This window comes from Castor canadensis, chromosome 10, assembly GCF_047511655.1.
Source record: "Castor canadensis chromosome 10, mCasCan1.hap1v2, whole genome shotgun sequence".
In the NCBI taxonomy this organism is placed as follows: domain Eukaryota; kingdom Metazoa; phylum Chordata; class Mammalia; order Rodentia; family Castoridae; genus Castor; species Castor canadensis.
In genome coordinates, this window is record NC_133395.1 from 144,671,263 (window position 1) to 144,743,351 (window position 72,089).

General features: G+C 43.9%; 1 long non-coding RNA gene, 1 other non-coding gene and 1 pseudogene across 2 annotated transcripts; 1 reads left to right on the plus strand and 2 right to left on the minus strand.

Moving 5' to 3' along the window:
* Nucleotides 1-9,458: 9,458 nt before the first annotated feature.
* Nucleotides 9,459-10,448, minus strand: LOC109679076 (vomeronasal type-1 receptor 90-like; annotated as a pseudogene).
* Nucleotides 10,449-24,489: 14,041 nt separating this feature from the next.
* On the plus strand, nucleotides 24,490-48,420 carry LOC141411357 (uncharacterized). The gene is made up of 3 exons (XR_012436118.1): nucleotides 24,490-24,680; nucleotides 27,135-27,269; nucleotides 47,838-48,420. It is a non-coding gene; the product is annotated as an uncharacterized lncRNA (long non-coding RNA).
* A 121-nt stretch (nucleotides 48,421-48,541) lies between these two features.
* On the minus strand, nucleotides 48,542-48,629 carry LOC141413177 (small nucleolar RNA SNORD28). Its single transcript, XR_012437988.1, has one exon. It is a non-coding gene; the product is annotated as a small nucleolar RNA SNORD28 (small nucleolar RNA).
* Nucleotides 48,630-72,089: the final 23,460 nt, after the last annotated feature.

Consider the following 72,089-nt stretch of genomic DNA (forward strand, 5'->3'; position numbering starts at 1 on the left):
GCTATAGCTATTGATGATGTCTAGAAGCTTCTGAGTAGAGTTTTTTGGGTCTTTAAGGTATAGGATCATGTCGTCTGCAAATAGGGATATTTTGACAGTTTCTTTACCTATTTGTATTCCTTTTATTCCTTCTTCTTGCCTAATTGCTCTGGCTAGGAATTCCAGTACTATGTTGAATAGGAATGGAGATAGTGGGCATCCTTGTCTGGTTCCTGATTTTAGAGGGAATGGTTTCAGTTTTTCTCCGTTAAGTATAATGCTGGCTGTAGGTTTGTCATATATAGCTTTTATAATGTTGAGGAACTTTCCTTCTATTCCTAGTTTTCTTAGAGCTTTTTATCATTTTCCTTCCCTTTCTATTTCATGGAACAGTTTAAGGAGGGTTGGTATCAGTTCTTCTTTAAAGGTCTGATAGAATTCAGCAGAGAATCCATCAGGTCCTGGACTTTTCTTTTTGGGGAGACTCTTGATTGCTGCTTCAATTTCATTTTGTGTTATAGATCTATTCAGGTGATTAATTTCCTCTTGGTTCAGTTTTGGATGATCATATGTATCTAGAAATCTGTCCATTTCTTTTAGATTTTCAAATTTATTTGAATATAGGTTCTCGAAGTAGTCTCTGATGATTTCCTGGACTTCCATGTGTTTGTTGTTATCTCCCCTTTTGCATTCCTAATTCTACTAATTTGGGTTTTTTCTCTCCTCATTTTAGTCAGGTTTGACAGGGGTCTATCTATCTTGTTTATGTTTTCAAAGAACCAACTTTTTGTTTCATTAATTCTTTGTATGGTTTTTTTGGTTTCTATTTCGTTGATTTCAGCTCTCCTTTTATCTGTTTTGGGATTTGGTTGTTCTTGTTTTCTTAGGAGTTTGAGATGTATCATTAGGTCATTGATTTGGGATCTTTCAGTCTTTTTAATATATGCAGTCATGGCTATAAACTTTCCTCTCAGGACTGCCTTTGCTGTGTCCCATAGGTTCCAGTAGCTTGTGTTTTCATTTTCATTGACTTCCAGTAACTTTTTAATTTCCTCTTTTATTTCATCAATGATCCATTGTTCATTAAGTAATGAGTTATTTAGTTTCCAGCTGTTTGCATGTTTTTTGTCTTTACTTTTGTTGTTGAGTTCTAGTTTTATTGCATTGTGATCAGATAGTATGCACGGTATAATTTCTATTTTCTTATATTTGCTGAGGCTTGCTTTGTGCCCTAGGATATGATCTATTTTGGAGAAGGTTCCATGGGCTGCTGAGAAGAATGTATATTGTGTAGAAGTTGGATGAAATGTTCTGTAGACATCTACTAGGTCCATTTGATCTATTGCATATTTTAAATCTTGGATTTCTTTATTGAGTTTTTGTTTCGATGACCTATCTATTGATGATAATGGGGTGTTAAAGTCTCCCACAACCACTGTGTTGGCATTTATATATGCTTTTAGGTCTTTCAGGGTATGTTTGATGAAATTGGGTTCGTTGATTTTGGGTGCTTACAGGTTGATAATTATTATTTCCTTTTGTTCTATTTCCCCTTTTATTAGTATGGAATGTCCTTCTTTATCTCATTTGATCAATGTAGGCTTGAAGTCTACTTTGTCAGAGATAAGTATTGCTACTCCTGCCTGTTTTCGGGAGCCATTGGCTTGGTAAATCTTCTTCCAGCCTTTCATCCTTAGCCTATGCTTATTTCTGTCGGTGAGATGGGTCTCCTGTAAGCAACAAATTGTTGAATCTTCCTTTTTAATCCATTTCGTCGAAGGGTGCCTTTTGATGGGTGAATTAAGTCTGTTAACATTAAGCGTTAGTACTGATAGGTGTGTGGTGATTCCTGTCATTTAGTTGTCTTAGTTGTTTGAAGGTTTGATTGTGTGTACCTAAGTTGAGGTTACTCTCTACTGTCTTGCTTTTTCTTTTCCTGTGGTTTGGTGCTGCCTGTCTTTTCATGGTTAAGTTGGGTTTCACTTTCTGCGTGCAGAATCCCTTGAAGAATCCTTTGTAGTGGTGGCTTTGTGGTCACTTATTGTTTTAGTTTCTGCTTATCATGGAAGACTTTTATTGCTCATCTATTTTGAATGATAGTTTTGCTGGGTAGAGTATCCTGGGGTTGAAGTTATTTTCATTCAGTGCCTGGAAGATCTCACCCCACGCTTTTCTTGCTTTTAATGTTTCTGTTGAGAAGTCTGCTGTGATTTTGATGGGTTTACCTTTGTATGTTACTTGTTTTTTCTCTCTTACAGCCTTCAATATTCTTTCCTTAGTTTCTGAACTTGTTGTTTTAATGATGATATGTCGTGGAGTAGTTCTATTTTGATCTGGTCTGTTTGGTGTCCTGGAGTCCCCTTGCATCTGTATGGGAATATCTTTCTCTAGATTTGGGAAATTTTCCGTTATTATTTTGTTGAATATATTATGCATTCCCTTCGCTTGCATCTCTTCTCCTTGTTCGATGCCCATGATTCTGAAGTTTGGTCTTTTGATGGAGTTGGTGATTTCTTGCATTTTCTTTTCACAGGTTTTGAGTTGTTTAATTAATAGTTCTTCAGTTTTTCCTTTAATTACCATTTCATCTTCAAGTTCTGAGATTCTGTCTTCTGTTTGTTCTATTCTGCTGGATTGGCCTTCCGTTTTGTTTTGCAATTCTGTTTCATTCTTTTTTCTGAGGTTTTCCATATCCTGTCTGGTTTCCTCTTTAATGTTGTCTGTTTTTGTCCTGAGTTCATTTATCTCTTTATTAATTGTGTTCTCTCTTTCACTTGGTGTTTATACAGTGCTTCTATGGTTTCCTTTATTTCTTCTTTTGCTTTTTCAAATTCTCTATTTTTGTTGTCTTGGAATTTCTTGAGTGTCTCGTGTACATTTTGGTTGACTCTATCCAGTATCATCTCTATAAAATTCTCATTGAGTACCTGTAGTACTTCTTTTAAATTATTCTTGTGGGCTTCATTGGGTCCTTTGGCATAGTTTATCTTCTTTTTGTTGGAGTCTGGATCTGAGTACCTGTTTTCTTCATTCCCTCTGGTTCCTGTACTAATTTTTTGCTGTGGGGAAACTGGTTTCCCTGTTTTTTTCTTTCTTCCCGTTATTGTCTTTGTTGTTGTTACTGTCCCTGCACTGTGTGCAATTACATATTTTCTAGCTTGTAATAATAACAATGGTAATATTTAGAATGGAAGGGTGAGAGGAGATGGAAAGCAAGAAGTTAAAGAAATGGGAAAAACAAATACACAGACTGGAAGGAGAAAACAGAACAAGGTATCAGACAAGAAGTTTTCAAAGGTATAAACAGGGAGCTTTAGTGTACTAATCATCAGTAAACTGAACAGATATTAGAGAGACAGAGAGAGGATTGAAAATCAAAAATAAAAAAATGATAAGAATAAAAATAAAAAATAAGTAAATGAAAGAAAAGTCTATATATAAAAATGTATTAAAATAAAATGAAAAAAATAAAAAAATTTAAAAAACCAAAAACCAAAAAACCTCCAAGTTGAAATGCAATGAAGTTTCAGTCTTAATAATTTGGGTGTCCATCTCAGTCTCCAATCCTGGAGATGGTGCCTCAGATGTTGTTCTGTAGTTGTCTCATCAAAGGGGACGCATAAAGTAGAACAAAACTACACAGACATGCACAATAAAAAACCCCACCAAGTGTCCCAAGTTCAAATGCAATGAAGTTTTAGTAAGTTTTTCAGCTTGCAGTTGTAATTCGGTTGTTCTCTCATCAAAGGTAGGGAGACAAAGAAAAAAAAAGAGTCTGGAGACAGTTCTGAGAGTGGTATCTGCAGCTGTGGCTTGCCTGCCTGCTGCTGTCAGCCTGCTGTTGCTGGAGGCTTTATTTATGCAGATCTGTGGGGTGAGCTGAACACTCACCTGGCCCCGCAGACTTTGTTTACTCAGAATTCTCCTGTGTGGGAGCCTCTGCTACAAGCTTTCCCCTTTCCAAGCACACTGGGAAAGGTGACACTGCACCCGCATTCTCGGGCCTGCGTGTTTATTTACAGTTCATGTTGGAGGTGGGTCTTCCCCCCTCTCCTGTGCAGTTCTCTTCCCACCGCCACTTTCACAAGCTTTCCTGCTCCTGATTACTGGGCGGTGCTGCTGCTCCTGCCAGCCGCTATGTTTGTTTACAGTTCACATGGGAAGTGGGTCTTCCCTGCTCTCCTGTGGAGTTTTCCTCCCTCTGCCACTCTCACCAGCTTTCCCGCTCCTGGTTGCTGGGCACGCCCCCGTTCCCATCAGAGCCTCTCCTTCCCGCCCGGCTTGTTTATTTACAGTCCCGGGAAGGATTCCCTTCCCCCAATCTTCGGCGCTCAGTGCACCCGACCCTCTTTCCCGCTGTCTTTATTGCTCTTATTGCTTATTACTCAGTTTCTCTTTTTTCCCTGGGTGGGGGTTGGTCTGTCCAGGGGGCTATGCTGCTCTGGCCCAGGCTTGTCTGTGGGAGTACCACGGTACTGCGAAGCTCACATGGTCCGCATCTTCCCAAGCCTTCTGGGTGCTGGTGACTGGTGGCCCGGGGGCCCTCCTGGTTTCTCCATTTAACGTGAAGTGGAGATTCTCTGCACTGGTGGAGGTGTGGAAGGGTCAAAGTTATGCCTCTTCTCAGTGATTATGTCTGCGCAGTGTGTCTCCAGTGTCTCTCCAAGATTTTACTATAGGAGGCTCACTTTCTGCTTCCTCCCTCTAGCCGCCATCTTGGAATCCCCTCGAGACCACTTTTGATTTCCCCTTTGATCATCGCTTTGAGGTTCTCATCAAAGTCATTGGACATACTTATCACCATTCTACTGGAGTCAGCAAGTGGGTAGTCATTTCCTTCATTTTCCACTAAATCCTCTATTAAACTATTGTTAGACTTTTGAGGGGTTTTATTCCCTTGTCTTCTTCTCCTCCCTGTGTATCTGTTTTGTGCATTGCTCCTGTGTTATTCATTGGCTAGTTGGGGGGGTTTTAATTACCTGTTATCTGTCCCTTGACTGTGCTGCAACTGGCTTAGTTGTTAGCTAGGTTAATGCGCTATTTCTGTTCCTTGACCTGAGGTATAATTTAGCAATAACAAATTCACAGATTCAATGCCAGACCACTTATTTATATAATATATAGAGAACACTTTGGTGGCATTATCTATAAACAATGGGAATTGAAGGAGGGGATAGTGGTTGTTTGGATAGAGATAGATACTTAGGTAATTAAAAAGATAGTGCTGGGGGGCAACAGAGAGGATGGGGTAAGGGAGGGAAGGGTGTGATGTGTGGGTTATAGGGCAGTAAGGCCCCAGTGTGTGTTAAAGTGCAGTTTGGTTGTTGTGGGGCACAGTGCTTTTGTAAGGGATTGCAGAGGGATAGGACAGATGGAGGTAATGTGTAGAGTTGGAATAGTAGACTATTCAGTGAGTGGTGGGTGTGGAGGCAGTGGGGGGAGTGGGGTAAAAGGTAGGGGAAGGTGAAGAAAGGATGAGAGAGTGGAAGAAAAGAGCAGAAAATATAGTTGGGGGAGAGAAAGGAAAGTGGGATAAGAGAGGGCTAAGTAGATTGATATTTGGACAGAGAGGAGGAGGGAGATAGGTCATAATGGGTTATAGCACAAAAAAGGAGAGAAAATGAAGAGAGTAAGAATACAGATAAGAGATTAATAGTAATAAAATTAAAAATACTAAATAAAAAAGGGGAGGGAATAAAGAAATCAGTTCACTGAAAGCTCTGGACTTATTCCTTTGACTTCAAATCCAGGTGCTGGTGCTATTGATAGGGCTTTCTCAGTGTCCTTGTCCCTTCTCAGGGTTGGTAGCTAGGCTATATGGCATGGGTGTTGGCACTCTTTGTCAGACAGCTTTGGGGGAAGTCGGCTCAGGGTGTTTGAACCCAGTGCTTTCTTGGTGTGCTGGGCTGTCTGGTGTAGGTGGGATCTCTGAAGTGGTCTGGCCAAGAGCCTGGTTTGTGAGCAGTTGCTGATCCCTTCTGCCTACAGGGCAAGTTGCAATTGGCCTCTATGTTCACTCACTTTTCAGCTTACTACCAGATTTCCCAAGGTGATCTAATATGTTTCTGACTTAACCAGGCTTGTGGCTGTGTTGTTCCACACTGCTTTGGCTCTGGCAGGTCAGCCCCTCCCTCAATAAGGTAGGACAACTTAGCATTGTGTTCCACCCTTGAGTTAAGCTCAGTGTTCTGACCTGCCCTTGCTTGGGAGGTTGGTTCTGCATTTTGCCTCACTCCCACCAGTCAGAGGTGAATTATGTTCTCCATCTATGGTGTTCAGTTTTGCTCAGGGAGGGTGCATTCTGCCCACCAGTGGTGCTGGACTATGTGGTTCCCTCAAGACTGGGTGTTCTCTGGTGCTCATCTGTTGGGGTTTTTGGGTCACTCAGGCAGAGTTGTGTCCACATGATAGGACCTAGTACATTGCAGAGTCAAGTTTAGCTTGTTCTGCAGTCCTTTGCTTCTTTCAAGAAAAAGAAAGAAAGAAAAGAGAAACAAAAAAAAAGAAAGAAAGAAAAACAGCTGGTGACTTCCTTGAGGCAGATTGGTGGCTGTGCCAACCCAGCCTGTGCTGGCACTTCCTCAGATGTTATGTGCAACTAAAAGCTGTTTTTAGGAGTCTTGTTTGTTGAATTTTATGTGCACCCTATATGTTGGTGTTGACTCAGTTGGCTAAAAAAAAAAAAAAATCAGAATTACCCAAGTCTAGCCACACTGAAATCAGAAGTATTTTTCTGAAATCATGGAGCTCAGGGTTTCTGCTTTGCTCAGCTATCTGCAATCTTGGATCTCTGCTATTTGACTTTGTGAGTCTGACTTATTTTGCTTAACATGATGATCTCCAGCTCTATCCATTTTCCTGTAAGTGACATAATTCCATTCTTCATTCTGGCTGGGTAACACTCCATTGTGTATATAGACTATGTTTTATTTATCCACTCATCAGTTGATAGGCCCCCCAGGCTGCTTGCATAGCTTGGCCATTGTGAATAATACTGCAATTAAGCATGATCCTGATTTTTGATTTTTCAGGATTTGTGTATCTTTATTGAGTTCTTTTTCCATATCCTGCCTTATCTTCTTCATTTCATTCAGTCCTTTATTTGAGGTTTTTAAAATTCAAGCATTTATCTGTATCCGCTTTAATTTTATTGAATATTCTTTTGAATTCTTTGAAACTTCATCTATTCCATCTCATTAGAATCTCTTATTTTAGAATTGACTTTTGGGGGAAGTTATGTTGCCTTTTTTCATATTTATTGTGTTTCTGTGTTGGGATTTATGTATCTGAGGTGAAATCATTGGTTGGAGGTTTTAATCACCTGTAGTCTTTCAGTTGAATTATTCTCAATGTTTAGGTTGGACTATGAAGTGGCATGGTTGACGTACAGTTGTCACCACTGGAATGTTAGTATAACTTAGTATCCAAACATTTGACCATGGTTTGAGGACTCTGGCACCAAACTCTAGCATCACTCAGCAAAAAGCTAGCTGGACTCTCTTATTATTGTTGTGCATCTTGATGCTATTATTTGGGATCAGGTGGGCCAGTTATCTACTTCTGGGCTGCTTCTACTTTAGAAGTTTCCTTTCTTTGTGTTTCTGGAGCTACTGTTGGTCATAAGGAGCTTTGCAGCCTGTGGGCTGGACAAGCTCCCACTTCACAAGCCACCCCAGTTTGTGCACCCCAGAGGCAGCAAGCATCTCAGGCTGGGGATGTTTCCTGGATGTATCAGAGTGTGGAGGGAACAAATAGAGCCCTGAGTTCTTCACTGGCAGGGGAGAGGTGAGGAATCCAGGCACCTGCCTGTTGGTCTCAGTGCTTTCATACTCCTCCCAGAAGTTAAATATTCCATGGGAGAGGGGAGGCTGAGGAAATTGCATATTCTGTAGGCCCTGAACAATAGGCATTTCTGTCTCTTCTCTACAACCATTAATAATAATAACATGTTACTATAATAATTACTATTTTGTGGCCACCAAATGCAGGACCTTACACTTGTTTGACAGGTGCTGTACCACATGAGTGACATCCACAAACCTTTTTCTTTACTTATTTTTTGAATAGGTCTCACATTTAAGCCTGGGCTGACCTGGACTATGATCCTCCGATTTATGTGCTTCCCACATAGCTGGGATGACAGGCACACCACCATGTCTAGGTTTTATTGATTGAGATGGGGTCTTGTAAACTTTTTGCCTGAACTGCAATCCTCCTGACCTCTGCCTCCCAAGTAGCTAGAATTACAGGTGTGAGCCACTGTACCTGGCCATTAACTATTTTATGTTGGGAATTTTATACTCTTTATAGTCATTTTGAAATGATATCATAGGTCCTTTTACCCAGTAGTCACCCTGTCATGCTGAAGAACTAGAAGTGATTCCTCCTTGCTGTGTTTGGTGCTCCTTATTGAACTTGTTTCCAGGACCCCTCCCAGCCCCCCGGACCTCCCTAGTCTCTAGTGACTACTGTTCCATTCTGTCTTCTACAAGGTTGACTTATTGTTTTCCACAAATGAGTGCAAACATGTGGTATTTGTCTTTCTGTGTCTGACTTCTTTCACTTAACATAATAAAGGTCATAGGAAACTTTTTATTATGGCAAAGTATACATAACATAAAATTTAACATTTTAACAATTTTTAAGAGTACAGGTCAGAAGCATTAATCCCATTCATATTGTTGTGAGACAAAAGTCACCAGCCACCTCTAGTGATTTTACTTCTTCCTGCACTCTACCTGCAGCCACCAAACAAGTATTCCCCATGGCCCTCCTTCCTCAGCTCCTGGCAGCTGCCATCCTATTTTCTGTCTCTATAAATTATACTACTTTAAGTTCTACCTTCTACATGCATATTCACACAATGTTTGTTCTTTTATGACTAACAGTTTTCTTGAAATAATATCTTCAAGACTTATCTGTGGTAAACCATGAGACAAAATATCCCTCCTGTTTAAGGCTGAATAATATTCCATGTACAGGCCACATTTGGTTTATGGATTCATCTGCTTATGAACACTGAATTGTTTCCACTCTTGGTCATTGTAAATAATGTTACTAAAAGCATTGATGTACACATAAAAATTTGAATCTATGCATTCAGTTCTTTTTTGGCATACCACTAAAAATACAGTTGATAGATGATACAGAAATTTATGCTAATAAATGTTTACATATTTATCTAGGCAAAATAAAGACCAGTGAGAGTACTGACTTATTAAGAAGTACTGTACACTCTCATGCATTGGTAGGCGTTTGGACTAGCTCAGGCAATGAAGGTGAGAGTCGCATCTGACTTTAAGCAGAAATGTAAGCACTTGTGTTATCTCAGAAAGACTCATGGCACAAATATCTATTGTGTTTCTTATATACGTGTTTCAAAGTAAATAAGTTTAACAAATCTTATTTCCATTAGTTGTTTAACACAGGGGGCACATGCCTGCAAAGCTTTGCATTAGCCCATTAAGAAGACCTGTCTGTCACTCAGTAATTAAACAGGTTCTCCCCGAAGTTGATTTCAAAAAGGTAAGAATTCATTTTTCAGTACTGATTAACAACAAAGGATGGATGGTGGCATAGCTTTGGCCACCATCATCTGGTTACAGTGGCGAATTGGGTCATTGTTCCATATAATTCTTGAGGAGGAGACGACGTGGTCCACACGATACATGACCACAGAGAAACCCAAGAGCAGCAGAGTGGTCCAGGTGACCCTTAGTTCTGGGGAGGCTTTTGCAGAAAGGCTGGTGATGTGCAGAAGCCAGGACTGCCTCCTATGCCTGCACAAGAGAGTCGCCATATAGCCACTGGAGAGGGCCATGAGCCCCCTAAGGAGGACTTCCCAAAACATGCCTAATAAGTAACTCATGGTAAGACAGTGCAGGATTCAGTGACAAATATTAGACCATATGTAGTGAAATTGGAGTTGTCAACAGCAGAGAATGAGAAGTGAGCACTGAAGGCCATTACAGAAGACCCATAGGAAAAGAAGGGAACACAGGCTGTGATACAGGGATTTATGTTTGAGCTTTGCCAAACAGGAGCTTCTGGGTTGAGAGTGATGGCCTGGAGGACACTCAGCAGGCAGGTGGCACAAATGGACAGGCCCCTCAAAAACTTGTGCAAGTAGAAAAATGACTTACATCCCAAAGACCCTGGTACACAAAAGCATCTGTAGATATGAACCCCATGATTATCAACATCCCTAGGTGAGCCAAGAGGCTGATGGTGATCAGGTCAGTGGGCTTGGGCCTGTGCTCAGGAAGGAATGGGATGTGGTAGAGAAGAGAATGGTGTTGACCCCAGTGCCAACCTCAGAGGAAAAGGGGTTTCTTATGTTGATAATGCCATGTGGTGGTTTGGTTTTTTTATCTTCTGGGGCAAGGAATCACACAGGAAATATCTGAGGGGAAGAGCAAGAAACTTTCTCTATTGTCAATATTAATACCTTCATTAATCTCATACGACATTATTGCCATCAGGAGAATATGTGAAGTCATCCTCATGCAGCATTTTCATTTTCACTACTCGAGTCTCCCTGGGACCTTCCAGAAGCTGACCTCATCACTTCCCAGTCACGGCTGGATTGTGTGCCCACTGCTGGGCTCCCTCAGTGCCTAAGCTTTCCTGTGTATTAAAAGTTATCAGATATTGTAGAAAACCTTTCCCTGTTATTAAGTTTTCAGGGGTAATGTATAATTTGTTTTTCATCTTTTGTCATCTTGATTGTCAGGTGCATCATAAAAGCTGTACAGTTTTTGTTAATTCTGAATGGGAACATTATATAAAAAGTGGAGAATCAAAAACTTACAAGTACTGTCCTCAATGGATTAGATGTACACATAGATATATTTTTTAGTGCTATTATTGTTCTGGCTTATTCATCACCAGACTAAAGATTTTAAATGTTATTTGAGCAAATGTTGAAAATGGTGGATTCTAAAGACAGATTTCATGGATTTACACTTGTGCTCTGCCATTTAGTACAAGTGTGACCTTGAGCAGATTATGATGCTGAACTCTGGTCATCTTTTCTATGAAATATGGACAACCAAATTACCTCTTTCCTAGAGATATTACATGTGAAAGAAGCTAACACATACATACCAAATATGAAAGGGTTTCTTGCACAGAAGGTCTCTACAGGAATGTTGGCTCTTAGTTTTTCCATTACACAGTTCCTCATGCATGTGGCTTGACAGGCTTAATGCAGTCAGTGTGTAAGAGAGGATAAAGAATTCCCTGATTGTCTGAATATTAGCCCTCTCTGTGGAAAGAACTCTGGAAGTGCTTTAAGACTTTCTTTGGATCCCCCAATGTAGCTTCACATCTTACATATTTGTTATTTTCATACCAGAATAAACTAGCCTAAGTAAATCAAGGCCAGTTCACAAATATTATCAGGTACATTAGCAGGTATGCACCACAGGCCCAGCCTTTTTCTGTTGACATGGGGTCTTGCAAAAACTCCCTCCCCAGGAGATTTATCTTCCCAATCTCAGTAGCTAGGATTATAGGTGTGAGCCACTGGTGCCCAGCTTTCTTTAACTTTTTTATTCTTTTATTCATATGTGCATACAATGTTTGGGTCATTTCTCCCCCTTCCCCCATCCTCTCCTTTACCCTCCTGCCCCCTCCCTCTCCCAGGCTACCCCCTTGCTACCAGGCAGAAACTTTTTTGCCCTTATCTCTAATTTTGTTGAAGAGAGAGTATAAGCAATAATAGGAAGGACCAAAGGTTTTTGCCAGTTGAGATAAGGATAGCTATACAGGGAGTTGACTTGCATTGCTTTCCTGTACATATGTGTCACATTCTAAATTAATTCTTCTCAAACTAACCTTTTCTCTAGTTCCTGGTCCCCTTCTCCTATTGGCCTCTGTTGCTTTAAAGTTTCTGCATTAGTTTCTTTGCATTGAGGGCAACAAATGCTATCTTGTTTGTTTTGAGTTTCTTGCCTATCCTGATACCTCCCTTGTGTGCTCTTGCCTCATCATGTGATCAAGTCCAATCCCCTTGTTGTGTTTGCCCTTGATCTAATGTCTGCATATGAGGGAGGACATAACGATTTTTGGTTCTGGGCCTGGCTAACCTCACTCAGGATGATGTTCTCCAGTTCCATCCATTTACCAGTGAATGATAAGATTTCATTCTTCTTCATGGCTGCATAAAATTCCATTGTGTACAGATACCACATTTTCTTAATCCATTCATCAGTGGTGGGACATCTTGGCTGTTTCCATAACTTGGCTATTGTGAATAGTGCCACAATAAACATGGGTGTGCAGGTGCCTCTGGAGTAACCTGTGTCACAGTCTTTTCGGTATATCCCCGAGTGGTATTGCTGGATCAAATGGTAGATCAATGTCTAGCTTTTTAAGTAGCCTCCAAATTTTTTTCCAGAGTGGTTGTACTAGTTTACATTCCCACCAACAGTGTAAGAGGGTTCCTTTTTCCCTGCATCCTCGCCAACACCTGTTGTTGGTGGTGTTGCTAATGATGGCTATTCTAACAGGGGTGAGGTGGAATCTTAGTGTGGTTTTAATTTGCATTTCCTTTATTGCTAGAGATGGTGAGCATTTTTTCATGTGTTTTTTGGCCATTTGAATTTCTTCTTTTGAGAAAGTTCTGTTTAATTCACTTGCCTATTTCTTTATTGGTTCATTAGTTTTGGGAGAATATAGTTTTTTAAGTTCCCTGTATATTCTGGTTATCAGTCCTTTGTCTGATGTGTAGCTGACAAATATTTTCTTCCACTCTGTGGGTGTTCTCTTCAGTTTAAAGACCATTTCTTTTGATGAACAGAAGCTTTTTAGTTTTATGAGGTCCCATTTATCTATGCTATCTCTTCGTTGCTGTGCTGCTGGGGTTTCGTTGAGAAAGTTTTTACCTATACCTACTAACTCCAGAGTATTTCCTACTCTTTCCTGTATCAACTTTAGAGTTTGGGGTCTGATATTAAGATCCTTGACCCATTTTGAGTTAATCTTGGTATAGGGTGATATACATGGATCTAGTTTCAGTTTTTTGCAGACTGCTAACCAGTTTTCCCAGCAGTTTTTGTTGAAGAGGCTGCTATTTCTCCATCGTATATTTTTAGCTCCTTTGTCAAAGACAAGTTGGTTATAGTTGTGTGGCTTCATATCTGGGTCCTTTATTCTGTTCCACTGGTCTTCATGTCTGTTTTTGTGCCAGTACCATGCTGCTTTTATTGTTATTGCTTTGTAATATAGTTTGAAGTCAAGTATTGTGATACCTCCTGCATTGTTCTTTTGACTGAGTATTGCCTTGGCTATTCGTGGCCTCTTGTGTTTCCATATAAATTTCACAGTAGATTTTTCAATCTCTTTAATGAATGTCATTGGAATTTTGATGGGAATTGCATTAAACATGTAGATTACTTTTGGGAGTATCGACATTTTTACTATGTTGATTCTGCCAATCCATGAGCATGGGAGATCTCTCCACTTTCTATAGTTTTCCTCAATCTCTTTTTTCAGAAGTGTATAGTTTTCCTTGTAGAGGTCTTTCACATCTTTTGTTAGGTTTACACCTAGGTATTTGATTTTTTTGAGGCTATCGTAAATGGAATTGTTTTCATACATTCTTTTTCAGTTTGCTCATTGTTAGTGTATAGAAGTGCTAATGATTTTTCTATGTTGATTTTATATCCTGCTACCTTGCTGTAGCTATTGATGATGTCTAGAAGCTTCTGAGTAGAGTTTTTTGGGTCTTTAAGGTATAGGATCATGTCATCTGCAAATAGGGATATTTTGACAGTTTCTTTACCTATTTGTATTCCTTTTATTCCTTCTTCTTTGCTCTGGCTAGGAATTCCAGTACTATGTTGAATAGGAATGGAGATAGTGGGCATCCTTGTCTGGTTCCTGATTTTAGAGGGAATGGTTTCAGTTTTTCTCCATTAAGTATAATGCTGGCTGTAGGTTTATCATATATAGCTTTTATAATGTTGAGGAACTTTCCTTCTATTCCTAGTTTTCTTAGAGCTTTTATCATGAAATGGTGTTGGATCTTATCAAAGGCTTTTTCTGCATCTATTGAGATGATCAAGTTGTCTTTGCTTCTGTTAATGTGGTGTATTACACCTATGTATCATTTTATTAGAAAGCTAACAGAAACCATCTGGCATGTCCATTCCCAAGCAAGTCTTATTGTGCTCCCTGCTGCCTAGTATGACATGGCCAGGAGAAGAACACCAGCCTTCTGCCAGCAGCAGGCGGGTCTAAGACACACTCCTCAGATAAGGACTTAGTGAGGATTCTGAAACCAAGCTGCCCTCAGAAAGACTTGCCATCCTGTAATAAGGATGTAAATCACAGGGAAGATAACCTGAGTTTCTGAACTATGTCACACTTGAGGAATCTACACATAGAAAGAGGAAGGAAAGGTTAAGTGGGGAGATCAGAAAAGCACAGTCTATCCATGGAAAAGAAATGGCAAAGAAGAATCTGAGCACTCATTAGTTAGAGCTGACAGTGAAGGCAGGGGTCCCTCAGGAGAAAGGTGGTATGTTCAAGACACCCCTTATCAGTGGATCATGGAAACAGTCATGTCACACGTTATGTCATGTTGCAGTTACTCAAACCATGGCAACCCCATGTTATGTGTTTTCGCCAAATATCCCCAAACTGGTGACAAGTGCTGGGGCAATGGGCATGAGCCAGTGGTCAGGACAGAAGGGGAGAGCATGACAGGAAGAGGAAACCCCTCCACAGACCCCGCTGCATGTCCAGGCTCTTGTGACCCTTCAGATGTGCAGGTTCCAGGGTGAAGGAGGAAGGGAAGGCACATCTGTTCTCACATCTTTAACACGAGCAAATCATGCCTAGCTCTCAGGGACGAGATGAAGTATAAATAGCACGAATTTTCCAACACTTAGCAATGCATATGCAGACTTAACATACATGAAAAGAACACTTCGTCTGTCATTATCATATCACTCATTTCACCATCACTGTATCCCTCCCATCCCTTCTACACTTCAGAGTGATAAAAATGACGACACAAGAGTCAAGTCTGTTTTCTTCCAAACAACTTTGGCTTTCCCATCTTACTATATTCTTTGCATCTTAGTAACAAAAAAGGAGACAGGTTAACATTTATCGGTTCATGATAAGCATATGAAAATAAACTGGGAAATCAGAAAGCTAAGCACAGAGATGGGTGAGATTTGACCATCCTAAATTTCCCTCCAAACAAAATGAATTACATGCATATCCATTATTACAGAATCTGGAAAGGTATTTTTAAATGAATAAGACATAGAGAAAAGATTAATTGACTGAAATATTCTTTCTTCATTCCATTCTAATTTATATTTCAAGGTATTTTAGGGCTGGTAAAAGAGAGAACCATTATTTTCACTTCTTTAAAAAAATATTTCATGTACTTGCAACCTCATCATCTTGGCCCTTCATCTGACATTTACTAACTGGTGGAGCACAGGCTATGGACTCACACCATTAATTGTAATTCGTGAAATTAAATTCTAGTAGATAGTCTACAGTAATGTGAGGTTACTCTGTGGAGATGAGGTCTTAACATACAGCTGCACCTCCTCTAAATACTTTAAAACTTTAGTTAACTCAATCCACAGAAGTCACTTATGTCAGTAATAGTTTGGTTTGAGTTATGAAGAGGACAAAACATACTTGATAAAAATGTGAAATGAAAATATCGCTTCCCTGATAAATCTGTATACAAATAAGGTGTATTTAAAATCTCTGTGTAACACACTATATGTAACTTCAGTTCTGACATAGTCAGTGGAAGTCATTTAATTCAGAAAAATAAATGCAAATCTAAAATTAATTGATACTTCCCATAAAAATAATTTTAGGAGTCTTGAGAAATAAATACCTAATATTAAAATTTCCTCACTGCCCTGCACTGACCTTGGTCCTCTGGGTGGGCAGGACTGGGAGGGCTGAGGTCTCCTCTTCCGCTACTGAAAACATTGCCAGTCATCTTCATCCTTCCACAGGCTGCCTAGGTCCCCGCCTGCCCACTGACCTGCAGCTGTGGATACTGGGCAATTACCCAGGTGGATGTGGCAGGGAGGACTCAGTGCACCTGGGAAGAACTTTCCGGGTTAGGTAAGGGGTGCCTTTAGCTCATCTCTCTGCAGGCTGTAATTTCAGGGTCTGAAAGAAGGTGACAAGATCCCGCTGGGGAGCATGGGGCCTGGCATGCCCAGTGGGACACCTTACCCATTTACTGATTTTAGTTTATTTTGTAGCAATCTGGGAAGAGCTGGGCTCAAACATTTAAGTTCCCTCGCCACATCTGGTGGGGGATCAGAAAGGTCCTGGCCATGGAGGCAAATCCAGTTCCTCTCATTCTGACCCTAAAATGAAATTAGTCCATGCCATTTCATGCACTCTAATGCCTCCAGTCTGGAGTGAGAGACTCCTGGTGCCTCCATGTGTTCTGGTGGCTCTGAGGGACCCGTCTCTACATGTGTGACAGGCACCCTCTTCCCTAGTTCATTATCACTTGGAGTGCCTGGTTTCCAGGTAGTGTTACTTCATATGTTATGATTTCTAAACTCTCAGATTCATGTTCCAAACTGTGAGTGAGATTTAAAAGTGAATTTGAAAAGAAATAAAATGAAAAAGTACAGGCATGGCTGAAGCGTGGGGGCTGAGGTGTCACTGCAGACTGAGCAAACCAAGGCCGAGGCAGCGCCAGAGCTAACTCCACTCTATGGGGAGTCTGAATGCCCAGTTGCATCCTCACCATTGGTGGTAGGAAGAGGCCTGGCTTTCTGTGAATGAAACTATATGCAATTATGCTTTGGTGTCCTGTGCAGCTTATGCAAAGTTACGCAATGTATTATGAGACCTGAGAGACAGTGGAACCCCGTGACCCAAAGTCAAAAGAACATATGATCATTTCAGGCTGACCCACTGCTGTTCCAAGTCTTGGAGTTTAAGACAGTACTTTTAAATGACTATTATAAATGTATCAAAGGGTAACACCTTTGATACATAAAATTGATGAAAGATTACTTATTTCCAGAGAGAATCAGAAACTTGAAGTAAATGGAAATACACAACCCTAAAGCTGTAAGACCTATAGTCTAAAATTTCACGAGTGACCTGGGGAGGACTGAAAACTACACAGGAAAGTGCTATAAACTTCAGAACAAGTTAACAGAGTTCGCTAGTAAAGCACTTGCCTAGTAGGTGCGAGCCCTGGCTTTCGTCCCCAAAATAGCACAAAACAACAGAACCAAACAAACAAAAAAGGTAATAGGTGTCCAGACTCATGCAGAGAAGGAAACATAAGAAGTCCAACACTCATTCTAATGTGTAATTAGGCAGGGTTTAGTTGGGCAGGAGGAAGTCCACAGCTGGTTGTGCTGGGAAAACGTGCATCCCCTCTTCTGGCCCCACCCCTGGCCCAGCCCCATCCCTGCCCTCTTGGGGCTGAGCTTCTGTCTTACTCCCTGGCATGTGTTATTTTACCAGCTGGTTGTTACCTGGCTCCTTGCTTCTCATGTCTTATGTACAAATTCCCTGGGAGGCCTATGGAGATGCCCATGGCAGTGAGGTTGACCTGAGTACCCCCAACTTTCTGCAGACTGCTTTTTTTTTCCCCTGGATCCAAGAACAGCTCCTTGGAAAATGTACAGAGACACAAATACACATTCCAGTTCCAATGTGGACTTGGTGTGTGACTTTGGGAAAGTGAGAACACTCCTCCAGGCCTTGGTTTCCTTGATTTTAAATAAAGACAAAAATAATTCCATCTGTAGTAGTCATGAGGGTTAAATAAGGTAACACAAACACACTGATGCCTGGGCCCTACCTCCAACCAACGTAATAGGAAGTCCTGGGGAGCAGGTCTCAGGAATTGGGTATTGTAAGCTTCCAGAGAGGTTCCAAGATGCAGCCACTAGTGTGGAACCCTTGTTAATGGTCATAGCTCTGGAGTGGAGTGGGCCAGCATGCATTTGAAACCTGGCTGTGTTACACATTCATGGAGTCTTACACGGATTTCAGACTCTTAGAGCCTCTGTTTACTCATCTGTAAGATAGGGTGATGGGGCTGACTTTCTTGGGCTACTGTGGGAATTAAAGGAAATAGTAGATAGTAGGTACTTTGCCCACAGTGAGTGCTTTCTAAGCAAGCCATGGAGGACAGGTCTTTGTGTATTCACTTCACCAGTGGACACATGGCAGAAGCTGTGTGCCTGATCCATGGTTGGCCCTTCAAACAAATGTCTGTAAATGAACAAATGTGGCTATGATTGCTGTAGATAAAGATGTGATGAAGAGTATCCGTAACTGTGAGGACAAAGCTTCTGTAATTCTTTTAACTGGCTTAAAAACTACATTTCCCAACATCCTCTGCATGCTGAGAAGTAGGTGGAAGCCACTGGACCTTTATCTCTTGGGTTCCTTCCTTCCCCTTCCCTGGCAGCTGACCTGAGCAGGATGGCAGAATGGAAACAGGATTGTCCTGGGGCGTACTGGCACGATTGAGCACCACAGTAGCCCACCCAGACTGCCCATCTCCGGGTTGCTTCTTCAAGTGAAAGGAAACCTCTCAGCATTTGGGGAGGTAGGGATTTTCTTTTTTAAGGAAAGAAAATATAAGCATTGGATTTCCTCATTGTCTTCCTGTCTTTTCTGAGTTCTTAGACTCTGGAAAAATCTAGGCCAAGAGCACCAGCAGCCTCTATCACTAATGCCTTCCTCAGATATCTGGGGCCAGGTTAGAGGCACCATGGGAAGCCCGTCCAGCCCTGACCCAAGCCCTTGAGTCAGTTAGCAGCTGTGAGTCCTGTCCAGCCTCCTGTGGCCTCCACGTACACGTACATGTACACGTACACACACACATACACATATACACACATACACATATACACATCCACACACATCCACACACACACATCCACACACATCCACATCCACACACATACACACATACACACACATACACACATACACATACACACATACACATACACACATACACACACATACACACATACACATACATGCATACACATACACACATACACACACATACACATACACACACATATACACACACATACACACACACATACACACATACACACACACATACATACACATACACACATACACACACATACACGTACACACACACATATACACACATATACACACACACACATACACACACACACATACACACACACACAGAGCGAGTCTCTTCTCTAGAGCCAACACCCAAGTCCAGGCTCTTAGTCCTCCTGTGGCTCTCCTGAGCACTGTCTCTAGAACAGGCAGATGCTGGTCAGAACCTCAGCTCCTGCGCTGATCTGTCATGGGCAAAGTGACTTTGAACAGGGCTTGTTGTTCCTGTGTATGAGGTGGGGCTCTGCCAACCAAGCAGTAAACAGGGAACCCAGAAAGGGAAAGCTGAGGTAAGAGGACTGAGGATGAAATGCCCACAGGAAGGTAAATCACAGAGCTTGGCTCTAAGCCAGAGCCCTGGAGCAGTATGTCGGGTGTGGGTGTGGGCGAAAGTGTGAGTGACTTCATGTTCTTCCTAACAGAGAAACTACGTGCTAAGTGAACGTGCAATTTAAGGAAAAAGACCACCCAGCCTCTTCATTTCTCCACAATCTTGGGAAGATCTTGTAATGAATATGCATTTTGGTAACATTTTGGTAAACATGTAGCTAATAACTTTTTATTTCACTTAATTTTCTTATTAAATTCAAATGAAAATAAGATCTAGCTATTTTATTTTAACAGTTAGCATGTACAGTATTGTCACCTTTTAAAAATTGTTTAGTTGTAAAAAATGGTTCGGCTATGATATTTCTATATACATATACAATGTATTTTTATCACATTGACCTCCTCAATTACTCTTTCTTCGCTCCCTTTCCTCCCCCTTTCGTTTTTACAAACTTTAATGTGTTTCAGTCTTCTGTTTTCATGTACGTATGTTGAGCGCTTTGGTCGTATTCACCCCTGTATCACCCTTGCATTTTACCCTCAACCTCTCTTTTGTGTGCCTGGAAACAGTCTTTTTTAATATCAAAATCTTATTTTTGTTTTGTTTGACTTTTTAGGTCTAGATTCCACACATGAGAGAAGACATGGTATTTGTCTTTCTGAGTCAGGCTTACCTCACTTAACATGATGATCTCCAGCGCCACATGCAAGTGATGTAATTTCATTCTTCTTTATGGTTGAATGATAATCTATGTTTTATGTATGCCACACTTTCTTCACCCATCAGTTCATGGGCACATAGGCTGATTCCATAATTTGGCTTTTGTGAACAGAGGGCAGGTGTCTCTATTGTACGCTGGCTTACATTCCTTCAGATGAACACCCAGGAGTGGAGTGGCAGGGTAATCTGCTAGTTCTAATTTTAGTTTTTTGAGGATCCTCCATACTGATTTCCATAGTGCCTGCACTAATTTATCTTTCCACCAACAGTGTGTAAGGTTTTTTTTCTCCCCACATCCGCGCCAGCACCTGCTGTTTGTTCTCTTGATAATCGCCACTCTGATTGGGGTGAGGCAGAATCTCAGTGTTGTTTTGATTTGCATTTTCTTTATGACTTTGGATGTTGAGCACCTCCTCATGCATTTATTGGGCATGTGTACTCCTTTTAAGAACCGTCTCTTTAATTCATTTGACCATTTATTAATTGGGTTATTTATTCTTTCTGTGTTCATTTTTTGAGCTCTTTATATATTCTGGATATTAATTCCTTGTCTGATGAATAGTTGGCAAGGATTTCTGTCCCATTCTGTAGGCTGTCTCTTGATTTTAAGAATTGTTTCCTTTGCTGTGCAGAAGCTTTTCCATTTGGTACAGCCCCATTTGTCTAGTCTTGGCGTTATTTCCTGAGCTATTGACATCCTATTCAGAAAGTTGTTGCCTAGGGCTGTTTTCCTGGAGTAGTTTCAAATCTTACATTAAGGCCTTTGATTATTTATCAATTGGTTTTTTGGATAGACTAAGAGGAATTTATTTTCAGTTTTCTACATGTGAATATCCAATGTTCCTAACCCAGTTTGTTGAAGGAGCTGTCTTTTCTCCAGTGTATGTTTTTGGCTCCTTTATGGACGATCAGGTTGCTGTAGCTGTGTAGTTTTATTTCTGTGTCTTCTATTTTATTCCATGGGTCTTCATATCTGTTTTTAGGCCAGTATCATGCTGTTTTTGCTTATTGGCTCTGCAGTAGATTTGAAGTAAGGTATTATGAAACTTCCAGTGTTGCTCTTTTTTTGCTCAGGATTGCTTTGACTACTTGGCGTGTTTTATGTTTCCATATGAACTTCCTGATTGATTATTCTACTTCTGTTAAGAAAGGCATTTCTGTGAATCTCTAGTTTGATTTTGGTAGTATAGCCATTTTCACAGTATTAATTCTGCTGATTCATGAAGATAAGTGGTCTTTTCATCTTTTAATGTCTTCCTTGGTTTCTTTCTTCAATGTTTTATAGTTTCATTGTAAAGCTCTTTACCTTTTTAGTTAAGTTTATTTCTAGGCACTTATTTTTTGAGGCTGTTGTGAATGAGTTTTTTCCTGATTTTCTTAGTCTGTTTATTGTTGGCCTATAGAAAAACTACTGACGTTTCTATGTTAACTTGAATCCTGCCACTTTGTTGAAAGTGGTTATCAAATCTAAGAGATTTTTTGGTGGAGTTTAGGATCTTTTAAATATAGGATAATATCATCTGTAAGTAGGGATAATTTGACTTTTTCATTTCCTACTTATATCACTTTTATTTTTTCTTCTTGCCTTATTGCTTTGGCTAAGAATTCGAGTATTATATTGAATAAGAGAGGTATTAGATAGAATAAAGTCTCATTCTTGACTTTAGGGGAAGTGCTTTCAGTTTTTCCTCATTTATTATAGTGTATGCTATAGGCTTTATTACATTGAGCTGTGTTGCTTCTATTCCTAGTTTTTTTCAGGGCTCTTATCAGGAAGGGATGTTCAGTCTTATCAAAGACTTTTGTTTTATCTGTTGAGATGATCATGTGACTTTTGTCCTTTTTTTCCACTTGTAAGCTGTGTTACGTTTATTGATTTGCACATGTTGAACCATCCTTTATCTTGCAATGAAACCAAGTTGACCATGATATATGATCTTCTAAATATGTTGTTCAATTTGTTTTTCAAGTATTTTATTGGGAATTTGTTCATGTACATTCATCAAGGTAATTGATGTATAATTTGCTTTTTTTATTGTATTTTAATTCAGTTTGGTATCAGTATAATACAGGCTTCATAGAGTGACTTTGGAAGCATTTTCCCCTTTCTATTTTATAGGATAGTTTGAGAAGCATTGGTGTTAGTTCTTCTTTAAAGGTGTGGTAGAATTCAGCAGTGAATCAACTGGGCTTTTCTTTGTTGGGAGACTTACTGCTTCAATCTCATTGCTCATTATTGATCTGTAAAGTTGTTTATATCTCTAGGTTCAATTTTAGTAGGTCATATTTGTCTAGAAATTTATTCATTTTTCTAGATTTTCTACTTTTTTTGGAATATAAGTGAAATATTTCCTAATTGATCTTCTAAATTTTATTGGTATTTGTTTTGATATCCCCCTTTTCCTCTGTAATATTATTGTGTCTTCGCCCTCTTTCTTTTGGTTAGTTGGGCCAAGAGTTTGTCAATCTTGTCCTTTCAAACCAACTCTTTGTTTCGCTGATTCTTTGTATTGTTTTCTTTGTCTCAGTTTCAACGTGTGCTCCCCCACATGCTAATCCAGCATTGTCAGCAGCTGCACTTTGCAGTGGAGATATGTGCCTCAGGTGAGAGGGCTGCACCAAGGTCATCCGTTGCGATGCGAAGCCGGACGCGAGGATACTCCAGAACCCAGGTTCTTTCCTCAGCCTGGGATGTCTCAGCCCCGCGGAACTCAGCAAGACCTCTCCTGTGTCATTTAGGATGAGTTCCCAGAGCGGGTGGGTGCGCAGTGCACTAGTGGGCCTCCCAGGTGGCCGAACAGGAAAGGGAGTTTGTCAGGGTGGAGTCCAGCTGCAAGGACACCTTATGTTGGACGAATTGCGCTGAGCCAGACCCGAAATGGACCAGGGCTGGAGGGTCGAACTGTAATTCCATTGTGGAGCTTGTTGGAGGAACCAAGAAGGGCCCAGTAGAGCGGAAAGGTCGAGTGGAGTCTGTGGGAGGAAGCTGAGTGGGGTCCAGTGTCGCAGAAGAGATGCACCACGTGGGGCGAGTGGAGCAGAATTAAAATTTGGAGTTGGGTAGGCAGAGCTAAGGATCAACTAGCTGAATGGATGGGCGAGGCCAGGCAGGCTAAGCCGAGGGGATGGGCGGGGCCAGTCGGGCGGAGTCGAAGAGGGGGCGGGGACAGCTGGGAGGAGCCGAAGGGATGGGCGGGGACAGTCGGGCGGGGCCAGTCGGGCGGAGCCGAAGGGGTGGGCGGGGCAAGTCGGGTGGAACCAAGGCTGTGGGCGGGGCAAGTCGGGCGGAGCCGAAGGGGTGGGCGGGGCAAGTCCGGTGGAGCCGAGGGGTGGGCGGGGCTCGTTCCGTGGAGCTGAGCCTGGCGGGGTTGATCCCAACCAGTGGGAGGTGAGCGCTGCGTGGCCAAACGGAAGAAGCCGATTGAGGAAGCGGAGGCTGTCAGGTGAGGCGGAGCCCGGAGGCTGGCGGGACCGGGAGGCTGACTGGACCCGGGACGCTAACTGGACCCGGGAGGCTGGCGGGACCCAGTCAGGCGCTGGAAGTCCTGACCTGCTCTCTCTCCTCTTCTCCCCCTACCCCTCCTCTCCTCTTTTCCTCTCCCCCTCCCTCCACCTCCTTCCTTTCCTTCTTCCCTTGTTGCGGGAATCTCAAGCTGAGTTACGGGACACTGAGGCAGATTAGCAGGAAGCAACGTTTATTGTGCCGGCACTGACCCAGCGGGCTCCTGTCCAAAGGCTGAGCCCCGAGAACAAAGGGGTCTCACCTTAGATATCCTTGCAAGCAGGTTACAGAGCAAAAAGCAAAGCTCAACTCCATTGCCTATTTCATTTCTCTAGTGCTATGTGACCTTCATGTTTCAGTTCTTTAAGTTTTTTCTCTCTGCTGTGCCATCCTCTCCCACTGTCTCGTTAGAACACCAGCCTGTTTCTCTTCTGCGCCTCCTCCCTGCTACACCCTCCCTCCCTTCCTTTTTTCCTCTTTCCCCTCCCCCCTCCTCCCCTTTCTCCTCCTATCGTTACCCCTGGAGGCTGGTGGGACCCCAGTCAGGCGCTGGAAATTCTGTCCCGCTGTCCCTCCCCCTCCTATTCCCTCTCTCCTCCTCTCCCCTCGTCCCCTCCACTCCTCTCCCCTCTTCCTTTCCCCTCCCCCTCCTCTCCTCTCCCTTCCCCCTCCTCCCCTCTCCCCTCCCCCTCTTTTCTCCCTCCCTTCCTTCCTCCTCTTCTCACCTGAGCCCACACTGCTGTTCTAGCCATGATGCAGTGCTCTGTTCCGTTCTGCCTCTCCTGCTAGCTTTGACAGAGATGAAGAAACTGAGACCCAGAGAGTTGGCCACCCTGAACCCTGGACAAGTCCTTGTTCAGCCCCTGAGCTTGTGATTGCAGTACAGTTCATCATACAGTGGCCCTCTGGAAAGAGACGGACAGACTGTGGACCAGCTCAAGGCCAGAGAGCAGGACTCATTCACCTTCTGCTGCCTGTTGTGCATGACCAATAGGTCTGGTAAGTGTCTGTGGACTGACTTACTGACTGTATTTCAGGGTATTCCAGCAGCAAGAGGAGGGGAGTGCATGGTTGTCTTTTATATTTAATGTTACCTGTTGGAGAAACTCAGTAAAAGTCAAACTTTTGTCAAAGTCAAACTGCTGCAAATAGGCTTTGTCCACCCTCCCAGTCTATGACCTTCACTGCCATTCTCAGTGGATCCGTCTCTGAGTGTGGTTTGCAGGCATGTGGATAGAGGACGTGCTGGCTGCAGTGCAGGAAAAGCTTGCAGGTCCCATTTGCTTCACAGGAAAGTTATTTCTTACATGCTGCACAGTGTGATATGTCTGGACAGCCGCCTCAGAAGGTGTCTGGGGTGCCAGCCCAAAGGCTGTGACTGCGCTCTCCTCCTCTTCTGCTCTGTTTCATGAGAGGAAGATTGAGGGGGGCTCACTCTTGAGGGGACTCGGCTGCAGGGAGTGATGCCAATTCCTTCTGTATTCCAACAGCCATAACTCAGTCACATGGTCATGGCAAGGGAAACTGGGAAATGTGGTCTTGTGTGAGGAGGATTTGTGAGTGTCTCACCAACATGTGTGTAAAGGCATGTGTATCAACAGAGTACATGTAGCATAAAGGATGGAGGACTAGTGAGAAGAGAATAAAAATCCTTGTCTTTGCTATTTGTATATTTTGGCTGTAGAGTGAGCCAGGATTGCTGATGCATAGATGTGAGGGTGAGGGACAAAAGGGACCAAAGATGATTCCTGAATGTTTGTACCATAGAGGCTCATGATACACAATAGTGGACAGAACAGAGAGGAGGCATGGGGATTGTTGGTTTTAGGGTAAAGGATTCCAGTTTTGTCTTGTTAAGTTTGACATTAGATACCCACGTGGACAGGTCTCTGGATGACAGTAAAGGATGAGGCAGTAGGTATGCATTTCGGAGCCAAGTCACATGGACAGTGTTTAGTGCCCTGAACCTGTGGGTGATCAATTAGGGGTAGGGTACTCTGAGCCTTGGGGCACACCAGAGATGGAGCAGAGGGAAGGCTGTAAGGAGGCAGAGCAAGGGCATCTCGATAGGGAGCCTGGAAACCAGGTAAATGTGACGATGCAGAATTTGGGAAGAGATTTCAAAAGAAAATAGGGCCCATTGTGCTGAAGACCACTCAGAATGTGAACAAGAGGGTGACCAAAAAGGGACCATGGAGGTTAGTGATGGCCCCATGGAGGTTACTGATGCTCTCTGTGGAACCAGGATTGTTAGGTGGTGGGATTGTTAGGAACAGAGCCAGTCAGATGAGTTCTGGGAGATAGGAGGTGAGAGAGTGAAAGCCACAACTATCCATTGCTTTTCTGCTTAAGGAGAATGACACACAGAAGGGATATGTAGCCCGAGTACTAACAATAGTGGTCTCTGAGATGTGGCAATGAGCTCACTCTGGAATGTTGTAGATTTTGCCCACAGCAATCTCTGATCTGTTACTATATTGATCAGCTGTACATAGATGTGTTTAGAAACGTAGATCTTACTGCTGAGGGGCAGTGTGTGTTTTGGGCATGCCCTGATCACTTGGGGAGGAATTTTATAACCTGTTGTTAGATGTCACCTCTTACTGGTCAGTCATGGTGGGAGGTTAGGGTCTTGCAAATCTTTCCCGAGTGTGTGCTCAGAGCTCCTGTGCTGTTCATTCCTTAGGCTTTCCTTCGAAACTTCCTTGGTTAGCTTTTTCTTTGCTGTAAGAGTGTTAGCACCATCATAGGTGTCTTGCAGTATTAAACAATTGCTGCTGCTTGTTTTTATAAGTAGGCATGGAGAAAAGGCACACTGGGCGAAATCTGAGGGAGGCAAAAGGAAGAGAAAAGCTTTGAGTGGGGTTTTCTTTAGAAATTCCAGAAAGATTAAACAATGACTTCCTCTAGAGCTTTTTTTTAACTTGATAAAACTTTATTCTTTTTTCATTTTTATGGGCATATATTAGTTGTACACAGGGATTTCATTGTGGCATTTCCGCACATGCATACAATGTACCCAAATCAAATTCCAACCCCCATCCCTCCTGCTCATCAGCCCATCCTCCTTAAAACAGTTTCACCAGGTTTCATTGTTCTGTTTGCATACATGTGTGTACCATTCTCAACCACGTAGGAAGGCCCTCCCTTTGCCCTCCCCTTTTGCTCCTCCCTCCCACTGGCACCCACCCCAACAGAACCTATTTTACCCTCTTCTCTGGGGCTTTGAATGAGTTCCAGTCCTGTCTTCCTCCTCCAATGGCTGCTATGCTGCAATTTCACCATGTTTTCTAGTGCTTGGCTTTTAAAGGTAGCATGCAGGAAGGGATTGGGGTGGGAGTAAAAACACCCCAACTACTAACTGGTCTTACAGTAGTTAGCTGTTTTCTTTAGTGAGTGCTGTGGAGTTTGTTGCCGGTGTTTGGTTAATTTCTTCCTCTCCCTTCTATTCAGCTTTCACCTTTCCCCGTCCTTGTTCCGTTCCCCTTACCGGCTTGCTCCATAATTAATGATGTGAAATCATTCATCTGCTCTCTTCTGGAAGTTACTCATATGTGCAAGCATTGCCTGTGACAGGTGCATCTCCAGGTAAGGAAAGGGGCACTTGTACTTCAGCTTCCTTTAGTTTTGGAAGATCAAGTGAAAAACCAGAATATGAAACACACAGTGGTCACTTCTGAACAAGGTTATTCCTTAGTTGATTTTAAGAATATTTACAAGGAATAGCTTTTTGAATGATTTATTGAGAACGGGGTGGGGGGGCGAGGGAGACTTGAAGCGATTTACATTTATGTTCAATAAAGCACTGATTGTGGAGTGAGGAAACGTGTATAGTAAAATCATAAAACCAGAAAACAGTTCCAACAAATCTTAGAGATTAGTCCTGCAAGATCTATAACTCTTAGTTATTTGAGTTTTGTTTTTTTGCTTCCTTGTTTTCTTCTGAGACAGGGTCTGGTTAGGTAGTCCAGGCTGGCCTCAACCTTAGCCTCCCAAGTACTGGAATTTCAGGCATGGACCACCACACCCAACTTGGGTGCATTTTAAATACAGTTTTGACACAGATGAGAGACTCCTAGAAGAACCTTATGGATATTATGAATGTGGGGTGTTATAAGCTCAACTCAGGCAAGAGGAAACCTGTTTGAATGTAATCACTGGAACAACCTTCAGTTGTAACAAACTCCATAAGATGCCAGTGGATTCATGGAGGAGAGGTTCTTTTAAGTATAATAAATGTGGGAAGGCCCTTGCTAGAAATGCCTCTTCACTGTGCACTGGAGACCCATGCCAGGCAGAATCACTGTAGTTTTAAAAGTGAGCATCCATATTGCTGAGAATTCAAATTCTTTAGCCACACCCTAATTTTAGAGATGATGATCTCTATAGTAAAAATAAATGTGGTAAAGCTTTATTGTGCATCGGAGGACTCATAGAGCAGACAAAGACTGTATTGGGGTCCCAGGGTGGCTGTAACAAATTAACACAAACTGGATGGCTTTAAGCCATTGGGATTTATGCTCTCAGAGGTGAGGAGGCCAGAGTCAGAGCAAAGGTTGAAATTCTTTTGTGGGGGTATCAGCTTCCTGCCTCTCTGCTGGGCTCTGTGGCTTCCCATAGTCCTTGATATCTCTCTCTCTCTCTCTCTCTCTCCCTCTTTTCTTTTGTTTCTTTCTTTGTTGGTGGTACTAGGGCTTGAACTCAATTCTATGAACTTTCTAGGTAAGCACTCTACTGCTTGAGCCATACCTCCAGCCCTCTTCTTGGCATTTCATGATGTGTGGCTGATTCATTTCAGTCTGTCTCTCTCCTCAGATGGCTTTCTTCTGTGTCTCTGTGTCCTCCACTCTTCTTATAAAGAAATCATTTGTTGTATTTGGGGCCCACCCTGGTTCAGTGTGACCTTGTCTTAAATGATTACATCTGAAAAGAACCTATTTGAAAATTAGCCTAAATTCTGAGGGTCTGGATGGACATAGACATTGGGAGGGACAATATTCAATCAATTACAAGCCCTGTGAATGGAACAAGTGTGAGAAAGCCCAGAGCCATAGCCCACTTTCCAGTCAGTAGTACAAAGAAGTCCTTTGAGTGTAAACGATGAAGGAAGTTCTTCCACAACAAATGTTTCCTTTGAAACATTATTAAAATAATTTGTTACTCAAGATGCAAAAACTGTCACTGCATATCTCTTTTTTCATTGAATGCATATAAATCTCAATGTAGTGAGTATATATAACCCTTTAGATGCCTCATTAACTACAGAGAATGCATACTGAACAGAAAGCCTTTGATTTTAATGTCACAAACCCTTGACCTGTACCTCTGACCTCATTTAGTCATCAAATATTTCACACTTTTAATACACCTTATCCTGGTACTAAAATCATCAGAATGTATGAATGTGCATGAGTTGCTAACCAAGCGAGAACCCATACTGTGGTCAAGCATGAGAACTCACACAGACAAAATTAGTTCAGGAAAACAATCTGGAAAACAAGTCTATTGTGAATCCCCAAGTTCATCTTGAGAACAAATGTGTTGTCTAATTGGGAATGTGTGGAACTCATTTAAGTATATTCTAATAAATTGATATTAGATACTCAACTAAAGAGAAAAACTTGGATCTTTATAACTCTCCAGTTACAGTTTATACTTTTCTTATGTATTAAACAGTTCAGGCAGGAGGGTAAAAACTCACATACATTTGAAAGGAATAGTAATATTAAGGGTAAAATTCGTGTTCCCTGTTCTTTTAAAATGTTATTTTATTTTTTAAATCTACAAGTTAAGAGGGACACAATTTTATGGGGATCATGTATCACATTTTGTCAAATAAAAATTCCTATGAATTGTATGATACAGCATTATCTTAAGTACCATTAAGACCTAAAAAAAAAAAAAAAAAAAAAAAAAAACCTCCAAAACTATGTCATTTCATTTATTATCAGATACACCATGATTCAGATGTGGAAATGCGGGGGGTCACTGATCCTTCCAGCCTTTTTGTGATGGCTAAGTAATACCTCATCTGATGAGAGGAAAAAACATGACTGAAATTGAGCCCGAACATGCAAAATCAAGTTGTTTCCTTTCTGCCAAAAGTCTTGGAGTAAATTGCAGTTATTTCTGAAATGCTTTACTTTTCTTTTTAAAAATTTATCTTTGGAGCCTATCCATATAAAACAATTTTTTAAATAATTTCATTACCTGTGTGCTGTGGGTTTGGCACCTGTTGATTGTATTTATCCCTTAGATTTGGTCACATTTCACTGGTTCTTCACAGTTTGAATGATTTTGAATTACATTTGTGATTGTTGTGTTTTACATCCTGGTGAACAACTCTTGTTGGGACATTTTTTTGTCTTGGAAAGAATCAGCTGGTTGTGGTTCACTCTATGTCTGTTTCATCTTCTGTGGTTGGTTCACATCTGGGCTGCTTTGGTTTCAGTCTTTCCCATGTGTGCACAGGGTTAGCCTGAGACTCTTGCAGGAAGACCCTCAGAGATGGGGGCCTCCCCTTATTTGTGGTCCCTCCTCTGGGATTTCCTCCTATTCTGTATGGCCCTCAAAGTCATTTCTCCTGCTACTTCTGACCAGAACATGATTTCCTTACCACTGCCAGGCTGGTTCAGGAGAGGAAACGAAAGCACAAGAAAAAGGAAATGGGAAATTGAGCCCCGTGTAGGTTGTGTCTTAGGCTGTCACTCTTTCCAGTATCTGCCTGCTTTCGTTTGCTTCTTAGTGTCCTCAGGTGGTTGTCTTGTAAATTTTGTTCAAAGATATGAGCTCTAATCTGCAAGCAGATTGGGTTCTACCACAGCAGAACTAGAACTCTTCTGATACATTTTAATTTTTAAAATTGTTGTTTTATTTCTAGAATTTTTTTCCTGTAGATTTGTTTTTACAGTTCAGGGAATGTAACCCAGGGCTATGGGAATTCTGAGAAAGTGCTGTACCACTGGGCTACATCACCAGTCCATGTTTTTTTCTTTGCTTACATTTTGAGTCCCATATTTATTCAATATTTATCATGTACATATCACATATGTGTTCTAATATCTATTATTAGAAATCTAGTTCTTTTTTCTCTAAGTTTCACAGAAATTAAAGAATCTTAATGTTCTCAAAATTTAGGTTTTGCATTATGTAGAGTTGATCTTAATTTGGAGAATTTTGTGGGTGATTGTACTCAGGACCCCATGCTTGCCAGGCTAGCACTTTACCACTTAAGTTATGCCCATGGTCCTTTTTGCTTTTAGATTTTTTTTCTAGATAGTGTCTCATGCTTTTTCTTGGTTGGATCTTTGACCTTAATCTTACTACTCCGCCTTCCAAGTAGCTGGGATTACAGGCTTGCACCACCACACCTGGATCTGTGCGGTTTTTGAGAGCGAATTGTTATTTGCTTCTTCCCTGCTCTTGAAAACTAATGACTGGGGATTAGACATTATGAAGCACACATTTTTATTTTACTTGAAGTCCAAACTAACATGAAAGAAAAAGCTGGACCAATCTTACTGTCTTCTTTGCCCTTCACCACACTGTGTAATCCACACTTTCCCTTAAGGAAACTCCTGCTTGGCTTGCCTCTCAATTCTAAGTGTTCACCTCCAGTGAACCCAAGGCCTGTGCCCTACCCTGAAAGACCAGTAACCTGTCAGTTACCTGCTTGTCACTAAGTACCCCAAGCAGAACAGGCTTGCCAGGTGGCCAGATATTCAGGTTTTAGGTCATTCTTCATGTTTGCACTGTGGGATTAAGTTCATTTTGGTAAATGCTACTATCTATTGAAAGGAATGTTGGTCTTGATTTAGGCAGAATTTGAGCAGTGGTTTTCAGAATGACTACCCTGTCCCATCCCCTAGAGCAACAATACCCACATTATATATGCGAGGAACAAAGTCCTCAGACTCACATCACACAGGTGATTATCTGTATTGCAGAAAAAGTGCATTTGGTGAGAAGCAATGACTTTATGATGCTAGAATTCTCTGCTGTGTCTGGTAGTGTGTTAGAACAGCAGGGACATTTCTAAGGTTTGTTTACATCATTAAAACTAAAATGACAGAAAGATTTGCTATGATAATCCTGTTAGTAAGGGGATACTTCACTGGTTAGAATTTTGACCTTATAGTCCTTAAAGGTGATGTGACGATTAAATACTTGAATTAACGTTCTATTCTGCCTCCCTGGGTTTCCTTCATCTTGACGTATTCCTAATCTAATAGGTTTTCATAAGGAATTGTTTGCAAGTATATAGATCACTCTTATTTTCATCTCCCTGTTTTCATTAGTATTGTTAAATAATCCCAAATAATAAAGCCTATAAATCTTATATGTATGGAACCTGTAGAGATTTTTCTAGATTTGTACATGGCTAGTGTTTAAACATTTCCTCATACAAAGGAATTTTATTGGTGGGACTGGGGTTTGATCCCAGGGCTTTGTACTTACAAAGCAGGTGCTCTACTACTTGAGCCACACCTCCAATCCATTTTATGGTGGTCATTTTGGCGAGGTGGTCTTGTGAACTGTTTGCCCAGGCTGGTATCAAGCTGCGATCTTCCTGATGTCAGCCTCTCAAGTAGCATTACAGGTGTGAGCTCAGGATTACAGCACTGGTTCAAAGATCAAAGTATTGTACACACATATATAGATAGATAGATAGATAGATAGATAGATAGATAGATAGATATCCTATGTTTTGTGATTAATCATTTTAAATACAATTCACTAGCTTATCCTAAGGCTATCTATCCATCAATGAGTAATTTAGCATTTATTGTCCTTCCTCCCATTGGATTTTAAGAACTTGATTATTCATTTTTCATTACTGATTAGCACCAAAGGGCTGATGGTGGCATAGCCATTGCTTACTTACATTGAGCCATCCAGATGAATAGAGTCATCATACCACAGCATTCCCTAGAAGGAAGTGACAACAAAGTCTAAGAAGTGTGTGGTCACAAAGACACTCCTAGGGAGGCTTTAGAAAGGCTGGGCTGTGCAGATGTGGGGATCACCTCCTATGCCTCCATAAGAGCATCACCCTGGAACCACTGGAGAGGGCCATGAGCTCTAGAAGGAAGACAGCCTGGAAGGTCACCAGTGTGGAAAATAAGTGCCCAAGGAAAAAATTCAGTGGCCAAAGACAGCAGGATTCAGTGACAAACATTACATAGACTACAGTCACGTTGTGGGTGGCAATGGTGGTGTGAGGATTTAGATTTGAACTTTGACAAACAGGGGTGTCTGAGGCTGAGGGTGATGGCCTGGAGGACATCAGCAGGCAGGTGCCACAATGGAGAGCTCCCTCGTCAACCTGTACAAGGAGATCATTGATTTACATTTGTTTCCTCATAGCTCTGAGACCCCAAATGTCTAGCCATGATCCCCGTGCCAGCAGTGTCACTAGGTAGATTGGGGCCATGTCACTGATATTCAGGCCAGGGCCTGGGCTTGTGCTTCAGAGGGAATCTGAGGATGTAGAAGAGAAGGATGGTGCTGGCCACAATTCCAGCAGCAACTTCAGAGAAAAGGCATTTCTCATGGCAAGAAAAATGTAAGGTGTTGCTTTTGTTCATGCTATGATGTAGTGAAACATACCGAATATGCATAATGTGAAATGTGAGAAAATTCTTCCTCACAAGTGTTATCACCTGCATCAGTCTTAGCCACCAGTACTGCCTTCATCAAAATGTGTGTTCATCCCAGTGTCCTTTTCCCTCAAAACTCAAGTCCACCCCCCACACCAAAGCCAAACCCTTCTCTCTATAGCACCAACATCTCTGAATCATGACTGGGTGTGTATCCCATTGCTGGGGTGCTGTAGGTCTGAGTGTTCTGTGCATCAGTAATTCCTGTATTTAGGAAAAGTATGTCCTCATTTTTAATTCTCATTTTGTAGTATTTCAGGGGTAGGGTTGATGTATTTTCTGCTTTATCTGCTCCATCCTGAGTGCTCAGCACATAGAAAGAGTTCTACTATTGTAGAAGGTGGAAATAAGACTGTCCCATGAGCATCAATATGGTAGCCAGGCACTGTTGTAATATCACAGTGCTCTCATTTTGGTTCATAATTGCCAGATCATAAATTCAAATATTCTTTTTTTTTGGTGGTATTGGGGTTTGAACTCAAGGCTTTGTACTATAAATCAAATATTCTTAACATATTTACCAATAAAATGTTGATAAGTGTGGGCTCAAGTCAGACTGCTTGAATGCATTTTGGTTTGTATTTTTGGCTTTATTATTTTTTAATTAGCATGCAGTGATAATTGGGGTTTCATTGTGATAATCCCATACATGTGTATGGTGCACTGTGAACAATTCACCCCCTCCATTACATTGCCATTCCTCTTCACCCTTATTGTCTTTTCCTGTCTTCCTATTCTCCACCCCCCCCACCTAGATAGTTCCCCTCTTACATTCATGTTTTGTTTTGGGGTGCTGAGGATTGAAGTCAGGGTTTCATGCATTCTAGGCAAGTGATCTACCACTGGACTGCTCCGCAGCAGATTGCTTTAATTTAAATATGTAGTGTGTCACTTATTGCAAGGGCGACCCTGAGCAGTCACTTAACACATTGAAAAATACAAATAATAATGTTATAAATATTCTGGAGATGCTATGAGTTTAAAAAGAGTAAACCCAATGTGGAAGAGCTAGGTGCTGGTGTCCTGTGTTTATAATCCTAGCTGCTCTTGAGGGAGAGATCAGCAAGATCACGGTTCAAAGACAGCCCAACATGGAAGAGTTAGTGGAACATATGATCCCTATAGAAATGTCAGCTGTCATTTTTATAATTATCTAGTTCTTTGTACATGTGACTTATGGGAGTTAATAGTTACTAATTTCCTAGTATCCCTACAAAAAACGAAGAGGAGGAATGAGTACAAATTAACAGACAACTGCTCATAATCTTTGTAGAGAGAACTCTGGTGGAATTTTAGATCTTTGCTTTGGTTCTTCTAAGATAACCATCCATCTGATATATTTAAATTTTTCATGCCAGAAAAATGTAGTGTAAGTGTGTGGAGTCAGTTATCAGTTCTTAATTGGAATGTGTTCCAAGTCTTCTTCTTTCTCCATTCTTAGGTATGTAGAGTCGGGTTGGTACACCACATTTTAAAAGGATTCAGGGTGTTTTGATTAATATCCAGGATCATTCCTATTTAGGGTTTTAAGGAGAGGACAAGTATCCCTCCACCCTGAGAAGTGGTTGTCTGTAGGACTTGAAGCTTTAGTGTCTCCTTCAAGTAAGTGATGATATTTCTCCAGACTGGAGAGGCCCAAGCATAAAATTTTACTAGAGATTTTGAAATGACCTACTTCATGGACTATTTCCCACAGAATGCATCTATTCACTTTAAGCTTTATGAACGCAGGTACATAATATTGTAAAGCGAATCCAGTCGCCTGTTCTTGAAGTTTTAGCTGGTCATCAGAGTGGAAACCTAAATTGTTTTCACAGCTACTCAGAGCATTGTGGTCCCATGAGTTACTCAGATAAAGAATTCTGAGGAATCATGAACTAAAGTATTCCTAGCCGAGTAGCAATACTTATCTCTGACAAAGTAGATTTCAAACCTACATTGATCAAACGAGATAAAGAAGGACATTCCATACTAATAAAAGGGGAAATAGACCAAAAGGAAATAATAATCATCAATCTATATGCACCCAATGTCAACGCACCCAATTTCATCAAATATACTCTGAAAGACCTAAAAGCATATATAAACTCCAACACAGTGGTTGTGGGAGACTTTAACACCCCATTATCATCAATAGATAGCTCATCCAAACAAAAAATCAATAAAGAAATCCAAGGTCTAAAATATGCAATAGATCAAATGGACCTAGTAGATGTCTACAGAACATTTCATCCAACTTCTACACAATACACATTCTTCTCAGCAGCCCATGGAACCTTCTCCAAAACAGATCATATCCTAGGGCACAAAGCAAGTCTCAGCAAATATAAGAAAATAGAAATAATACCGTGCATACTATCTGACCACAATGCAGTAAAAGTAGAACTCAACAACAAAAGTAAAGACAAAAAACATGCAAACAGCTGGAAACTAAATAACTCATTACTTAATGAAGAATGGATCATCAATGAAATAAAAGAGGTAATTAAAAAGTTCCTGGAAGTCAATGAAAATGAAAACACAACCTACCGGAACCTATGGGACACAGCTAAGGCAGTCCTGAGAGGAAAGTTTATAGCCATGAGTGCATATATTAAAAAGACTGAAAGATCCCAAATCAATGACCTAATGATACATCTCAAACTCCTAGAAAAACAAGAACAAGCAAATCCCAAAACGAATACAAGGAGAGAAATAATAAAAATAAGAGCTGAAATCAACGAAATAGAAACCAAAAAAACCATACAAAGAATTAATGAAACAAAAAGTTGGTTCTTTGATAAAATAAACAAGATCGATAGACCCCTGGCAAACCTGACTAAAATGAGGAGAGAAAAAACCCAAATTAGTAGAATCAGGAATGCAAAAGGGGAGATAACAACAAACACCATGGAAGTTCAGGAAATCATCAGAGACTACTTTGAGAACCTATATTCAAATAAATTTGAAAATCTAAAAGAAATGGACAGATTTCTAGATACATATGATCATCCAAAACTGAACCAAGAGGAAATTAATCACCTGAATAGATCTATAACACAAAATGAAATTGAAGCAGCAATCAAGAGTCTCCCCAAAAAGAAAAGCCCAGGACCTGATGGATTCTCTGCCTGAATTCTATCAGACCTTAAAGAAGAACTGATACCAACCCTCCTTAAACTGTTCCATGAAATAGAAAGGGAAGGAAAACTGCCAAACACATTTTATGAAGACAGTATTACGCTTATCCCAAAACCAGGCAAAGACACCTCCAAAAAGGAGAACTATAGGCCAATCTCCTTAATGAACATTAATGCAAAAATCCTCAACAAAATAATGGCAAACCGAATTCAGCAGCACATCAAAAAGATTATTCACCACGACCAAGTAGGCTTCATCCAGGGATGCAGGGGTGGTTCAACATATGAAAATCAATAAACGTAATAAACCACATTAACAGAAGCAAAGACAAAAACCACTTGATCATCTCAATAGATGCAGAAAAAGCCTTTGATAAGATCCAACACCATTTCATGATAAAAGCTCTAAGAAAACTAGGAATAGAAGGAAAGTTCCTCAACATTATAAAAGCTATATATGACAAACCTACAGCCAGCATTATACTTAATGGAGAAAAACTGAAACCATTCCCTCTAAAATCAGGAACCAGACAAGGATGCCCACTATCTCCACTCCTCTTCAACATAGTACTGGAATTCCTAGCCAGAGCAAAGAAGAAGGAATAAAAGGAATACAAATAGGTAAAGAAACTGTCAAAATATCCCTATTTGCAGACGACATGATCCTATACCTTAAAGACCCAAAAAACTCTACTCAGAAGCTTCTAGACATCATCAATAGCTATAGCAAGGTAGCAGGATATAAAATCAACATAGAAAAATCATTAGCACTTCTATACACTAACAATGAGTAAACGGAAAAAGAATGTATGAAAACAATTCCATTTACAATAGCCTCAAAAAAAATCAAATACCTAGGTGTAAACCTAACAAAGGATGTGAAAGACCTCTACCAGGAAAACTATACACTTCTGAAGAAAGAGATTGAGGAAGACTATAGAAAGTGGAGCGATCTCCCATGCTCATGGATTGGTAGAATCAACATAGTAAAAATGTCAATACTCCCAAAAGTAATCTACATGTTTAATGCAATTCCCATCAAAATTCCAATGACATTCATTAAAGAGATTGAAAAATCTACTGTTAAATTTATATGGAAACACAAGAGGCCACGAATAGCCAAGGCAATACTCAGTCAAAAGAACAATGCAGGAGGTATCACAATACCTGATTTCAAACTATATTACAAAGCAATAACAATAAAAACAGCATGGTACTGGCACAAAAACAGACATGAAGACCAGTGGAACAGAATAGAGGACCCAGATATGAAGCCACACAACTATAACCAACTTATCTTTGACAAAGGAGCTAAAAATATACGATGGAGAAATAGCAGCCTCTTCAACAAAAACTGCTGGGAAAACTGGTTAGCAGTCTGCAAAAAACTGAAACTAGATCCATGTATATCACCCTATACCAAGATTAACTCAAAATGGATCAAGGATCTTAATATCAGACCCCAAACACTTAAGTTGATACAGGAAAGAGTAGGAAATACTCTGGAGTTAGTAGGTATAGGTAAGACCTTTCTCAACGAAACCCCAGCAGCACAGCAACGAAGAGATAGCATAGATAAATGGGATCTCATAAAACTAAAAAGCTTCTGTTCATCAAAAGAAATGGTCTCTAAACTGAAGAGAACACCCACAGAATGGGAGAAAATATTTGCCAACTATACATCAGACAAAGGACTGATAACCAGAATATATAGGGAACTTAAAAAACTAAATTCTCCCAAAACTAATGAGCCAATAAAGAAATGGGCAGGTGAATTAAACAGAACTTTCTCAAAAGAAGAAATTCAAATGGCCAGAAAACACATGAAAAAATGCTCACCATCTCTAGCAATAAAGGAAATGCAAATTAAAACCACGCTAAGATTCCACCTCACCCCTGTTAGAATAGCCATCAGCAGCAACACCACCTACAACAGGTGTTGGCGAGGATGCGGGGAAAAAGGAACCCTCTTACACTGTTGGTGGGAACGTAAACTAGTACAACCACTCTGGAAAAAAATTTGGAGGCTACTTAAAAAGCTACACATTGATCTACCATTTGATCCAGCAATACCACTCTTGGGGATATACCCAAAAGACTGTTACTCCAGAGGCACCTGCACATCCATGTTTATTGCGGCACTATTCACAATAGCCAAGTTATGGAAACAGCCAAGATGCCCCACCACTGATGAATGGATTAAGAAAATGTGGTATCTATACACAATGGAATTTTGTGCAGCCATGAAGAAGAACGAAATGTTATCATTCGCTGGTAAATGGATGGACTTGAAGAACATCATTCTGAGTGAGGTTAGCCTGGCCCAAAAGACCAAAAATCGTATGTTCTCCCTCATATGCGGACATTAGATCTAGGGCAAACACAACAAGGGGATTGGACTATGAGCACATGATAAAAGCGAGAGCACACAAGGAAGGGGTGAGGATAGGTAAGACACCTAAAAAATTAGCTAGCATTTGTTGCCCTCAACGCAGAGAAACTAAAGCAGATACCTTAAAAGCAACTGAGGCCAATAGGAAAAGGGGAACAGGAACTAGAGAAAAGGTCAGATCAAAAAGAATTAACCTAGAAGGTAACACCCACGCACAGGAAAACAATGTGAGTCAATGCCCTGTATAGCTATCCTTATCTCAACCAGCAAAAACCCTTGTACCTTCCTATTATTGCTTATACTCTCTCTACAACAAAAATAGAAATAAGGGCAAAATAGTTTCTGCTGGGTATTGAGGGGGTGGAGAGGGAAGGGGCGGAGTGGGTGGTAAGGGAGGGGGTGGGGGCAGGGGGGAGAAATGAACCAAGCCTTGTATGCACATATGAATAATAAAAGAAAAAGGAAAAAAAAATAAAGTATTCCTAGCCTAGTTGGGCAATTGGTGAAGACCTTTGATAATTTCTAGTTTCTAAAATAGAAAATCCAAGTAAAAAAAGGAGTTAGTCTTTTCCAAAGCACTGATCAAGTAAAATGACAGATTTCTCCTTTCAATAAGCAATATTGTATTGTGCAATTCAAAATAGGCAGAAGAGAAGATTTTGAATGTTCCCTTCACAAAGCAATGAGGACAGATAACCTACATTTTCCTGAGCTGATACACACAGTGTTTGAATGTATGGAAGCATCACATATTACCCATAAAGAGGAGCAGTTGCTGTCTGTCAATTAGAAGTCTAGAAAAGAGGAGAGGTGAGGTGCCCGGTGAACAACAGAAGATCACTCATCTAATGGTCCAGCTATCTCCAAGATTTATGGGTCAAGTGTTACCAGGAAGGACACACAGCTAAATGGTCTCTAATGTGTTATTTGTGAAAAATGGGATATACCTTTTATGTAAGTTATGAAATACATACTGACAACTGTTTAAAACAAGATTGTATAGGTATATAACATTTAAAAGATAGTTTATAATAATTACATAGAGTGAAAATTCTAAAATTGCCTTCTCTCATGTCATTCCCATGAAGTACAGGCTTTAATTCCATTGAAAAAAATTGAGCTTTACAAAATTTGTCAAGTAGCATGCTTAACATTTTGTAAGTAAGGGTATAGGACTAGATTTCTTAAAAATTTAATTTTTAATTTTTTAAGACTAGATTATTTTCAGTATTATTTAGAGCATTAAAGTCCTACATACATAAATGTTGAAGGAAAGACAGCAGTGTACCTATGGTATAAATTTGCAAGAATATTCTGGAAATTATGGCTTAAGTGGACCACTGCTTTAAAACCACTGGAAAATCTTACTTTGCCAAAGGAGAAATTTCACACTTGAAGAAGAATACTTGAATTGCTTTTCCCCAGAGTTTTGGTTAAGGGAAGTGACAAAGTTGGATATCTGCATAAATCCACTTTGAGCACAAGTGACAACAGAAGGTGTGGCTGCCATCGCTAACTGTCCCAGACTTTGTGGACCACACACAACTGTATTGATGAAGCACTGTCTCCAATTGTGTCTGTTCTATGGTGTGTGTAAACAGTATAAAGAACGGTACATGGTTCTTTCTACACTAGTGCATTATTTTTACTGGAAAACATTCTGATGAACATGCACAGTTCAAAACCAATTCATAACAAGCTGGAAGAAATCCTTTTCGTGTGTTCTCTCCTACCATGTTCCACCAGGCCCACACGGCCTGGCACAGCGTGCTTTGGGAGATTAGAGGGTAGAACGGCAACTCTTTCCACCACTGATGATCTAGAAGACCCTCCTCAAGTACGCTTGCAGGAGTGACAATGCTGAAATGGCTCTTGGCCAAGCCTAAAATTTTACTTTACACATGAATGAATGTCAAAGCGATGAAGAATGCAAACTAGGAATAACTGGGTAAATAAATGACTGCTATTTCAAAAGAAAAAAAAAACAAGTGTGAGAATTATCACTTTTTGAAAATTGAAAAAAATGGAACAATCTGTTTAGGTATGCCTGAACCTCCTAAGCTTATAGTACCATTATCCATTGTCCATAAAGGGGAAGAAAGGGCATTTGTGAAAATGTGTAACACCCGTCAGCTGCACATTCAGAAACTGTCTTAAGGGAAACCTGGCCAACCCCTACCTCAACTTGCCTGGCCAAGCACCACCATCTGTCACTGGGATGGCCCAGCAGCCTCCAAAATGGTCAGCTAGTGGCCAATTTGACACAGAGAATAGAGGAATGGGCATTTCTTAGGTCTCCCTAGCTCTGCCACAGGAAACCCAACATCCTTCCCATGTTACAGGACCTGGCCCAGTGTCCTCAGACCCCTCTCTCCCTTTCCTCTCCCCTTCTCCACACTGCAGCCACACTGCCCTCCTTTGTCCTTCCCCAGAAGCTGAGCTGCCATGTGCCTCAGCACTGTCCCTTCACCAGGATGTTCTCCCACAGACCTTGCCTGGCTGCCTGTGACATGGCTCTGAGGGCTGAGTTCCTAGGTGACATCTCAGGGAGGCCTTCCCTGACCACTCTGTCCTCTCAGGTGTCCTTGATGTCCCCTACCCCCAAGCCATTCTTAGGAATACTCCAGCATTTCTTCTCTAACTCCCAACACAGTCTGGTTCACAGGACTTCATCATGCTACTGTGGACTTGTGGGTTGAATTAGGACAGGTGATAACACCTAATGTTCCCGTTGGTGGTGACACCATTGATGAATATGACACCATTCCTGTCTGCAGGTCACTCATAGGGATTCCATTTCTACAGCTCCCCTGCAAGGAGCTTACAGCATTGTCTTTTAATCATTTGTTGCTGTAGTGGTGGCCTCAAAAGTCCCTTTTCAGTTAACTCCTAGTACCACATCACAGCTACCCTTGTTCCATTCCAGATGCAAAAGAGGAACACAGAAGATCATTTTTAGAGTGTCAATTTTGTTATAGGATTTTTGAGAAACAGAAACTTATTGGGAACCATGGGAGAGAAGACAGAGAAGAGCAGGACAGGGGAAGTGTCCCAGGCAGGTCTCTGATGGTTCCCTCAGGTGGAGTGGAGCGGCTTCAGGTCTCCAGGCAGCTTTGGGCATCTTTCAGTTCACCGCACTTGACACAGGATGCTTTGGAAGGCTAGTGTGGTACTGGGTGCCCTCCTGACTGGAATCTTGGGTGGAGGAGCCAGGGCAGTTGGCATAGCTCCCTACTGAAGCTGTTTAGAGTCCACTCCTGGTCAGTCCGCCACACAGTGATGTCAGCGTCTACATAAAAACAGGAGACATGTGAAGGACTCAGTGGCTAAACTCCACAGGACTTTTCTCTGAACCATGGCCACCCTGCTGTGCAGTAGAACTCCAAGCTGATTTGACTGACTCCTCCTTCCTCTGCCCTCTCCTTCTGAGCTCTGGTAACCATCGTTCTATCCTACTTCTAGTTGGACGTGTTCAGATTCCACCATGTAAGTGGAGTCCAGGGGACCTGTCTTTCTGAGGTGCCAGATGTGTTAAGTAGCATGATTTAATCTCCCATCATGTGTGTCATCCCACACTGTGTGTGAGTACAGAGATGCAGCTCAACACAGCATCCCACTCCATAAATGTGCACAATTCCTTGTCAATTGAAAGGACATTAATAAAAGCGCAGCTAACATAAAATGCAGAGGCTGAGCTGGACTCATCACCTACTTGGTTTTCTGTCTGTTTGGTGTCCACCTGGCTCCCTGGCCACTCACCTACTTGGTTTTCTGTCTGTCTGGTGTCCATCTGGCTCCCTGGCCACTCACCTACTTGGTTTTCTATTTGGTGTCCGCCCGGCTCCCTGGCCACTCACCTACTTGCTTTTCTATTTGGTGTCCACCCGGCTCCCTGGCCACTCACCTACTTGGTTTTCTATTTGGTGTCCACCCCGCTCCCTGGCCACTCACCTACTTGGTTTTCTATTTGGTGTCCACCCAGCTCCCTGGCCACTCACCTACTTGGTTTTCTGACTGTCTGGTGTCCACCCGACTTCCTGGCCACTCACCTACTTGGTTTTCTGACTGTCTGGTGTCCCCCCGGCTCCCTGGCCACTCCGCTACTGGGGCGAGTCCTTCGGGCTGGAAGGCAGCAGCACATTCTCAGGATGCAGCAGGCATCCTCCTGGTCACTGCCTTCCAGCCCTGGCGCTGGTCACTGGTAGAGGGTGGAGTCCCACCAGGGGGCTGCCCTGGGTGTGGGGCTCCCTCTGTGTCACAGACAGAGGGTGTGTCCTCGCCCTGGAGTTTCCCCATGGGCGGACTGTTTTCTTCCAGGGCCGTGCCGAGGGACGACTTGCTGCTGTCTGTGTGCCCCCCACTGCTGTGGCAGCAGCAGGAGGAGGAGGAGGAGGAGGAGGAGGAGGAGGAGGAGGAGAGGGAAGCCACAGGACCAGGCTGGGGGGCGGTGTGCGGGGAGTTCGTTGTCTTCTGAAGTGTGGAGAGGGGCGAGGCAGACTTGGTCCTTCGGCCGCTCCCCTGCCCCGACTGCGCGTCGTCCTCCGGCGGGTGCCCATGGGGCGAGGTGGTGATGGGGCGGAGGGCAGGCACACTGGCACTCGTCTTTCGGGGCAGAGGGAAGGGGGGAGAAGGTTCGGGGGATGGGCAGGACCTCGCCCTGTGACGCACGGGCTTCAGTTGGACGATGGCCTCGCGCCCCTGGCGTTTCTGGCACTGGAGCATGTGGTAGGTGCAGGCAGCCTCATCGCATCGCCTGCGAAGCAGAGAGTCCCGGACCTTGCGGGATTCGAATCCCATGTCTGTCATGACCACCACGATGGTGGGGTCCAGGCGGACGGGGAGCGGCTTTTCGCTGGAAGGTGTCGGTGGACAGTCCTCCGCGTGGCTGAGCCACGGGTGGAGCAGGACCTCCTTTAGCGTGGGCCTCTGCGCGGGGTCGGGGGTCAGCAAGCAGTTGATGAGGCTCCGTCCCAAAGCTGAAATGTGGTAGGGGAGGATGTACCTTCCATTCAGGACCCGGGGCTTCAGCTCCTGGTAGCTGTTGCCTTTGAATGGCAGCTTCCCGGTGACCATGAAGTAGAGGATGACTCCCAGGCTCCAGACGTCCACCTTGGGGCCTTCGTACGTGTGGCCCAGGTAGACCTCTGGAGCCCGAAATGCTAAAGCACTACACGTGAAGTGCAGCTTCTGGCCGGGCATGAACCAGGTGCCCATGCCGAAGTCCGCGACCTTCACGTTGCCCAACTCGTCCAGGAGGATATTGTCGGGCTTCAAGTCCCTGTGGGCGATGCCCTTGGTGTGGCAGTAGTGCAGGGCGCAGGCCATCTGCCAGAACAGCCTCCGGGCCTCCCCCTCCCGCAGGCGGCCATACTGTAGCACGTGGTGCCACAGCTGCCCTCCTCCTGCGTGCTCCATCACCAGGAAGACGTGCTGCTCCGCCTCGACCTGGAACAGCCGCATCACGTGCGGGTGCTGCAGGGCCCGCATCAGATCCACCTCCAACGCCTTATGCACTGTCTTCTTCAGGCATTTCACCGCCACCTCGGTCCCGGTGAGGCGGTGGTAGGCCAGTCTCACCTGGCCGTATCTACCCTGGCCAAGCCTCCCCAGGACCATGTACTGAGCCCTGAGGGTTTCCTCATCGGAGGAGCTGGCCTCAAGGCCAGGCTGGGCCATCCCCTTACTACACTCACTACGCATCCTAGACAGCAACACTAACGATGCTATCTAAAAAAGAAAAAGTACCTAAAAAAATAAACTAAAATAAATGAAAAAATAGAAAAGGAAACAAAAAAAGAAAAGCGAAAAAAATAAGCAAAAATAAAAAACGAAAACCCAAACCAACGAACCAAAGCACCAGAACCAACCACCACAAACGAGCTAACTATGGGAGTCTGGCAGGTCACTAACCAAGAGCTTCCTGCGCTATGTGGACAAAAATCCAGCCCAGCCCCCTCCCTTATATGCCTGCTGCTTGTGATTCCATCACAGTGGCTGGCTGCTTGTGAGGTCAGAGCAAGAAATGGACCAGTCCCGGCTGGGCCCCGCCCACAGTGGGGGTCTCAGTTTTTGGCCTCCAGGACCTTCCCCACTTTCATTAAAGGACCACAAAAGTTGCTTGCTTAGGTGGGTTATGGAGGTTGAGATTTAGGGTTTAAGAAATTAAAATCTGTAGGATGCTTCAGTGCCCTTTTAGTTTCTGGTTTGACAATCTGTAATACCTTTTGTTTTTAAAGACTCCTTGAAGTCTTTGCACAATATAATTACTTTTTGTTTGAAGTCTGAACTCAATATATAAGTGTTTCTTAAATTCTGAGTGGTCTCAAGGTGATGATATGATTTACCTGACATTGTAAGATAGCAGCGTTCTGTTTTTTAAATTGAGTAAAGTACCTTTCATCATAATTTCCCCAGAAGAATTTGATTTCAAAGACCTGAAGGCCAGCAGGAAATGGGGGAATTTATTCAGTGTTGTATGAAAAACAAATTAACCTGTCAACCAAGAATTTTATATCCAGCACAACTGTCCTTCACCACTGAGGGAGAAATCAAGACACTCCCTGGTATAAACATGCAGGGAAGACGTGGGCTTGCAGCTGTGTGTGAACAGCATTTTGTATGTGGTTAAGTTCCTCTGGCGCAAACATCAGCGTGGTGTTGCTGCAGGACTTTACATGTCATCCCCACGGTGTCCCAACAGAAATGTATGGAATGTAACAAATGGAGATGAGACACAAACACATCTTCAGAAAGTCCACCAAATGTGAAAGGGATAGGAAACAAGGGACAAAAGCTAAAAGTCATGGAAACAAACGGCAGAGCGACAGACGTCATTCAGCTCTTCCTTATGAGTGATCACTGCAAATACCCACTTTATACCCACTGCCACACTCAAAAGACAAGAGACTGCAGAATGGATGGAAGGCTTGACCCAAGTGTGTGCTGTCTGCAACACTCACTTTAACTCCTCATTGGAGATGGGAATGGCCAACCTTAGAGGGAAGTGATGATGCTGTCCTGTGAGTAGTGGCAGTGACCAAGTTGGAGTGCAAGCCACCCCTTTAGATCCTTGTGCACCTAGCTGAGGGTCATTTGCAAGACTAACTGATCCTTCCAGGCATGCCCAGTGAGTGCTGCTGGTATGCTTCCTGATATGCTTGAGATATTTTACATTATTGAAAGTGGTTTGTAAAGTGCATTTGGTCAGCTCCTTTTAAAGGTATCCTTTCACATAGAAAGTGACTCAATATAGGGAGTGGGAGAGGAGAGTCAGAGGAAATCCTGCCCTAGTCCTTCACTCTCATACACACAGTGTGGTCACCATTTGGTTCCCTTTCAGTTACTTCTGAGATGAGACTCAGGTGCCTGGGGTGCACTGAGAAGGTGCTCTCTGGTGCTGTCCTGTTGTGGTTCTGGTCATGGAAAAACTGAAGAGGAAACCTGGAGGTGCCTGCTAGATATGGGGTTTATTGGAATTGCAGGCAAGGTCTCAGAGAGGTGAGCACACTAACAAGTTGAATGACCAGTGGGTCAGGCTGGGCACATTGAATCCTTCTCTGTGCTTTACTGGGATGTCCAGTGGTGGCCAGCTGGACCTAGAGCACTGGTCCTCTCCCTAGGACCACTGTATCACACTGCTGACCACCAGGAGAGGAGCTCTAAGTGAGACTACAGAAACAGTGGTTTCATTAGCTTGCCTGCTTTGTCCTTCAATGACTGGCATTCCGAGGTTCCACTGACTCAGGGTAAGTGCAGGAATCAGGGTCTCTCCCAGATGACAGCAGTTGACCCCATTTCCCATTCTGTGTGAGTGATTTTGGGTCCTCCAGACAGCCCTCATCCCAGCAGTCCAGCCTCCGGCCACTTTACTCACCCCTGGACATGGCCAGAGCTTTTAAAATGGAAAGAGGAGTTTCAGGCCTTGGTGCTAAATGTCCTCCTTTCAATGATCTTGGAGCTGGGAAGTGGGATGGGGAAGGGGGGAGGGGAGCAAGGAGGTAGTCTCGGTAAAGTCGGGCCTGGGGCGATCCCTGGGACCCTTTAAGGTAGAATTTCAATGAGGGTTGTCCTGCCTTAGGCAAGGGGATACTGAGATCCTGAGCTTTCCTACCTGGGCCAGCCCTGCTGGGAGAGGGCATTGTGTAACCTCCCAGGCCCTGGAAGAAGCGGCCCTGTTGTAAATTATGTGCTGCTGCTTGTATCTCCTGAGGTGGAGGTGGACTTGCCTCGTAAGGAGAAGCCCAACCTTCACCTTCAGTGCCCACTGTACCGAGCTGTGTCCTCATTTGCCCTCCTCCTCTCCTGCCCCTGAGGTCTCCCCAGGGCACCCTGATGCAATCTGCTGTGTTTTCCAGGCTCGGTCCTGAACACGTACACTCCTCTCACATGGCTGGGGGCAATGCTCAGGCAGGCAAGGGGAGTTACATCATTACAGGTGACAAAGAATTGTGACACTTGCTCTGAGCTGGTAGACTCAAGGGGATGTGGCAGAGAAGGAGTGGATGGGCCCTGCTTTTGTGACATGTATGGTTGATGGCAGGAGGTAAATGAGTCTCTGAGATGAAAGAAGTGGAAGCATTTGATGAAGGAATGTGTGAGTGAAGAAAGGTGAACAGCTCGCTGCAGTAAGAGCTGCAGAAGGTGAGAATGATTTCAGATAGGGTGGTCAGGTCTTGCTTCCTTGAGTGGACTCCAGCTGAAACCTCCACTTGGGTAAAGAAACAGTATCAGTGGCCTGCAAATTCCCCAGTACGTCCTGTGGTGTGGGGTTTTGTGGTGCTGAGGATCAAACCTGGGCCTCACACGTGCTAGACAAGTCCTCTGCCACTGAGCCACACCCCAGCCTGCTTCCTAAGTGTTGTTTTACCCAGTATGTCACAGTCCCTGTGAGGAAGGCAGGGTGGTGGCTGATGTCTTGCAGATGAGGACACTGAGGCCCAAGGCCATGTGATTGCTGACCTCTGTGGTTCTTTCCTGCCTTTCACAGGTTCAGGCAACCCAAGGGATCTCAGAATGTCAAGGAGGAAGCCAGCCAGCTAACTGAAAAGAACATGCCTGCTGGCAACAAAAAATCCAGCCTAGACCACCTGAAACCCTGGAGAAGTGGTTGAGATGAGCTCCCCTGTGCAGGGGCAGGGTCCTGGCCAAGAGAGAGGAGGCCCCAGGCAATGGGAGTCGGAATGGGGGGATGTGGTCTGTCCTGTGTGGTCCAGACTGACTTCTGAGTCTTCTGCCTCTGGGTTTCAGCACTTTGCCATTTGTCATAAAGAGCCTCCTTCATGGCCACCCTGGAGCACGGTCTGTGTCCCACTGCACAGAGTTTAGTGGGATTCAAACCCCAACCCTGTTTCAGGAGGGTAGAAGTGGGAGGCTGTGCTCAGAACCACTTTATTATATCTGCAGTCTGCAGGGAGGAGGTGCCATCTGTGATCCAGAGAGCAGGCCTCACCTGTCCCAAGTGTGACAACACCTTGATCTTGGACTTTGAGCCTCTAGAACTGTGAGCAATCAATGCTTGTTGGCTGCGTACCACCCATGCACAGAGTTTTTGTTACGGCATCCCAAGGAGACCTAGTTGTGACTGAATACTGCACATGTGCCCAGTGCCACCTTAAAATCATGATAGATGCGGTGCACTGGGTTAAAGAACGTGTAATATGAAAAAATAAACTCTTACTTAAAAAATACAGCTGCCATCAGAACTCTAATATACCATTAACTCTCACACCTCACAGAGCATCAGAAGCCTGTGACATGCTTTTGTTTTTATTTTTTTGACATACGGTCTGGCTGTTTTGCCCAGACTGGCCTCGTACTTCTGGGTTCAACCATCCACCTGTCTCAGCCTCCTGAGTAGCTGGGACCACAGGAGTGGTTTTTGAAATACAGCTTTTCAATAGGGATTAAAAACGGATGAAAAGGCAGACCAGAGAGGATTTTTAAGGCAATGATGCTATTCTTTAGGACATTATAATGGAGGGTACATGATTTTTTTTTTCATTTTTCTTTTATTATTCATATGTGCATACAAGGCTTGGTTTATTTCTCCCCCCTGACCCCACCCCCTCCCTTAACACCCACTCCACCCCCTCCCGCTCCCCCCCTCAATACCCAGCAGAAACTATTTTGCCCTTATCTCTAATTTTGTTGTAGAGAGAGTATAAGCAATAATAGGAAGGTACAAGGGTTTTTGCTAGTTCAGATGAGGATAGCTATACAGGGAGTTGACTTGCATTGATTTCCTGTGCGTGGGTGTTACCTTCTAGGTTAATTCTTTTTGATCTAACCTTTTCTCTAGTTCCTGTTCCCCTTTTCCTATTGGCCTCAGTTGCTTTTAAGGTATCTGCTTTAGTTTCTCTGCGTTAAGGGCAACAAATGCTAGCTAGTTTTTTAGGTGTCTTACCTATCCTCACCCCTCCCCTGTGTGCTCTCGCTTTTATCATGTGCTCATAGTCCAATCCCGTTGTTGTGTTTGCCCTCGATCTAATGTCCACATATGAGGGAGAACATACGATTTTTGGTCTTTTGGGCCAGGCTAACCTCACTCAGAATGATGTTCTCCAAGTCCATCCATTTACCAGCGAATGATAACATTTCATTCTTCATGGCTACATAAAATTCCATTGTGTATAGATACCACATTTTCTTAATCCATTCATCAGTGCTGGGGCATCTTGGCTGTTTCCATAACTTGGCTATTGTGAATAGTGCCACAATAAACATGGATGTGCAGGTGCCTCTGGAGTAACAGTCTTTTGGGTATATCCCCAAGAGTAGTATTGCTGGATCAAATGGTAGATCGATGTCCAGCTTTTTAAGTAGCCTCCAAATTTTTTTCCAGAGTGGTTGTACTAGTCTACATTCCCACCAACAGTGTAAGAGGGTTCCTTTTTCCCCGCATCCTCGCCAACACCTGTTGTTGGTGGTGTTGCTGATGATGGCTATTCTAACAGGGGTGAGGTGGAATCTTAGTGTGGTTTTAATTTGCATTTCCTTTATTGCTAGAGATGGTGAGCATTTTTTCATGTGTTTTCTGGCCATTTGAATTTCTTCTTTTGAGAAAGTTCTGTTTAGTTCACGTGCCCATTTCTTTACTGGTTCCTTAGTTTTGGGAGAATTTAGTTTTTTAAGTTCCCTGTATATTCTGGTTATCAGTCCTTTGTCTGATGTATAGTTGGCAAATATTTTCTTCCACTCTGTGGGTGTTCTCTTCAGTTTAGAGACCATTTCTTTTGATGAACAGAAGCTTTTTAGTTTTATGAGGTCCCATTTATCTATGCTATCTCTTAGTTGCTGTGCTGCTGGGGTTTCATTGAGAAAGTTCTTACCTATACCTACTAACTCCAGAGTATTTCCTACTCTTTCTTGTATCAACTTAAGAGTTTGGGGTCTGATATTCAGATCCTTGATCCATTTTGAGTTAATCTTGGTATAGGGTGATATACATGGATCTAGTTTCAGTTTTTTGCAGACTGCTAACCAGTTTTCCCAGCAGTTTTTGTTGAAGAGGCTGCTATTTCTCCATCGTATATTTTTAGCTCCTTTGTCAAAGATAAGTTGCTTATAGTTGTGTGGCTTCATATCTGGATCCTCTATTCTGTTCCACTGGTCTTCATGTCTGTTTTTGTGCCAGTACCATGCTGTTTTTATTATTATTGCTTTGTAATATAGTTTGAAGTCAGGTATTGTGATACCTCCTGCATTGTTCTTTTGACTGAGTATTGCCTTGGCTATTCGTGGCCTCTTGTGTTTCCATATAAATTTAACAGTAGATTTTTCAATCTCTTTGATGAATGTCATTGGAATTTTGATGGGAATTGCATTAAACATGTAGATTACTTTTGGGAGTATAGACATTTTTACTATGTTGATTCTACCAATCCATGAGCATGGGAGATCGCTCCACTTTCTATAGTCTTCCTCAATCTCTTTCTTCAGAAGTGTATAGTTTTCCTTGTAGAGGTCTTTCACATCTTTTGTTAGGTTTACACCTAGGTATTTGATTTTTTTTGAGGCTATTGTAAATGGAATTGTTTTCATACATTCTTTTTCCGTTTGCTCATTGTTAGTGTATAGAAATGCTAATGATTTTTCTATGTTGATTTTATATCCTGCTACCTTGCTATAGCTATTGATGATGTCTAGAAGCTTCTGAGTAGAGTTTCTTGGGTCTTTAAGGTATAGGATCATATAGTCTGCAAATAGGGATATTTTGACAGTTTCTTTACCTATTTGTATTCCTTTTATTCCTTCTTCTTGCCTAATTGCTCTGGCTAGGAATTCCAGTACTATGTTGAAAGGAGTGGAGATAGTGGGCATCCTTGTCTGGTTCCTGATTTTAGAGGGAATGGTTTTAATTTTTCTCCGTTAAGTATAATGCTGGCTGTAGGTTTGTCATATATAGCTTTTATAATGTTGAGGAACTTTCCTTCTATTCCTAGTTTTCTTAGAGCTTTTATCATGAAATGATGTTGGATCTTATCAAAGGCTTTTTCTGCATCTATTGAGATGATCAAGTGGTTTTTGTCTTTGCTTCTGTTAATGTGGTTTATTACGTTTATTGATTTTCGTATGTTGAACCACCCCTGCATCCCTGGGATGAAGCCTACCTGGTCGTGGTGAATAATCTTTTTGATGTGTTGCTGAATTCGATTTGCCATTATTTTGTTGAGGATTTTTGCATCAATGTTCATTAAGGAGATTGGCCTATAGTTCTCCTTTTTGGAGGTGTCTTTGCCTGGTTTTGGGATAAGTGTAATACTGGCTTCATAAAATGTGTTTGGCAGTTTTCCTTCCCTTTCTATTTCATGGAAGAGTTTAAGGAGGGTTGGTATCAGTTCTTCTTTAAAGGTCTGATAGAATTCAGCAGAGAATCCATCAGGTCCTGGACTTTTCTTTTTGGGGAGACTCTTGATTGCTGCTTCAATTTCATTTTGTGTTATAGGTCTATTCAGGTGATTAATTTCCTCTTGGTTCAGTTTTGGAGGGTACATGATTTTTTTCCAATTTGTTCAAACCCATAGGATGTGCAATACTAAGAATGAGCCCTTAACTGTGAACTTGAGTGATTGTGATATCAGCAACTTTAGCAGAGGAATGGGTCTGGGGGGATCATGGGAGAGGCTGTGCCAGGTGTGTGTGTGTGTGTGTGTGTGAGAGAGAGGAGAGAGAGAGAGAGAGAGAGAGAGAGAGAGAGAGAGAGAGAGAGAGAGAGAGAGAGAGAGAGAAAGAGTGTGTGTGTGTGTGTAGGGAGGGAATGGGAAATGTCTATTTTCTGCTCTCTTTGGCTGGGCACCTGAAGTTGCTTTAAAAAACAAAATCTATCAATTTCACATTTTCCTATGACAGTTAGAAAATGAAAATGTGTTTGTGTCATATTTCTTTCTACAGGGTTATCTGAGGCGTCTGTCTGTCCTGGCAACATGCTGTGTGTGAATAAAGGGTGGAGTTTATAGCCAGGGTCTGAAGGGGCTGGGCCATGATCACTTGCAGCTCATGAAAGGGCAGAGACTCTGGGAGGGAGAATTTCAGGCCTTTCCAATGGATCAGGGTATATCTGCTCTTGTATTTATTGGGGCTCTATCTGAGTTTAATGCTCTATGGAGAAGGACCTAGAAGAGAAGTGACTGTCCCATTGTATTCCTGAAGGAGACTGAGGCCTTGAGAGAGGCTGGGGTTTATTTACAGCCCAGATTGGGAGCTCAGATCTTCGTTCTTAGGTGCATTGAACAGGCACAAACACAGGGCTTCTTGGGTGGGGTAGGAAATGATTTCTTCCTCCTTTCATGCTTTATCTCTTTTTTTAGAGCAGATTCACTGAGTACAAAGTATGGAGAGAGTTCCCATGTCACCTTCCACCTCCCACATGGTCTCCCCACTATCAGCGTCCTCACCAGGATGGCAAGCACAGGGCTGATGGTAGTTTCAGCTCTGTCCTTGAGGGGGTTAAGCCCTCATGGTGGGGTGGTAACTGGACACAACACCCCATACCAGACAGTGACAGGACCAGAAGGGCTAGTGCCATAGAGCCAGGGGTTCTGGAGGGGAGACCAGAGGACACAAGTCCAGAGAGTCACAGTCAGAGCCATTATAGAAAGTTCTCCACTGAATGATATGAATCGAGAAGGAGGGCCACTGAGGACTGGATTGTAAATTCACAGAGAAAAGGGGTTCATAGGCACCCAGAAACCAGCAGGCTCCTCTCCCCCGTCCCCGTTTCAGGTGCAAAGTCAGGTGAGAACAGCATTGGACTTGGACCTCGGGTTTGACCCTGAGTGAATAGGAGCGTCACACTTAGCAGAGGTGGCAGGTGGGTGGCCACCTGCAACCAAGACTCTGCCAGCCTTTTACCTGACCCCTGCTCTGAGCTCCCCCTTTATTACCTCATTTAGGGACCCCAAGCCCTATACCTGACCCCTGCTCTGAACTCCCCCTTTATTAACTCATTTAGGGCAGAAACTGTCACCCCAGGGTGCGTTCAGCCTTTGACTTCTCATGTTATTGGGAGGTGGGAGGAAGGTTGTTTGGGGTTTTTAGTTGAGATCCATGCACATCTGCTGAGATAGGTGTAATTCTCAGATAATGCCCTAGTTAACAGAGTCCCTTTAGGGAAAGCACGGTAGCTGATCACTATTTGGATCAGCTGGGACCACCTTCCCCAGCCCCTTCATCCTCCAGTGTCACCTTTCACCCACTGCTTAGTTGAAGACTAAGGACCATCCTCAAGAGGCAGCTGGTGCTCTGGTTAGTTCTGGCTCCTAGGCCTGACTGCAGGATTCTCGGCTATACTCCCAGCTGTACATGGGCATGACAGCCCCTGTTCCTGCTGGGTTGTGGATCAAGAGAGAAAGCACTAGTTAACAGAGTCCCTTTAGGGAAAGCACGGTAGCTGATCACTATTTGGATCAGCTGGGACCACCTTCCCCAGCCCCTTCATCCTCCAGTAACTGTGGCACCTTTCACCCACTGCTCAGCCAGACTGAGGACCTTAAGAGCCAGCAAGTGTCATGATTAGATCTGGATTTTGGGACTGACTGTTGAGTTTCCAGCTTGACTCCCAGCTGTACTTGGCCAGTACAGTGAGGCTAGCCATGGGCCTGCCTAACAGGGAGGTGAGCAAGCGAGAAGAGTGAGCTCTGTGCCCCAGCAAGAACCTGCAATATAGCAAGGGTAAATGTCCCTTAGAAGCAGCTGCTGCCTCCTCTCTCACCCTCCCTTGGCCACTTGCCCCACAGCCCTGTCACACCCATCAGCTGCACATTCAGAAACTGTCTTAAGGGAAACCTGGCTGACCCCTACCTCACCACACCTGAACAAGCCACCACCATCTATCACTGGGATGTCCCAGCAGTCTGTTCACTGGTCACCAGAGCGAACAACAGAGGAATGGGCACCTCTGAAGTCTCCCAAGCTCAGCCATAGGAAACTCGATGTCCTTCCCATGGCACAGACCCTGCAGGATGTGGTCCAGTGTCCTCAGACCCCTCTCTCCCCTTCCTCTCCCCTTCTCCACACTGCAGCCACACTGCCCTCCTTTGTCCTTCCCCAGAAGCTGAGCTGCCATGTGCCTCAGCACTGTCCCTTCACCAGGATGTTCTCCCACAGACCTTGCCTGGCTGCCTGTGACATGGCTCTCAGGTCTGAGATCCTAGGTGACATCTATCTCAGGGGGCCTTCCCTGACCACGCTGTCCTCTCACTGAGGTGTCCTCGGTGTCTCCCATCCCAAGCCATTCTGAGGAACACTAACTCACAACACAAGGTACTGTGGATTTGATCGCTCCTAACGCCCCTACTGAATATGACACCATTCCTGTCGGAAGGTCACTCACTGGGATTCCATTTTTGCAGCTGCCCTTTTAGGAAGAGACAGCCTTGTCTCTTCCAAAGCACTTTTAATCATTTGTGGCCTCCAAAGTCCATTTTTGATTATCTCCTGGTACCACATCACTACTACCCCTGTTCATTCTGGATGCAAAACAGAGAACACGAGATCATTGTGTTCAGAGCATCAATTTTATCATAGGATTTTTGAGAAACTTATCGGGAACCATGGGAGAGAGGACAGAGAAGAGCAGGACAAGAGAAGTGTCCCAGGCAGGTCTCTTGACATTTTCCCCAGGTGGGGTGGAGCGGCTTCAGGTCTCCAGGCAGCTTTGGGCATCTTTCAGCTCACCGCACTTGGCACAGGATGCTTTTTTTTTTTTAATACGTGTGCATTTTTTATTGTTTTATTATTCATATGTGCATACAAGGCTTGGGTCATTTCTCCCCCCTGCCCCTACCCCCTTCCTTACCACCCACTCCGCCCCCTCCCTCTCCCCCCACCCCCTCAATACCCAGCAGAAACTATTTTGCCCTTATTTCTAATTTTGTTGAAGAGAGACTATAAGCAATAATAGGAAGAAACAAGTGTTTTTTGCTGGTTGAGATAAGGGTAGCTATACAGGGAGTTGACTCACATTGATTTCCTGTGCGTGGGTGTTACCTTCTAGGTTAATTCTTTTTGATCTCACCTTTTCTCTAGTTCCTGTTCCCCTTTTCCTATTGGCCTCAGTTGCTTTTAAGGTATCTGCTTTAGTTTCTCTGCTTTAAGGGCAACAAATGCTAGCTAATTTTTTAGGTGTCTTACCTATCCTCACCCCTCCCTTGTGTGCACTCGCTTTTATCATGTGCTCAAAATCCGATCCCCTTGTTGTGTTTGCCCTCCATGAAGAAGAACGAAATGTTATCATTTGCTGATAAATGGATAGAATTGGAGAACATCATTCTGAGTGACGTTAGCCTGGCCCCAAAGACCAAAAATCACACAGGATGCTTTGGAAGGCTAGCGTGGTGCTGGGTGCCTTCCTGACTGGAATCCCGGGTGGAGGAGCCCGGGGAAGTTGGCACAGCTCCCTGCTACACCTGTTTAGTGTCCATTCCTCATCAGTCCTCCACACTGTGATGTCAGTGTGTCATGCCCACCATTTTGGCCAACGGTTCTGGTGGAAAATTGGAAGAATGCACGCGGGACTGGGGACAATTGCATTTAGGTAACTTTATTGCAAGCAACACTACAGCAGACGGACAGAAAAAGAAAGGAACCAGAAGGGAAGGTGAGACAGACAGAACTAGCCATCCCTGCCTCTTGTAGGAAGAGAACAAAAGTGGCCTAAAGCTAGTTACAAAGTAGCCTGGTCCCATAAACACACATGCACTGTTACAAAAGTGTACTTTGGTTACTCCAGAGGCACCTGCACACCCATGTTTATTGCAGCACTATTCACAATAGCCAAGTTATGGAAACAGCCAAGATGCCCCAGCACTGACGAATGGATTAAGAAAATGTGGTATCTATACACAATGGAATTTTATGCAGCCATGAAGAATGAAATGTTATCATTCGCTGGTAAATGGATGGACTTGGAGAACATCATTCTGAGTGAGGTTAGCCTGGCCCAAAAGACCAAAAATCGTATGTTCTCCCTCATATGTGGACATTAGATCGAGGGCAAACACAACAACGGGATTGGACTATGAGCACATGATAAAAGCGAGAGCACACAGGGGAGGGGTGAGGATAGGTAAGACACCTAAAAAATTAGCTAGCATTTGTTGCCCTCAACGCAGAGAAACTAAAGCAGATACCTTAAAAGCAACTGAGGCCAATAGGAAAAGGGGAACAGGAACTAGAGAAAAGGTTAGATCAAAAAGAATTAACCTAGAAGGTAACACCCACGCACAGGAAATCAATGCAAGTCAACTCCCTGTATAGCTATCCTCATCTCAACTAGCAAAAACCCTTGTACCTTCCTATTATGGCTTATACTCTCTCTTCAACAAAATTAGAAATAAGGGCAAAATAGTTTATGCTGGGTATTGAGGGGGTGGGAAGGAGAGGGAGGGGATGGAGTGGGTGGTAAGGCAGGGGGGAGAAATGACTCAAGCATTGTATGCGCATATGAATAATAAAAAAAAATTTAAAAAAAAATAAATAAAAAATAAATGCCTCTGGCCTGAGGCTAGAGCCTATCCAGAGGAGAATGGCCACTCTCTGGGCTGCTCATTTAATGAGCATACAACATGAGGAGGTCACTCAGCCCATCTATTCCAAGCGGGGGGATTAGGTGCTGTTATGCACAAATGGTGCCTTAACATTCCATTATATCCTTCACTCATACTAGCAGCCTGTGGCTGATATGGCACACACAATTTCCATTGAATTCCCTTTCCCTGGCCCATGTTTGTACCTCTGTCCAACAAAATGAGGGCATGCCATAGGCTGACATAAGTTGTTTAAGGCCTTGTAGAGTTGTATCCTGGGAGGAATGCATAGCAGCAGACACAAACAATAGACAGTGACGGTATCTACCACAGTCAAAATATAATAATTGCCTAGTGATCTTGGTAGAGGCCCAATATAGTCTACCTTTCAGTCTTGCAGGGGCTTCTGCCCTCTATCAATGTTCCCTAAGGGAACAATGTCACAGGGACACACCGCAGCACACTTAGAGCAAGTATTACACACCCCCTGTGCTTCTGCAATGGTAGTAGTTACTCCTAATTGTGGTCCTATAGCTGCAGAGCCCATGTCCCCACATGACCAAGTGTCTCATGGAGCCAGGTGACTCTCAGGATGAGTTTCCCAGCTCTGATATTGGACAATGCATCCGCTTCTTCCTGTCCAGGAGCACTGGGGGGGTCGATGGGCGGACACGTGTAATAAACACTTGCTTATGTTGCCCCCAGTCTCATAAGTCTTGCCACAACTGCGCACCCCATAGGGTACCTCATCCCACTCACCAGTCCTGGCTTTTCCATTGCGGCAACCCCTTAATTAGACCAACTGTCTGTAGCAATACATGCAGGGGAGTCTTCCTGTCTTAAAATGTGCCATACAGAGCATCATTCAGCCCACTGAGCACTTTGTCCATAGCCTTGTCCATACCCCCAGGATCCACCCAGTATCCCGTAACTACCCATAAGGCAGGTGCTCCCTCGCAACTGCCATCATTACGCCAAGTAGTGAGAGGTAGAGGCCTCGTCCCCTCCTGATATGGACTAGGGTCTGTCCTACATCTGGGACATCGACTTCACCAGAAGTAAATTCCAAAGGTCCCAAGATAGCCACCAGCCCTTCTAAGTAGACACCCCACTTGACTAATGTGGGAATTTGAGCAACTCCCATTCTGGGAGACTTTGAGCTACTCCCATCCTAGGAGTATTAGAACAAAATTTTACCCATCCTGCTCTGGGTATTTAGTTCAGACCGTAACCTCCTGTTTCTCTGTTAGGGGTCCTATAGCTATTAGAGCAGCCTACACTGCCATCAGTGGTTTCTCAATTAAAGTGTAGTGAGTTCAGCTCCTTTCCACAATTGAGACCAAAAACCAAGAGGCACTTGTATACCATCTTGTCTTTGCCAGAGACCCCAACCGTATCCTGTTGCTCTACAGTGACATCCAGTTCAGACTGCTCCCCGTTCCTAATAACAGTAAGGGCATGTGCTTGAGCCACTAACTCTTTTGCCTTAACGAAGGCAATCTGTTCCAAGTCAGTCCAATTCCATGTCATGCCCTTTTGCGTTAGGGCATACAGGGAGCTACAGTTAAAGCACGGGTGGGATAAACGCCCTCCAATATCCCAACAGCCCTAAGAAGGCCTGTGACTGTAACTTATCCTATGGTATTGGGAGTGCCTGTACTCTGTCAGTAATTGCATCAGGAATCACCTGAGTCTTACCCAGCCATACAACACCCAAGAATTTGACAAAATAGCCAGGTCTTTGCACTTTGGCCTCATTGACTACCCAATCCCATTGTGATAGGGCCAATTGCAGAGCTACCACTGCCGCTTCTAGTTCTGCATAAGAATGAGAGGTTAATAAAATGCCATCGATATAATGAGTCAGGTATACACAGTGTGTCCAAGTAGCCAAGTCCTTGGCAACCAAATTATGGCATAGTGTTGGACTACGCACATATCCTTGAGGCAACACCAAAAATGTGTATTGGTGACCTTACCAGGTAAAGGCAAATTGACTTGACTTTCCGGCATCAAGTCTACGGAGAAGAACGCATTAGCCAAATCTACCACATATGGTATTGTCCGAGGCGCAACATCAGTTGGTCCATGGTGTCCTTAGCTGAGGGCATGGCCCCAGGTAAAGGTGGAGTAGCTTCACTAAGCTCCCGATGGTGCACAGTCACGTGTCAAATTCCATCTGGTTTCTGCACCGGCCAGATTGGGGAATCATAAGGGCTGTGGGCTGAGCAGATCATTTTTGCCTTTTCCAGTTCCTCAGTAGTGCCTGTTATCGCTTCATGGCCTCTGGGCAACTTACACTCTTTCACACACACCATCCGTGCAGATGCTGGCACACATCCCGGAGGGTGGTGTGGATGCCCCCACGCCATAATTTTTACTATGCATACACGTAGCCAAAATTCTCCCACAGTAGTGTCTAGCCACACTCCTTGGAGGACATCAACCGCCAGGATGTATTCTGGCACCAGGAATGTGTACACCCTCTATGGCTGAGGTGCCAGTCATCCAATTCCCAATGTTACTTGTGCCTCCGCAACATGGATGGTGCTCCTGCCATAACCACCCATTACTGCTGTGGGCCAGGTCCTCCAAAGCCTCCACGGGAGCCCGTTGCAATAAACAAAGCTGCCACTGGATACCACAAATTAGTTGGGGGCCATGTCTGATTCACTTCATTTGAATCTGCCTGGGGAGTGGCGTTACTCTCTGCAGCCGGAATTACTGACAGATCCTGCCGACTATGCCAGCTCATCATGCCCACCATTTTGGCCAATGGTTCCGGAGTGGGTCCAGTGGAAAACTGAAAGAATGCAGTGGGACAGGAGGCAGTTGCATTTAGGTAGCTTGATTGCAAGCAACACTATAATAGCAAACTGTGGGAGGGAAAAGAGAGGCACCAGCAGGGAAGGTGAGGCAGATGGAGCTAGCCATCCCTGCCTCTTACAGGAAGAGAACACAAGTGGCCCAAGGCCAGTTAAAAAGCAGCCTGGGCCCATAAACACACACACAGTTACGTAAGTGTACTTTGGCATCCTGCCGGGGCCTGATGGTTCAAGGCTAGGCTCTTATGGCTGCATTTTCAAGGTTGCGTTCCCATGGTTACAGCATTTCCATGGTTGCCCTTTCAAGGCTGTGCTCTTCCCAAGACAGTGTTCCCAGGGCTGCTCCTCCTTCCTCCACCAAGGCTGTACCCATGTGACTGTGACTATGGTCTCTACAAGTTTCTACAGAGCACGGGGTCCTCTAGCTTTTTACTTAAAATCAGCAGCATCTCAGAGAAGCTTCTCTGACTGCTCTGTCACTGAATCCCCATGGTTATCATTGTCCTCTCACCGAGATGTTCTTGGCGTTCTCTCCACAGCAGTGTTTCGTAAACCCTGGGCCTCACCATCCCCCAGGTGTATGTGATCGAGCCCAGCAGCATGGAGTTCGCCCCGTGCCAGGTGGAGGCGAGACTGGGTCAGATCCTGGAGCTGCCCCTAACGGTCATCGGCCTCATGCCAGGTGGGGCCAACCAAGCAGTAACCCCGAGTGACTGCTCCCACTTTGACTTGACTGTGGAGGTCGAGAACCAGGGCGTGTTCTAGACACTGCCAGGTAAACCTGAACTGCCCAGCTGAGTGTGGAATTGGGATCAGATCACCTGGGTTCTCTATGTGGACCACTGAGGATCCTAAAGAGAAGGCTTGGGGCAGCAGGGGGGAGTCATAGCGTGAGGAATGGTATTTGAGGTCCTGTCCAGAATCAGCTCCTGCCTGGCTGGGTCTTGTTGGCTGTGTGACTCTTGGCAGCATGAGCCTCCCTGTGCTGGTGTTCCACCTTTCCAAAGTAAGCAAGACCTGAGCAGAACTGCATGGCCATGTGCATTTCAGTGTGGAGGGGAGTGTGATCAGCAAGTACCATGCAGGGGACTTGACTGTTTTTTCCTGCATTTCTGCAGGGGGTACATTGGTCTCCAATTGAGCTCCTAGGTGACATCTTAGAGAGGCCTTCCCTGACTGCTCTGTTCCAGAATACCCCATGCCCAGCTCTGTCCAGTCACCAAGGAGTCCTCAGTGTCCTGCCCACAGCTGTGTGTCGTAACCTGATCCTTGCTCTGTCTTCGCCCTGTCCTCCAGGTGAATGTGATGGAACCCAGAAGCATGGGATTCACCTGGTGACAGGTGAGGTACCCTCCCACCCACGTGCTCCTAATCCTTTTTTTCATTCCCGTGGTATAGGTGTCACCACACCCATCCTACAGAAGGAAAAACAGCCTCAGCTCAGAGAGGAGGGGGCTCACTTGGGGTGTCTGGCTCCTTCTTCTGCTTGGCCAGCTCACTGCCCTCTTGATGGGGAAGCGGCCCCATCACTTTCCCTGTGCTGGAGCCTCTGTGATGAAGTCCATCTGCACCCCACCATCTACCTCACCCTCATACCCATCTATGTTGGTCACCAGCTGAATCTGTGCTGTTTATTGCTGCAGCAGGACAAGCAGGTGGTGAGTGTGGGTTGCTCTTGGGGTTGGGAGGTGACATTGCCACCTGGTTAACCTGGAGGACCTCAGCCATCTCCTCCCACAGTCTTGAGTGCTGTAAGGGCTGTGGTTCCACATGGCACCACCTTGATCTCAGCAGCCAGCCCTGGCAAGGAGATGTTTTCATTTGAATCTTGCTTTGGGGGAGTCCAGGGCTGGAGAGGTGGGGTGACTTTCCAAAGTGCAGCTGCTGCAGACAGTCCCTGACTTGCCATGTCCCCTTATGATTTCCTCCTTCACAATGGTGTGAGAATGACGTGTGTTGATCAGAAAGCACCCTTGGGAGTTTGGATTTGGATCTTCCCCTGGACAAGTGTTGGGCCTGTGATCCTCTGTCGACACTGCACAGAGGCAGCTCCCAGTCAGCCTCGTGATCTTGAGGGGAAACAATGGATGCTCGGCGTGTGCTGTATCCATAAGTCACACGCATGTGCAAGCCTGTATCGCACGGCGGGTTTGTGCTGGGCAGCTGTCCCACCTACTGCAGGCTGACGGCAGTGCTCTGAGAACAGTTAGGGGAGGCTGGGTTGAGCTAGGATGCTGGGAAGGTTAAGTGCATGCAAGGCTTTCCCAGCCTACGATGTGCTCAACTTATGATGGAGTCTTCAGGACCTAAGCCTGTCCTCAGTCCAGGATGTCTGTGAAGGCAGCGCCAGGTGAAAACTGTCCTGTCAGATTCTGGACTTGCTGTCTCCCTCTGCTGGGCACTGGGGAGGTCGTGAAACCCTCCCGGGTCTCCTGTGACTCCAATGTGTTCAGGGCTCCTTGTGTGGGACAGAGTGTGTGGTCAGAGCAGGGGTGGGGGCTGTTGAGGAGAGGTGACAGCTGCAGCTTTGTCCTGGGACATCAGGGAGCTGGAGTGTTGGGAGGTAAGAATGTCCCTGTGGTCCGTCTCACAGCGTCAATGAACAGAGTGATCAGGAGGCGTGGAAGCTGCCTCTCAGAGCCACAGTGAGACAGGAGGTCCACGGAGAGGACAAGTGGAGGTGGGAAGTGCTGAGAGGAAAGTGAAATGGGGACAGACTGTGGCTGGAGTTGGCACTGCAAGAGGAGCAGGGCAGGGAGCTGCTATCCTAGCAGAGTCCAGGGAGGGGCCTCAGGCAGGAGGAACAGCAAGGATAAAGGCCCTAAGGCCAGACCAGGGTCTCCATCATTGTCCCTGTCCACACAGTGACCAGAACAATTTTATATGTTGAGAAGTTTCACCCTGAGACCATTCCTCCTCACCATGACCACCTTCAAGGCCAAGGTCCTTATGCCCCTTCTACAGGTTTGTCTACAAGGATTGGAGGTATACAGAGTTGCAAGGGCAGAACTGAGTTCTGTCCAGCTCCAAATGCAGTGGCCTCTGAGGTCCTCATGTTTTCCTGGGGCCATGGGCGGAGCACAGTTCACATCTGGGTAGCCCAGTCTCTGGTATACCTGAATGAACCTGTCTGAAGCTGGCTGAGTCTGCAGCCTCTCCTGTCCTGGGGCAGGGTGCTGGGGGAGTCGGGTCTCTGGGGTGAGGAAGCATAGCTTTGACCCACACCTATCTCTTTGCAGCTAAAAGAAGTGGCCAGTTGCAGTGTTTGGGATTTGGGGACAATTCTGTCTCCAACCCTCCTGCTGGAGTTAATTCAGTTTTTTGATTGCATTTGTTGAGTGTCTTTCATGTGCCTGTTTGCCATGGCATAACTTCTTTGGTCAGGGAGGCACTCGGATCTTCTGCCTGATTTTACTGTGTTTTCTGTTTGTGTTAAGTGTTAAGGGTTGTTGTGCATTTTGGATACAAGCCCGTTATCATATGTGCTACTTGCAAATAATTTCTTCAGTCTGCTGTGTCAGACTGTTTCACTGTGTCATCAAGAGATAAGTTTCTAATATTGATAAAGTCTAACATGAATTTTTTTCTTTCATGGATCATACTTTTGGTGTTGAATCTCTAGTGTCCTCATCTAAACCAAAGTCACCCAGTGTTCCCCGAGTTACCTTCCTGAAGTCTACGGTTTTGACCCTGAGGTCTGTGGTCCATTTCGAGTTAAATTTTCAAGAGGTGTCAGGTCAAGTGTCAATATATGAATGTGGATTACACCAGCACCCAGACTTGAAAGCTTCGTCTTTGTCCGCTGGATCGCCTTTGCTCCTTTGTCAAAGATGAGCTGACTGTGTGGGCGGCTCTTCCTGGGCACTCTGCTTTGCTCTGTTTGCTGCTTTATCTGTTTTTGCACCAGTACTGTGTCGTCCCAATGACTGTGGACTTACAGACTTTGAAGTCGGGATTTGTTAGTCTTAATTCTTGTTTGTACTCTCATGACAATGTTGGGCCTTTTGCATTTCTTTGTGAACTTCAGTGTCAAGTTGATATAATATTCGTCTTCACATTCATGGAAAAGATTCGTGGAAATCTTTTCCATGAATGTGTTATAGACTTCACCCAATAGATCTGTCTTTCTCTCTCACACACACACAAACACACACCCCTGACTTATTTCTGAATGCTTCTTTTGTGCTAATGTAAGCAGTGGTACTGGGATTGCATTCAGGGCCTCATGCTTGCTAAGCAAGCATTCCACCACTTGGGTCATGCCCCCAGCTCTTTTTCTTTTTTGTTTGTTTCCTCTTTTTTCAGATAGGGTCTTGCACTTTCGCCCAGGTTGACGTCAGTCCGTGATCCTCCCACCTCCATCTCCTGAGTAGCTGGGGTTATAGGCATGTACCACCTCACCCGGCGGGTTTTTGAGATAGTGTCTCACTAACGTTTTTTTCAGGTGGGCCTCAAACCATGATCCTTCTATCTCTGCCTCTCAAGTATCTGGGATTACAGGTATTATGGTTTTAATTTCAGATTTTCTTGCCCATTGCTGATAAGTAGAAAAGAAGCTTGTTTTAACTGGTACTACATGTGCTATGATTTTGATTGATTGGGATTTTCTTCATAAATAATCTTGTCATTTGCAAACAAAGATAGTGTTAGTTCTTCCAGTCTGTATTCCTTCCAGTTTCTTTTTATGCCTTTGTTACTCCATGTTATTAAATTGAATAGGATTTCTAGGAGTAGGGGTGTGTGGCTGATGTGATAGAGTGCTTGCTAGCAAGTGCAAGGCCCCGAGTTCAATCCTCAGTACTGCCAAAAGGATTTCTTTGAAATACTGAATAGGAGGTGTAAGAAATATCTTACCTGTGTCTGATCTTCAGGGAACACAGTTGGCTTCTCACTATTAAGTATGATGTTTTCTTGCAGTGGATCTTTTCAGGTTGAAAAGTATTCCACTATTATGAGTTTGTTGATCTGGAAGTAGTCGGCATGCTTTTAGTCCCAGCACTTGGGAGACTGAAGCAGGAGAATTACAAGTTCAAGGCCAGCCTTGGCTACATGGCAAGTTTGAGGGCAGGCTGGGCTACATAATGAGACACTGTCTCAAGAAAGCCAAAACAAATTCTTCCCCTACCCCAAGCAAACCCAAACCAGTACCAAAGCAAAAAACTCATTTGTTCAGGTAGTTTTTATCGTGTGTATTGGATTTTGTCAGGTGCTTTTTCTGCACATATTGCTATAATGATATGGTTTTTTTCTTTTTAGCCTATTGATATGCTTGTGTTGGTTTCTGAAAGTTGAGCCATGTGGCTGTGGGATACAAACCCCCTTTTATACATTGTTGGATTCAATTTGCTGTATTTTGCTGAGATCTCTACATCTGTGTCCCTGAGAAATATTGCTGTCCTTGTAGTATTTCCATGGCCTGGCCTTAGGTGATTCTGCCTCACAGACTGAATTAGTCTTCCCTCTGTTCTGTTTTCTGTGCCTAACACAGTTTTCAGACATTGTTGATATTGATCAATTTGTCAATAGATGTGGGCTGTCAGAATCGCTTTCTCCCGTCTGAGTTTTGGTGTTTTGTGTCTTTCCAGGAATCGGTCAGTTTCATCCACTTCTCAAGTTTATGGGACTTGAGTTGTGCACAGTGTCCCTTTATCCGTCCATGTGTGTAGTGATCACTCCTCCCTCATTTTTCATTAGCTGCCTTTTGAAAGAACCAGATTTGGGTTTCACTGATTTTTCTCTACTGACATTCTGCTCTCACTTTCACTGGCATCTGCACTAAGATTTTTATTATTGCTTTTCTCCTGCTTAATTTGGATTTTGTGCTTTGTTGTCTGATTTCCTAAGGTGGTATTGACTCCTTTGTTTTCAGCATACACGTTCAGGACAATAAATTTCCCCACAGGGAAAATTTTGTTTCACTAATTTCCACTAAATTACACATTGTGATAATTTAGTTTTCCATTTTCTTTTAGTTGAAAATGTTTTTCTTGACCCTTGTGTTATTATGCGTGTGATTTGACTCCAAGCCCTCAGGAAGTTCCCACTCCTTCCGTTGCACATTTCTCGCTTAATGCATTGAATTGTTTTTGCTGTGGAAAGTGTTTAATGACCCAGTGTTTTAGAATCTGGTCTGTCTTGGTGATTTCCCTGCCCTGGGAAACTTGAGGAATGTGCGTTCTTCCCTTGTTGACGAAGTAGCGACAAATATCAGGCAGGTCCAGTGGGTGGATAGTGCTGGTGAATTCAGCTACGGCCTGGCTGACTTTCTGCCTGCTGGATCTGTTCATTCCTGTTTGAGGGGTGCTGAAGTCTCCATCTATAAAACTGCTTTAACTATTCCTTATTGCAATCCTGTTCGTTTTTGCTGCCTGCATTGTGGCCCTCTGTTGTTAGGCAATGCGCATTCAGGATAGTCTTATCTTCTTGGGGAACGACCCCTTACTGTTTCCTGATGCTCCCCTCTTTATCCATGAAATCCATTTGAGGTCAATATGCCACCCTCACGCTCTTGATTAGCGTTAGCATTGTGTACATTACACCACCCCTTCAGTCTGTGTGTCAGTCTATTGAAAGCAGGTTTATTGTGTACAACATATAGCTGGGGCTTGTTTAAAATTTCTTACAGCTGCCTCTGAATTTTAATCGTTATTTAGACCCTTGATTTTTATTTATTTATTTTTGTTGGTACTGGGGTTTGAACTCAGAGCTTCATGCTTGTTAGGTAGGCTCTCTATCACTTGAGCCATGCCTCCAGCCCCTTTTTCCTTTAGTTAATTTTTGGATAGGGTCTTATGATTTTTGTCTGGTGTCATCCTCACTCTGTGATCTTCCTACCTATATCTCCTGCATTACAGGCGTGTGCTACCATGCCCGGCTTGTTGGTTTTGACTGAATTGTGCTGACTTTTTTTGCCTGGGCTAGCCTCAACTGTGATCCTCCAGATCTGAGCCAGACCTGAGCCTCCCAACTAATTATGATTACAGGTGTAGTCCACCAGCACCTGGCCCATACATCATTGATTTTTAAAGTGCTCATTATTCATGTGAATTAATGCACACTGAATATGTTACTGTTTTATTTATTGGTTTTCTTTTCATTCTTTTCCTGCCTTATGTGATTTGTTTGTTGGTTGTTCTACCATTCTCATTATACATTTGTTTGTTGGTTCTACCATTCTCATTATACATTTACCCAAGTCCACTCTCAAGTGACTCTGTGCCCTTCACAGCTGTAACTATCTGCCAGTGCTCCCACTTCCTCATTTCTCAAGAAGACAGAGAATGGTCAACAAATCCATAAAAATGCCCAATTTCCCTGATCATCAAAGAAGTGCAAATCAAGACCACAGTGAGATATCATCTCACCCTAGTTGGAATGGCTGTCACCAAAAGGACAAGTGACAGACCAGGTGTGGGGGAGCAGGCCTGTTATCTCAACTACCTGGGAGGCGGAGATAGGAGAATTGTGGACCGAGGCTGGCCCCTGACAAAAGTGAGAGACTGTCTGAAAACCAAATCTAAAACAACAGGATTGGGGTCATGACTCAAGTGGTAGAGGGCTTGCTTGCAGCAATGTGAGGCCCTGAGTTTAATCCCTACTCTGCCATAAATACTGGTGAGGATGTGGAGGAATGGGAGCTCTCATATACTATTTGTGGGACTATAAGTTAGTACAGCCACCATGGAAAACAGTATGGCGGTTCCTCAAAAACCTAAAAAGAGCATCCATCTGCTGGCTGTGCCAGCAGGACAGATTGCTGAGAGACCAAAGAAAACACCTGGAGGCAGAATGGGAGACTAACAGGGGAGGTTCACTTACTAACAAGGGTGAATTCCACTGGCAGGCAGGCTCGCTCTCACAGTGACAGGCTGGGCCGATAGTGCCTCTCTCACCCTACTTCATTAGAAAGTTCAGTAGTAGCTGGCCGAGCCCAGAGCACTGGCCACTCCTCAGTGTTCATGTTCTGCCTAAAGTCGAGCAGACTTACTTCTCCACAACAATGCTGGAGTCCAGAGGCTGGTGGCAGGACCTAGAGTGCTAGTCCGTTCCCCAGTGTCCCTCTCCCTCACTGCTGACCACAGGGAGAGGGGCTCTGTAGATGAGACTACAGAACAGTGATGTCCCTAGCTCACTTGCTTTGTCCTTGGATGGCAGTGTCCAGCGTTCCTGTGCAGGGGCCAGGTTCTCTCTCATGCATGAGAGGAAGTCAGTGGTCCTCCAGACAGCCTTAGTCCCAAAGCTCCAGTCTCTGTCTGCCTGCTCCACTTCCACTGCTCCATTGGCTTGGCCAGTGGAAACCAGAAGAGGGTATTTCAGGTCCAAGGTCAATGATGCCAATGCCCCATACACATATGACCCAGCAGCTCCTCTACTGAGTATATTCCAAAGGAGATGAAATCTTTACATAAAAAAGATGCTTGTGCCTCCATGTTTATTATAGAAGCCCTATTCACAATAGCCAAAATAGGGAACCAACCCAGATGTCCATCAGCAGAGGAATGCATAAGGAAAATGTGGTATGTTTACATAACTGACTACTATTCCGTCATAAAAAGAAAGAAATCCTGTTATGTGCAGCAACATGGTTGGAACTGGAAAACATTATCTTGCATGAAAGAAGCCAGACATAGAAAAACAAATATCAATGTTGTCACTCACTTGTGGAAACCAGTCAGCCAACCTTATAGGAGTACAGACTGGAATAGTGGTCACTAGAGCTGGGAAAGGGGTAGAAGGATGGAGGAAAGAAAGAAATTAAGAAGGACTCTTAGGGACTGGGAAGAATGGCATGGAGAGAGGCAGGGGGCCCTGAGTAGAAGGGTGGATGGCCAATGCACAGTGTATCCTGTATGGAAATAGCATGGTCAGTCCATTAATTAGTACAATTGGTATGTGCTTAAAATATACATAAAATGCTGATATTGACTTCTCATGTGAAACATTGGCTTTAGACCAGTTGAGTTTACTACAAAAAGAGCCTTGCAAGCACACGTTATTGCAACACTGGACACACAGCATGTTTTCACCGGGTATGAGTTGAGGGAGCAGGGCTCTGTTGTTTTTGTTGTTACTTAGCCAGCTGCACTCCTGCAAACATGAGTGCTTGTGGAAAGGCAGAAGTCTGCAAGTGCCAGTAATTATGCATTATTTGGGACGATTGAGAGGATTTGTAGAGTTCAGGTCAGGGTGCTCGTTTGCACCTGCCATATTTATAGTATGAAGAATTTGAACCTGTGCAGAAAAATCAGGAGAAGAGAAAGGGTAAGTTCCAAAGTAGAGTAAGCTCCCTCCAGGGGAGCTTCACTGAGGACACCCACCTTTGTCACTGGGAAGTCCTGCAGGAGAACCGGTCCCCTTCTCCACCCCATGGTCGAAGAAGAGCAAAGTCTCCCTTCCTGCCGCATAGCATTTGTACTACTTGTCACCGTGTTCTTTGCAGTCAGTGATTCAAAGGGAGATGAGTTTACATTTACCTCTTCATTCAAGGGCATAGTAAGATAGAGTATGGCAGAAAATCTCAAATCCAAGAACTGATCAGGACCACATGGAGTTCACCTGGCCCTAAAGCTTCCTGCTACGAAATGGGTTCAGACATGTTTGCCATCAGTGAGGGGAAGGCATTATTTTGGCAGTGTATAACTTGGGAAAACACAAATGGCCACAGAGTTCTCTGCTCCCCAAGTTCTGGGAAATGACACTGTCCTGTCTTTTGGAGCTCGGAAGGGAAATGGCAGTCCTTGTCACTTTGTTTTCGTTCTTGGCGTCCTGTCACTGTGCTGTGATTTCACATTTCCCAACAGCTAGAGCATGTGATTGCATGTTGATTCAACCTGTAATCTGAGAAATTAAAGCCGGGACAGAAAAGGCCTTCGAGAGAAAATAGTAGCAGATGCTTCATAGGAGGCAAGGTTGCACTTCTGCGTAAGATGTCGTTTTGAACAAAGAACATTTCCTTCTAAAAAATCTAAAGTTCTTTTTGATTACCCCAAAATCTATGCATTACTTACTAAATATTTCCAATTGATATATGAACATGATCGAATCAAACTTTGATATGTTTAATGAAAACCTAGAGTTAAAACATCCCTTCCCAGTGACTATGAATATGGAGCAGTTATGTTTTACAGTAAAATGACTAGATAACATTATATATACTTTCGGAAGGGATACAGCAAGTAATCAGTCATTTTATTCAAAGAAATGAATGAGAATATAAAGTCATTTCATGCAAAGAAGGCTCATTTTTATAAGTGACCATACTAAAGGAGAAATACTCTGAGCAGAAAACTTCCCTATCGCATTCTGCAGAAAGCTCTGCTCTGAACTATGTAGAGGTGGCAGGGCTGGGGGTCTTACCTGAGGCTCTCCCAACCTTCCCAACAGACCCAGTTTACCCCTCCCAACCTCAATACAGCAGCCCCATGGCCAGCCGATCCCACATCTGTGGAGCGTGAAGGGATTCGTTGCACCTGGGAAGAACCAGCCCAGGTGTAAGGGAAGGGTGCTGTTGACCCATCTCTCTGCAGTCTGTAATTTTAGTGTCTGTGGAAGGGTGACAGGATTCCAGTGGGGAGCTGTAGGTCAAGCGTTCTGCTCCAGGCAGATCAGTCCAAGATTCAAGCCATCCAAAGAAGAGACAGGAGCTGTAGGAAGGCCTGACATGCTCTGTTATCTGCACATGGCTGCTCCGTGCAGTGGTTTTTACAGTAGTACAAAGGTGGCATTTAGCCAAGTCATTCCATCCACTGTGCAGGGGAGCCTAGCCATAGTTACGACTAGCTGACCCTGAGTAATACATGGTTCCATGGCAACTGTGTCACTACCTCTTGGGCATGCTTAGCACGCCTGTGTGCAGCGATTAGCCTAAACCTGGCCATTTCCCCCACAGGAGCACAGAACCCTGGGATCCCCACTGGGACATTTCACCTGCCTCTAATCTTACCTTACTGTCTCTTGGGCAATAGCAATCTAGGGAGAGCTGTGCTCAACACTTCTCTGTAAGTACCATTGTCACAGTCATGGAGAGAGAATCAAGTTCTCTAATTCTGGTGCTAAGATGAAGCTAGTCTACTCTCCTTTGTTGTACCTACTCTGTGCTGAGAGATTCCAGGCACCTCCCATGAGTTCACGATGGCTCTCAGGATCCTCTCCCTAAAACATGTGATGGGTACCCTCATTCCTAGCTCCATTCTCACAGGAAGCACCTGGTTTCTGGGTCATACAGGTCCTGTACTCCATACTGGTCCCACTCTCAGTTTTAGGGTTCAGGCTTTCTCTCAGCTTAAATAAGATGCAGTAAGTCCAACTTATTTGCAAATTTGTCACATGTGGTTTGATCAAGTGCAATTTAAAAAATCAAAGAAATTTCAAAAAGAAAAATTCAAATTCCAGTGCGTGCATTATGCAGCTTAGTTGATGTGGAGAAGGCGCTCAGTCAGTCCTGCATGATCTTCAGCTGTATTTAAATTGTTGCTTGGGCTGCCGAGTGTTTCTCAGTCCTTCATTCTGTGAAAACCTGCCTTCCTATAAGCAAAGCGAAAGTCATTGTGCTAACTTAAGTGACGCAGTGAGACGCTGAGGCTTGTTGAGAGGCAGCCTGTCTTGAGGCGTTTAGTGCATGTGGGGCAGCACTGGATGCTGGCCATCCTGAGCCTGTGGTTTCCTCAAGGCTGGTCTCCTTGGAACCACAGACCCACGGATACCAGGGTCTACCGTGTAAGAATATGCCTTTTTGTCAGTAAAATCCCTTTGCATTTCCCAGGAGTTCCTGACGTGGCTCAGACTGTGGTATAAACTCGTGGCCCTGCATGCTGGTGGCTCAGCCCCTTCAGGACGCAGGGCGTCCATCTCTGCAGAGGGCCGGGAACCTTATGGTGGGCAGCAAGGGGGAAATGCACCAGGGGCGACAGTGTGGGTAACCACAGGTTCTCTGGCCACAGAGGGGCCCAGGTGGCCAGTGTCAGCCTCCTATGGGAAAATGGTAGACAACTTGATTTTGAGCAACTCTCAACTCTTCATTTATTAAATTAATTAGGAAGGGAACGAGAAAGTAGACAAAAACTTCTTCCATTCCACGTCTTTATCGGATAGAGGCACAAATGCTGAGGAAGACATACCATTGCATACCTGGCCAGGTTGGATATGAACCACTGGACTATTGGCTGCGAGTGGATGCTGGGAGCCAGAGCTTGTCTGTTGGCTCTGTGGCTCCCTCAGCCGTGACATAGGAGCCGAGGTCCAGGAAGAACAGGTTCAGACTAGACACGACATGCTTTTTTATCTGTGACTCCTAACCTGACAGACTGAGCAGCACGTGGAAATCCCACATCCAGTCGTCACCACGCTTGTCAACGACAAAGGTCTGTCCTCCCACAGCACGAGAGAGACTCT